Consider the following 60948-nt stretch of genomic DNA (forward strand, 5'->3'; position numbering starts at 1 on the left):
GGCCTGATGGGGCACAGCTTTTTCAGAGATATTTTCCTTTTCCCTCAGCAGCAGTTGATGAATCAAGGATTGGAAAATCAATTAGAGTCCAGGAGAAACTGAAGTGCTAGCGTTAGGAAAAGCTGGTCCCCAGGGTGCAAAGTTTCTGGAGCTCCATGATTTCATACCACTGTGTGAAGCAGCAACACCTGACAGGAAATTAGAGAACTGCTGCTTCCTAGTTGCCTTTGCTACACAAAGGAAAGGAAGTTTTATTTTTAGCCCACACCTTCTGGTGTCTCTCTGCAGTTGCTAGAACTTCTGGAATCCAAGCAGGCTTCAGATGTCTTAAGGGCTGCCATTTGACAGCTTGCTGAAATTTCCACAGGCTCCCAGCGTGTGGCAGGAGACATTTCCCATAGGACCCTGTTAGCAAAATCAACCAGCACTCTTAATTCTCTCAAGACATCAATTCTCAGGATCCCTTCTCCTCCCAAATCCATTGAACCAAATTGTCCTTATTTCTTCTCTATCCTGCCCGACACAGGATGTTTCTCTAAATACAGTTTCAGTGCTCACTGATTATTTCCTGACTAATGCAGTATCCCCCTTTTTTATATATAGTAACCATATATTTCTATATTTCCTCAGTGGTTTCGATTGGATACAATGTCCCTCAATTAGGTGTTCCTGCCCAATTAGGTGGTGTTAAATGGTTGTTGTGGCGCATCCTGGAGGTGGTTATAATATTGGGTAGAAACAGGTATGTGTAATGTAAGCCATAGTATACAGTATGTCAGAGGAGCTATTTATTTATTTATTATTGAGCCTATGAGAATTTAACCAGCCATAGCCCAAAAGTGAGACATGATATGTGGCAAAACCTCAAATGAGGGACACCAAACAAGGATTCATCAGGAAATTTAAAATGGTGTGAGAATCCTTCCTTTTAGTGTAAACTCTCCATAACCTTACTGCTTTGATTTTGTATTTCTGATATAGATAACTTTCAATGATAATAGCAAGAGTGCACCAAATTTTCATGAAACACAGGCAACAGTGGGAGTAAAATAAATTAAATGAGGTGTTTGAAAGGTATGCCTTTTATTGCCACACTGCTGGCTATTTCTAGATAAGAGCACTCGATTTAATTGGTAATGTGATGCATCCACTCAACCCCCAGGAGTTCCCTTGCTGGCCAGGCATGTCTGCACCTGCACTCTCATCATTGCTCTCCCTGCTGTGACCCCATTGATAAACTTCCCAAGCAGGTTTTCAAATAAACTTCTTGAGCAGTCCTCCAACTGAGTCATGCACAGTCTGTAGGAATACAAACAAAACAGTCCCCTTCCAGGGTACAAATTCAACAGGACCTCCTAAGGTGCCCTTTGTAACATCTCAGTCTGTAGTCCTGTCTCCAGACTAAGTTCTCTGTCAGTCTAACAATACTCGGATTAGCCTCAGCCCCTCCTGGGCCAGCTTCCAATGCTACCTGCTCTGTTATAGAGCAGTGCCTCAGGGCCCTTTCCTGGTGACTCTTTGCTCTGTAGTAAGCCTTCCTGACTCCAGTTCTCCAGCTGAGCCAGAAGTTCATTTAATTGAACTGTTAATCCCAGAAGGGGATTGAACTGCTCACCCTCTTCAAGATCTTCTGCCCCCTTCTCAGGGCTTGGTTAAATTCCCTTCTCTGGGCTTAGGTCACTCCACCTATGGCAGGAAGGGGGACAAAGGCCCACCCACTGCTCCAAGTCCAAAGCCAGGGACCCTATAAGTAGTAGGTGCCAGCTCTTTCACTTTAACTTCTTGCTGCTGCATTTCCCTGGGCCATTTCCCTTCTTAGCCCCAGCACCTTCAGCTTCATCTTTACCTCAGGACTGAAGTCTTTCCTGAGTCCCAGTCAGGAGCACCTTCCTTGCTCCTCTGTCTCCAGCCACCAACTGCTCTGTTCAAACACTGCAATTCCTACACTTAGCCAGGAGTACTGTTCTTGCTCACTTGCCTCCAGCTAACAACTGACCTAGTCTTTCCAGCAGCTCCTTTTATATGCGCCTGCTGCCTCTTTTTGGCTGCTTCCTGCAGCCTCTCTCCGATTGGCTTCTTTGCTGCAGCCTCTCTAGGCAGCCTGGAGGACCCAGTTCTACTGCTTTTTCCTGGGGCAGAGTGTAGTAGGACCACGAGGCCTCCAGGAAGGTCATGATACACCCCATCACAAGTTGGGGTTGGGAGATTTGTGTGTAACTTTGGGATGGAGTAATGGGTTGTGTAAAAATTTCAAATTGCTAACTCTGCTCCTGGATGCACTTCAGTGATGGGTAAAAGTGACTCCTTAGGAAATCAATTTGTACTGCACTTTGGGACCTAAGTCATGATCAGCTTTGTTGGTTCCCCCTAAACTGTCTCTCTTGTTTAATTATATTCAAGCTGATGAAATGTGAGTCTAATCCCCTAACGACTATTTCCAACATAACTTTATTTGTAGAATAATGTAACACTAACATCTAGGAGTTGAAAACCCTCTAAAGTTTACAGTTTTGTTAACCACACCAATTATGTTGGAGATTTGTAGTTCACAGCATTAATTCAGCTATTATAAGTTGTCATAGCTCCACTGATGTTGAAGGGGCTATGCTGATTTTCACCACTAAGAATCAAGCCAATATAGAGAGAGAGATTATTTCTTTCTCCCGCGCTCAACAACTTTTTTCTACACAATCTTTCTCCTTCCCCTCCCCATGTGTTTTTTCATTCTGCTCACTCTCTGCTGTTACAGTAATGATAATGTTGATAACTTAAGCTCTTTCGAATATGACTTGATTTGATTTATTCCACGTGGAACATAGGGCCTTCACCACCGCCTTCCATCTTTGATGGCTTCTCGCTGTAGTCCTAGCTTTCTCCGATGTCAGTTTGATAGCTTTCACTTCTGCTTCTCTTGTGAGTTTCCATGTTATACTTGGTCTACTGTGTCATCAAATATGGTGCAGTATTAATGTGGCTAATAATGTGATTAACAAAGCTGTCACAATAACTCACCTGAATATGTCTAGGAAAAAGGTTTTTCTCGAAATACATTGACTGTGTTACTGTGCATATAAGTAACAATAATGTATAGCAACTGAGTTGTATTAATATACAGGAGATAGAACAGAATAGAATAGAGTCAGCATTATATTTAATGTGCCCGTGATTTGGGTAAGTTTTATTCCCAGTCAAAGAAATCAAATGCCCTAAATTTGATTACAGACCAATGTTCTGTTGAAAAGCCAATACATTTTGCAAATTCATCAAAGCACTCCTACTACTTTAGATCTAAATGAAAGATATTTCATTTAAAACCATGAAGCATTTGTCCTTTACTATAATTGCATGTTCTTTAATCAGAGGGATTTGGCTTCTTCTTATTACGTTACACAAAATGAGTTAGCCTAATGAATTTATCATCATTTCTAAGTAATCTGGTGGAGGAAATAGGTTTCAGTTCTCATGTTCCGGTTAGGGGTGACTCAGGCCTTGTCTTCACTAAGGAAAAGAATGTAAAATCCTAGTGAAGACAGAGCAGTTGTAGTTTTCTCACAAGTTAGCAGAACAAGGTAAACCCAAGGTTCTTCAATAGTCTTTATCATGACCTGATGATATGTGAAAACTACAAACTGCCTGGTTTTCACTAGGATTTTTCTGGGAGTTATTACCATGTGATAGCTAATATGAGGTAAGAACACATCTTTTTTTCTTAGGGAAGATACATCCAAAAAGTGAGTAGTACCATCTCCTGGTTCTTCAGTGACTTACATGAAATAGATTGGTGGTTTTATTCTAGGTCCTAAGAGATAAGAATCCACACTACAAGGGATACTACCAAGGACTCAATGGGACAAAAACTCACTTAACATTCGATGCGGTCCCTCCAAGTCAGGATTGAGGAACATTGAGAAACTTGCACTGCCACTTCCCTGTGCTAGAGCTGGATGGGGTTTTGTCAGAAAATGCCAGCTTATTGAATCCAAAATTTCTCATGAAAAGCAAGTCAGGTTTGATGAACTCTGACTGAATCACAGGCAGAGTTCGGGCAGAACCCTGTTGATTTCCCTGGTTCCGTACCTTCTTGCCTTGCAGCTGGTACTACTACTATCCAAATGACATTTACAGTGTACCATGTGTTGTTTGTGGCTTATACTATAATAACTGATACTTTGTAACTGGTGAATGGAATCTCATAACTACTGTTCTGGTAACACAACATCTTGTGAACATCACGTAGTTTTAATCGAATAACTGAAGCTTCTTAAACCGTCAGAATAATAGGTATTTATGATATTCTTAGTCTAAAAACCAGCAAACAATTATTACTGGGCTGTTGCCAGTATGTATTTAATGTCTTAGTAACAATAACGCCCTGACATTTATAACACTTTACGGGACAATGTCTCTCCTGCACAGAGATCCACTCTGGCAGAAAGTGGGCATGGGGACCATCAGGGTGTTGGTTATGGCCACAGCTGGCCAGAAAATAGAATTTCCTTCCCCTGGAAAACTTAGAATTTTTTTATTATTATTTTATTTTAATTAATCCCAAATCAAGTAAAAAAAATCAAACTGTTTAATGGCTTGTGGACAGCTGTCTTCTAGGGCTGCCAGCCTCCCCAGGGAGATGGAAGCTTGTGGAGTTGGACGGTCCTAGGAGGCACCAGCCCAGCAGTCAGGGAGACAGAGGAGCCTGGGATGTCAGAAAATCAGGCAAGGAGGCCTGCCTGGCTTCCATAGAAAGTTCTGACAGAATCAGCACATTCTCATGGAACGCTTTCCTTTGAATCAACATTTTCTGATGGAAAAATGTTGCATCTGAAAATTTTCAGCTTGCTCTAGTTATGGCTCCTTTATTCTGTGGACTGGTCTGTGCCAGCCCTAAAGTTCCACACACTAGCTGAGAACTGGGAGAGCACGGCTGTGCTTCCTTTCTGGCCCCAACATGCCCCATTATCAGCTAATCGGTCCTCACTACGTCTGCAAGGTGCTTATTGATCGGACACATTTATAAGGTGTCCATCATTCTGTAATATCTAGATAAGTATAAATTATCATGGCTAAGCATGACTGAGCTACTGACCAGTGCAGGAAGGAGCTGCAGAATTGCCATGCACTGTTGTGTATATTAGGCCTTGTTGTTTCAGTGCTATGTGCATTCTTCAGTAATAAAATCAGGATTTGTAGGTATCCTCTGGGTTTTTGTTTTCTTTCCTCTTTCTGGAATACTGTTGGGTTTGGGAGTTTGGGGTTCCTGGCTTTCTTTGGTTTTTGTTTTGTTTTGTAATAATATTATATTGATGGCAACCTTTCAAAGTAATGCTATGAACATGTAACATATAATGTAAGGCAGATTTGAGCATGTTCTTGGTGTTTATGCAAACTTGATTTCAATTGCTTTTCTGTTGGCTCATGAAAGGTATTGATGTTTGCAGTGTTGTTGTGGCTGTGGTGATTCCAGGATATTAGAGAGACAAGGTGGGTGACAGAGACACGCTCTTGAGCTTACACAGAGCTCTTTTTCAGGTCTGGGAACTCTGTGTAAGCTCAAGAACTTGTCTCTCTCACCAACAGAAGCTGGTCCAATAAAAGATGTCATCTCTCCCACCCTTTCTCTCTAATATCCTGGAACCACCACAGTTACATCTATATCTTCTGGGCAATTATGTGCTTGAGTATGCATTGCAGACTTTATTTGGGATTCATTTAATTAACCTAATGGATTTAGTTAAAGGAAGCAGGGATCTTTAATCTGTATCCAGTGATTTAGAACTGTCTTTCTCAAGTCTTCCATCTCTGGGGGGGCAGAGAGGGAGAGATTCAGTAAGGCTTTCTGAAAACTGATGTCTCCTTCTCTGTATCACTTGGACAGGTGGCTCCTTCAAGTGCCTGTTAACATTTGCAGCACAAGATGAAATTTTCTGCAGAACATCCCCATCTGACAATGGCAGAGCTTTCATTCAACTTGTCATCTGCTCCTGTTTCAGCCCTGGCTCAAACTAATAGTTCAGCATATCCCTTGAAAATTCCACTTTGACATGCTTTTCTTTGCCTTTTAACAGAAAAAAGGAAGGGAGGGAGGAAGGAAGGAAGGAAGAAAGGAAGGAAGATGTGCCTAGTCCATTCTTTATTAGATTTGGCACGGATTACAAAGATCTTATTCCATCAAGCAAGATGCTCTCTTCGTTGTTCCTTGCAAAGCTGCTGGCTTTTCATTTCTTGAGTGACAGATTGTGGAATTCAACACTGCAGTCATTGCTGCTTACAATCCTTCACATTCTGTATGTATCCTGGCAGTATCACCAACCTCAAACAGCCAGTTTATCCCATCTTACCCAAGAAAGAGAAGTTCCTTCTGCCACGCTAGACTGTAGAGTTCCAGTTTTCCCTATCAAGAAGCTTGAGTATTCTCCATATTTACATGACTTAAAATGGTTAATATAACAATTACTGAGGCCCACTCTACACTTACCTGGCGATTCGGCTGCAGTCGACAGGAGTTATGCAAGCTACACAGAGTAGCTTGCGTAACTCCCGTCGACTGCTGTGCTTCCCTTCTGCGCGCTGTCTTCAATGCACTGCGCCACTTGAGGGGGTGGTTTACCAGCGTCGACTTCTGGATCAACTCAGCAGGTCTACACTGACCGCTCAATTGATCCAGATAGGTCGAACTGACAGCGGCCACTTTGCCACCGTCTGTATAGACATAGCCTCACTTACTAGTGATCAGGAAACTCTGTGGCCAGAGTAACAGCCATGTTTCCAAAGTGAATCTGCAGAAAAGGTTACTCAATAAATCCTGCTCCCAAATTAGCTTGTGAACTCTTTGGAGCAGGAACAATGTCTTCCGATGTGTTTGTACAGCACCTATCACAATGGGGCCCTGATTCTGGCTGGAGTTTCTGGGCATTGTCCATCACAAAACAAAGAATAAAGAAAAATGACTCTGCTAAGACCATAACTGTACCCTAATCCTCTGTTTTAAAAAAAAAAAAAGAATGAATAATTGTATGTCTGTCTGTTATATAAGGCAGAATATAGGGCCAGATGCTCAGAAGGTGTAAATCAGCATTGTCGTCAGTTTACACAAGCAAAGGATCTGGTCCATTGTATTTTACTACAGGAGAATATGAAGCTGATACACTGGCAAAGAAAACCTGTCACTAGGACTGTCATCACAATGGGCATTAATCAACACATCCCTGTTGGCAGTTGTTGCAGTTAAATCAATGCCTGAGTGAGCATGAAATCTGGCTGCCACAGAGCTGCTAACAGCTTTCTGAACTGAATACTGCAATGTATACCCAGCTATTGAACCTTCTGATTATTTATTATATTGTTAGTGAGGGAGGGGTATAGTACTCGGCTAAGGAAAATGTGCATACAATAGTTAAGCTTTGAGTGTTTCTTCTTTTTTCCCCAATATATATTTAATTCATACTGAAACATTCTCAACACAAACTGCTTAATGAGATTAAACATAGGAAGTAGAGTTAGAAAATCAGTTGAGACTATTTCACATTGGAAAAGAAAAAAAGTAAAGCAATGTTTATAAGTTAACTGTGCATTCACGCCTCTGAGAAGTACAGTGGATAATACACCTGAGTTTATAAAATATTCTCTTAGAAATAAATTGCAAGGCTAGTAAAGCTCAGGCTCACAAACCTCACTGTGGTGTTATCATGAATATTTGACCACTGGGGGCTATGAAATACCCGAAACATAGGCATTCTGCACACCAACTTTTACAAAGTGAAATATATTCACACAACAACTAGAAAACAGGCACTTGGAGCAGGATGCAATGAAAACATTTGTCTCACAATTATAATCCTAGAATGCAAAAGTTGGTACCATTGTTATTTATTTGTATTTCGCTAGTGCCTAGAGGCCCTAACTGGGGCTTTGTTGTTCTATGCATCTGACATACATATAGTAAGAGACAGAGTCTGCCCCAAAGAGTTTGCAGACTAAATAGATAAGAAAGATAAAGACAGGGAAATAAAACAGAGGCACTTACCAGTGAAGTAATTTTCCCCAGGTCATATGACAGAGCCTGAAACAGTCCCTCCCAGTTGTGACTCTAAGTCCAGCATCCTATGCACTGGATCTATGGAAAAGAGTATCTATATCCATTGAAATAACAAACCAAAACTTGCTAGTGGCAAAAATGACTAACAGAAGTGCAGGAGAAGAGAATTAATATTTTAAACTAAAATATTTCATAATAAAATTTGCTGTTGATCTTCATCCCTTTCATCTGCACTGGCTACTCAGGAATCCCTCTTGTTATTATTACTAATTATTTGAATTACCACTAGCACTTAGGACCTCTAGTTATGGATTAGGACCCCACTGTGTTTGGTGCTGTACAAACAGAACAAAAAGATAGTCTCTGCTCCAAGGAGCTTACAATCTAAGTAGAAGACAAGATTGACACAAACAGACCAACAACAGAGTGCACTGAGACAATGCTGGTCAGCATGATAGACAGTGCCTGCCTCAGTATTTCTTGCAGTGTCTTTCTCAAGGAGTGCTATAAACAATCATCTCTATTTAAAAAAAAAATAGAAATGAAAACCTCATTGGGTTACCTGGATAGAGAGAAATCCATCATTTTAACTGCTATGGCACAATCTTTGTCTTCACATATAATATTTGTTATGTCTCCAGTGGATACATTTTGTCTTGTTAAGTCACCCCTGCTTTGTTTATATAAGTAATTATTTAATCTGTGGATTGTTATCTGTTTATCTCTTATTTTCGGCATACAGCCTGATTCTCCTCCACCTTGTTCCTTGCATGGTATGTGTAGCCCACAGGAGAATGTGTGTTATGAGTCCCCCTTCTGTGTCAATCTACAGAGCATATGAGTTGTTACTGCACCCCAGCTATTGAGGCTTGGCTCTTCAGCACCAGTTGTAACAGCTCATATTTGTAGCTCTGGAAGTCTCTGGTTCAGTCTCTAGTGCACTGGCCAAGAGGTTAGCTATCCCTCCTGTGCAGAGGAAGTGCAAAGTGTGTGCATAATGTTACAAAATCCGAATTCTCCACTCATTGACACCAGAAGTAACATTTTACACTCACTAGGCAGGATTGTAAATGACTACACAAGATGCAAGATGTTGGAAATTCATGTCTATGTTGTTCCCAGGTTCAAAAACTGTTCATGAACTGGGCCTGATTTGTGCAAACACTGAAGTACGCAAACTCACCCTGATTAAAAGTCAGTTCCTGGTTCCATATGAACATTCCACACAGCCTTCGATCCAATGAGAATTACTGAAAGGTGACTTGTATAATGAGGAAGCATCTTAAAGATTCAGATCTATAGCTACAGTTTAAAGTTGTGTCCATGGGCCACCTGCTTAATATGTCCATATTTATGCCATTACCAAGGCAAATTGCTCTTTCCATTCAAAACTGACTCATAGCACTGCTGTGTGGCAAGCTCTGAGAGCAAACTCAAAGGTTTCGATAGGTCTGTATCCACTGAATTCACTTCTATAGTGTTCTTTGCAAGTAAGAATTAAAATTGAAATTGAAACAAAATTGTTATTCTTTTGAACTGATTCAAAATGAAATTTTTAATTTCAAATTATCTGGAGAAATTTTTTAACAAAATAATTTTTAAAAATTTTGTTCAAATGTTTTCCTGGAAAAGAATTCACGTTTTTCAGACTATCCTACTTTAAAGCCTGTACCCAGAATAATACACCTGGCCTGGGATACCCTGGTTCCATATGCAGATGCTATTTGTTGTAGCTGCGCCAGACATGGGAATTCTAGAAGCCAAGTGCTATGAATAAATGGGTTTTAAACAGATTTATGACAGCAAACATTTGCCAGCACATTAACTCAGTTCAAAATATAAAGCACCCAATTTTTAATTCTGTGAACATCCATTTTCCAAATGCAAAATTTAATTAGAGCTTAATTATACAGAAATTAGCATCACTCCTGAGGTATTGCAGTGAATACTCAATCCCGTCTGGTCTGGTTTATTATCTACAGACACTTTGAGGATCAACCTTTTGGTCCTCTTTGTATGCGTATGCAGCTCCTATTACTATCAAGGAGAATTATGTGTGTTTATGAAAAGGATGCACTCCATTGTACAGTATGTTTACTTGAGAAGAATTTTAAATTGTTATTGAAGAATCTTTGCTCTATTTAGTGTTCATTATGGCTATAGGTAGCCAAGAATAAACATGCATAATTTACTGTTAAATTTCAATGCTTCAAAGCTGACATTAATAAGCTGAGATGGGGAGGAGGGGAATCTGTTAGAGACAGCAGCTTCTTTTTAGGTGTGCAATACATATAGTTCTTCTTAGGAAAATACAATTTATAGGTCAAATCTCTGCTCAGTTACAGCAGTGTGCATCCAAAGTAACTGCTGACTTCAGTGGAGTTATTCCAGTATTACATTGGAATAACTATGTAGTTCAGTGTAGATCCATGTGTGATCAGGCACAATTTTAACACTGGTAGGCACTTCTTTGACCCTTGATTAGTCAGATAAGCTTGTGCAATGAGGGTTTAAGACAGCATGGGCCTGAGCCTCTTCTCGTGTGCACTGGTGTGATCAGATCTAACTCCAGCGAACGTCAGATAATTGCACCTAGGGGTAGCCGGAAACAGTTTTTCCATCCTGCACACATTTTTGAGATTTCAAAAAACATCTCATCTAGAATCAGGACAAAACATCAATCTCAAAATTTTTCACAAATCAACAAACCAGAGGGAAAAAAATCAGTTTAGGTCAATCAAAATGTTTCATTTGAGATGATTTTTAAATGTTTTGTTTCTATTTCAACCTTTCTGATTTTTTTTTACTTTTTTTTTTTTTGGGGGTCTAAATGTACTAAAAATTTAATACAAAAATCATTCCAATCATTCCAACCAAACAACTTTCCATTCCCCAACATTTTTTTTAGTTGAGAGATTTCTCAAAATTAATGTTTCATGAACAGTTTCAGTTTTGATATATGGGCATTTTTTTTTTTTTGGGTGAAAAACAATTAACCAAAAAATTCCCAACCAGCTTGAATTACACCAGTGTAACTGAGAAGAGAATCAGTTACTTTCATTTTAATAGGGTAGATTTCACATCCACTTAAATTCACTCTGCATGAGTGTAAATGAATCAGGCTCAATAGCAGCGGTTCCCAAACTGTGGGTCATGACCCCAAATGAAGTTTCACCATCAGTAGATGGGATTGCAGCAATACCTAGGTTGTGAAGGATGCCATTTTGCTCTGCACAGCATGACCTCGCATATACAATGTATGTGAGGTCACGATGCACGGAGGACACCATTTTACTTTACAAAATGGCATCTCCACACAGCATGACCTTGCAGTCAGCACACACATGCGGCGGACACCATTCTGTAGAGCAAAATGGCATCCTTTGTGCACCATGACCTCACACGTATGGTGTGTGCAAGGTAAACTTATGCAGAGGACAGCCATTTTGCTCTTCAAAATGGCATCCTCCATGATGTCTAGGATCCCAGCAGGAAATATTTTGTTAAAAGGTGGTCATGCTGGCAAAACATGTGGAAACCTCTGCCCTATAGGAACAGGAATGGGCTCATAAGGAGGACACTCACTGGAGGTTTGACAAATGTTCAATACTGTTTTCAGTTAAAGGTGAGATTAGAAGTAGCTGTCATTACTCATTCTTTAGTGTTGAACAGGCTGTTCTTATGGTAATGTTTATCCTTAAAAGATTAGAGTTTTCTTACAAATAAATCAATTTTGTTTTGCAGCCTTTTGTTAGCTGTGCTCTAGTGAGATATTGTCTGTGGAGAAGGTTGTCTTATGTTTGTACACTTTGAAACAGGGTGGGTGAGCGTGATATATCTAAAAACAAATTAGTTTTATGTCAGGGGTCAGGTGACGCAAGGAAGCAAGCTGGCAAGATGATGATATGTTTATGATATTAAATCCGTGTTTTGCCAAGATAACAGGTTTTAACAAAGCCCTTTACTCTTGCTCAGGCTTTCTGGAGGTACACGAGTCTACTCCAAGAAATAAGACTCTTGAAAATGTACTTTTCATTGTATCCTGTTTTCTCCAATTACACAATCTGATTGCATATCTAAGCACTGTCCTCTGAAGAGATACGGTATGTCTCAACAGAAGTTATGATGTCACTCATGCTCCATCGTCCATGCAACACTGCAGAATGCTAATGGCCGCTCTTAATGAAAGATGGTATTGTAGAGCTTCCCCAGAAATCATTATTGACCTTAAGTGATGCATTCTTCATTAGAGCTTCTTGAAAACCAAGGCAGAAAAAATCAGTTTTTTCATCCTTTTTTAGTCTGTCCAAAATGTCATTGACATTTAAATTGGTTTTATCAGCTCTATAATTGGTTCAAAAATGAGAGGAGGAGAATAGAGATTACAAATAATGGTAAGCTGGCATCCTATGTTTTCCCATGTAGAAAAGACCAGAAGGTTCAAGCACTGATATTGGAGCTATAAGTCTAAAAGGAGGTCTCCCTTTCTTCCCCATGTGTCTTTCCCCTCCACTGCACTGCCAAGCAAGAAGAACCACACCTTGTGAATTTACCTTTGTTGGCCTTTAATACTGTTACTATTTGGAAATAGGTCTCTTCAGTCTGTATTATTTGATTTAAAAGGAATGCTACCCTACTGTGAGCTTCTGGACAGTCACTGCTGAGTTATGGCCACTGTATAAGCTGGTTTGAAATTCAAATTTGTCATTAAAACGTATGTTTTAAGTCTGTTGTTGGCAGTGGCCAGCTTACTGAAAAATGTCTTGACTTTGTGACATAAGCTATCTGTCAGTGAGCATTTTGCTTCAATAATGGTTAAAGGAACTGTGTGGTATCGTCTATAACAGTCAAAAATACATTAAAAGGAAAGCATTTAGTACAAAGTGCAGCGCTCACAAGTTAGCAAATGCCAGATTTACAGTTATCTATGCAATCTTAATTCAGTCCCATGTGCATCTATACTGGACATGGAATAAATAGTAGTCCTATGGATGCATACACATAAGGGAACAGAATTAGGCATTCACAGGCAATCATAAATCTAGCATTTCCTAATTTGGGACTGCTTAATATTGCAACATAAATAACGTTGTTTTAGCATGGACGTTTTTGGATGTAATTTCCCAGGTGTGAGTATTTAAATGAAAAGGGTAAAAACAAATTGTGTGATGTGCAGAGGGGGGTATGGGTCACTGGGGAAGTGTTCTGGGGCTGAAAAGGTGATACGGAGGAGCCTAACCCTGTTTTACTCTTGTCCTCATGGTATTTGGGGATATTTTCAGCACCAGGTGAAGCCCTCAGAGAGAGTAGGAATGGGCCAGTGGGGCTACATGCCTGGTCTGGGAGAGCTTACAGAAGGAGCAGCCTGGCCTATCTCTTTCTGTCTTACCCACCCCCACTCACCAATGTGGTGCCCCGAAAGGGGAAAACGAGCCTCTGGAGTCATGTGCCAGGTCGCATGTGAAAAAGGGACCCCAGCCTGGCTTTCTTCTCCCCCACCTATTACAGTTGTCATCAGAGTCAGCTGGGTCTCAGAACGTTGATGTGTTCAGTTGTTATTGTTCAGTTATTAACTGGCAGGCTGCCAAAATTTTTCCTTAGGAGCCCAAGCCAGAGAAGAGAAATGGTGGTTTTTTAACAGTTTATAACTTCAGCAAAAGTTGAATGGAATTTCATGGGACAAAGAAAAGGCACTTCTGTAGCCTGTGGTATCCTCGCTGCTCAATGTCAAAGCTTCTGCTGCAAGCAATGGAGGTGTGAGTGCTACTCAAAGAAAAGGTTGCGAGAATTCTTCACAATAGAAAGTGTTAGACAAACTAAAGGCTAGTCTACACTAGACGCACTATAGCGGTGCAGCTGCACTTATGCAGCTGCACCACTGTAGTATGTCTGGTGAAGATGCTCTATGCTGACTACATACACCGTTCATACTGGCCATTAGGTTAGTGTAGCTTACGCTCACATCCCTGAGTGACATAAGTTATACAAGCCCTAAATACAGGAGTCTCACCCAGCTGGAAGCTGTCGTCTAGCCAGTGCAATGTAGATCAGCTCTGAATAATTAACCATTGGAACAATTTACCAAGGGTTGTTGTGGATTGTCCATCGACAACTTTTTAATCTTAAACTTCTTAATCTTTAAATTTCTAAAAGACAAGGTCTAGGAATTATTTTGGGGATGTTCTATGGCCTGTGTTATAGAATTATAGAAGATTAGGATTGGAAGGGACCTCAGGAGGTCATCTAGTCCAACCCCCTGCTCAAAGCAGGACCAACCCCAACTAAATCATCCCAGTCAGGGCTTTATCAAGCTGCAGCTTAAAAACCTCTAAGGATGGAGGTTATCCAGGAGGTCAGACTAGATGATCACAAAGGTCTCTTCTGGGCTTGGAATCTATGAATCTATGAGATGACGTTAAGTTGTAACAGGGGCTGAACTGACTCCTGGACCTCCCCAAAACACGAAAAGGCCCAAATGTGGCATAAAGCTCACTCTGCCCCTCCACTCCGTTCCTGTAGAGTGGAGTAATGTAGAATCTAGCATCCTGTTTTCTTTGCTGAGTATGTAGGGAAATGCTAGTGATAATATATGGTGAATGTATCTGGTTTTGACTCTTGGGTTAATGAAAAGAAACAGAGTCTAGACATGGGAAAACATCCGGGATAGCTGGATGCACAATAAAGGATGCAATAATAACCTTTTCTATGCTGGCATTTTATGCTGTTAGCAGCAGCACCGTAGCCTGTGGCTATGGAATCAAGTCAGAGAAGCTGCTTTAGAATCACAGATGTGCGCTCAACCAAAGACTCCTTGCATTCTGCTGAAGAGGCTACTTAGAGGTAGAAACCAGGTAGTAACTGTGCGAGTCTCAGATCAGCATTTTATTTGGAAATTATTTGACAGGTCGCTTTGTGGGCTTTATAATTTTGAACTGATGATCTCTTATACTGCGTGTATTTTACAGTGTTTTCAAAGAGCCTATCCCTAACTCTGAATGCATTTACAATAATTAAAACATAAGTCACCTGAAGCAAAACAATTACATGGGGCTGGTTTGTAATCCCACAATCCAGCCTGAGTGAGGGACAGTAACCAGACTGTGACTGTGCTTTGGACAACATGGGGGCAGGGGGAAGAGGAGAAGGAAGAGCCATGGTTCCAGCCACTACATGTCCCTACGCTTGTTTGCCACCTGTGTTGGGATGGGGAATAGCAGACCAGTGGTGAGTTTGCTCCATGTGGAGGCTCCAACATTAGAAAGCCTGCTCAGGGAAGTAAAAGGCCTTCTAACGTCCCATTACTCCTTTGTGTGGTTGTGGAGAAAAGCTTGGAAATGTGATCTGAGTATATCCTAAAAGCTCAGAAAGCAGAAGACAAATACAAATAATCTGCAAATTATTGTTTTTTAAAGTCTCATGATTTTTAAAACAATCTTGTGATTTTGGAGGTCTGCCTCGTAACTTTTGAATGCTTGTAGTTGGTGATATCGCACCTTAGCCCCCTGCTCCCTCCTCTCCAGGGAATGCAAATTCTGTACAACTGCTCTTCAGCTTCGTGAGCCTTAAGTGTGTGCATAAAATTAAGCACTTGCTTAAGAGCTTTGTTGACTAGGGGTGGGATTATTCACACATTTAAAATGAAGCAAGAGCATAAGTGCTTTGGTAAATCAAGGCTGTAGTGCAGCCAAACCTCTTTGGGTTAAAAGAACCTCTTTGTTTTATGCTTTCTTGTGGGATTTGCAAAGCTTCCTTGTGATATTGCTGGAAATTCCATGCAAACAACCTTGCAGTAGAGGTCATATTGGAACACCATAGCAGACAGAGTTAATTTTAGATCTAATGCTTCAACAGCTGAATGGTAGGTAATCAGGCAGGGTTGCTAGTGAACTCATAAAGACCCATCAGGTGCTCAAAGTTAAAGCTGGGAGCTCAATAAAAGCAGGTGATGGAAACCAGAAGTGAAGTGGTTTGGTAGAGAAAATGGGGGAACCTAATCTGGTTCACAGAGAATTTGAAGAAAGCAGGGGTGAGCCTTAGGTTTGTAGTCTGAACTGGCCTTCCATTTTGTCTGGTGGGTTCATAGAAAAACTCTTTATTGTGGTTACAACCTGTGAACCCTCAAATCCACGTAAAAAAACATCTTGGGAGTAGAAGAGAACTCTAGTGTAGTTGTTATTAGATGGCTTGGCGCACTGTGCTAGTGAGAGGTCCATGAAAGACAATAAAACCAAAAGTTATCATCTCTTTGATTCTCAAAAGGGTTGTAGGTTCAGTTTAGATTTGACTTGGGCAAAGGCTTGTGCTCATCTGGCTCGCCCATCCCTAATGGCAACTAAGAGTAACAAAAGTTGTTAAAGAGCATAATTAAGAAGCAAAACTGCATAGGATTTCTTGAAGCCCATGAATTATTACTAACTCTACCAGCTGCTATATACATTTCTAATGCTACTGAGTTCAATGAGCTCCAGGGTTAGCTTACTGGTATATTGCTAGTTTTAAAACAAACCATGATATGCATGCTGTGAGCGATGCTGTGGCCTAGTGAAAGGAGATGGGAGAAACACCAAATAAACTACAAATTAATCAAGAAGCAAAAGCAGGGAGAGGTCTAATATTAAAACTTAATTGTCTGTATGACTGATAAATGGCTCTGTCTGTTTAACAAGTGAACCAGCAAAGAGTGTCTCCTTTTAAATTAAAATATCTCCATTTTTAGAGTCACTATAATGAAGTGGAGTTAATTAGTTACTACTATGGATGATACTCTCTGTGTTATACCAGAGTCTGCACAAAAGCAATGTTACAGCACTTGCTAGCTGAATTATGCCATGTTCTAGTACTAAATCCAGAGCTGTCAAATCTATTAAATTTATTATTTGTAAGAATGATGCCTGACTGTATTCAGTGAAAGAGAAACTCCCAAATTTAATAAGCCTTTTCAACTTCTGCCTCTTTATTCTGATATTTCTTCTGATTGCTTAGGTTTTATATGCTGGCAAGCAGCAGTATATCATTTCTTTCTCTTTAAGGGAAGAGAAAATAGCAGAGGAGATTGACTATTCATGTTGGTTGGTTGGTTGGAGCAAACAGACTCCTTTCGCACCACTGCCACTTAAAGGCACTTCCAGCCCTAAGCTCAATGCATTAGGCTTGGTCTACACTGCTGCTGGCGGTCGATGGGAGATACGCCAACTACATAAAGTAGCTTGCATATCTCCCATCGACTTACTTACATTGCCATATCGCGGCATCTTTCCTGCGCTGCATCGACCAGAGACACCCTCCGGTCGATGCAGCCTTACTTTTTTTGGGGAGGTGAATTAATGGCATCAACCGAAAAGCACTTCCGGGATCGATCCCTAAGTCGCCAGCAGTGTAGACATATCCTTAGACTGTGTGGTTACACCTAGCGGCAGGCCCAATGATTTTTGAGCAAAAGGGGCTTTTCTTTCTGTTTCACAAGCACCAAGAGGTAGCCCACATCAACATTTGCTAAAAGTTTTCTCAAATGCTGTGTGTTTGTTCCAGTAACATAAATTCAATAGCAAGCAAATGTCATTTAAAAAAAATCTTTTTGAGAAGAATATTTTACACAACTCTCCTCCTAAGCTACCCTCCCCTGTATATTCCATCTTGCATAGTTACTGGGCCACATCCTGCCTTTCTCAGACAGGAGCACAGACACTCAGCGCAGTGCCTTTAAAAGGAGAGGAGGAAATAGGGGGTCTCTACACAACCCTCTTTACTCCTACCAAAAAAGAATAGCACAGCTGCTATAGGTAACATTCAGGCAAGGATTTTCAAAAGTGAGTAGTGATTTTGCATGCCTCCATTTTTGAGTGCCCAATTTCAAACATCTCTAAAGGGCCTAGTTTTCAGAGGGCAGGTGCTCACCATTTTCTGAAAATCAAACCACTTTAAGATTGCCTCATGTTATGCCTCCAAACCAAGGTGATCCAAAATCAATAGTTACTTTTTTAAAACTTCACTTTACCATATACACCACTTTCCTGAACCATGAGAAGAATATTTTGGTCTCCTCCCTGTGTTTACAAGTTCAAGGAGTCCATTTCAACAGAGTCTGGGGAAAAAGATGTTTTGGGTTGTGGGGGGGGGGGGGGGGGGCCTCAAAAGGGGTGCTACCTCTCTGCAGTGTAACAACACTGGTATTCATTGTAGAGAAAATATCCTTATAAAATATACGATTAAATAAAATAACTGTCTGGTATGATGGTTGAGAGCTCAGTAGTGTCAACATTTCAAGATTCTCAATGTCAGTGTTTCAGTTACTGGCACAATAGGATGATACAGTGCTGATGCTTTTGCACAGGCTCCACTGAGGCAGAGACAGTATCCTCCACAGAAGGAAATGTAATTAATTCTGCTCTGTCATTTCTCAGGAGCTGTGAAATAGGAAGGCTTTTCTCAAGCATTCAGAACAATACTGTTGAAAGTAACAACCTCAAATCTGTTGTGAGCAAGAAAAAACAAACCTTCCGAAAGAAAAGAATTGTTTCCACTATAGAAATAAAGGGTTTGAATAGATATCCTTTAATAAGTGTTTCAGTATTGTCCTCACATATTATCCAATGCCAATTTCATTCAGAACAGAGGCATCTCTATTACATTTTTCCTTTTTTTTTCATTTGTGGTTTAGAAGAGAATACTCCATACACAGCATTCTGTAATGGTCATTTTAATTATTACAACACCAAGCCACATGGAAATAGCACTGCACACACAAGTGTACATGATTACAATGCTTATTGAGGCACAGGAATAGAAACAATCAAAATACTTTTGTGGGGTACATCTTGCCATAGCAAAAAAACCTAGCAAAGCTCCAGGAGAGTCAAGTAACTCTCTATGGCTACGTAGAGAGCATGACCAAGGAAAGACAGCTGGTTTTCTCAAGTCACACTTTGGGCATGAAGTCTGAGAAACATGAGCAGAAGACCTGTTTTTTTTTTTCTGTCAGTAAGGAGTTGCGTGTTGTCCCCGTGTGTCTTCTCCACACAATAGAAACTGCCAGGCTGTCGCTTGGTATTTTGCCAAAAAGCAAGGCTCGTGCTGCCCATGCCACACAAAGCAATTTAAAGCAGTTACATGAAAAAGAATACAAGTCAAATGTAAATGTCAAATAATCCATTATAAAGCAGGCTGTTCCTTTGAAGTAGGACACTGGTGTCATTACCTAATCTCTACACCTGAAAAGTGCTGCTATGGATTAATAAATGTGATGCACTCTAAAAACCTGTGAGATGCTGAGCAATAGAGTGAGTCTGTCTAGCTTAGATGAGAAACAGGGAGGCAAGTAAAGATGAGAGATGACCAAGGTCAGTGATGGCCACTGGAGATAGAAAAGGGAGGGTCTGGACAGAAAAATGAAGTGTACATCTTTTGACATAGTGGGGTGAGATATTAGGGACAGGCAGAGATATGAGACTAATGGAAGAAGCCAGGGGTAGAGTTGGCATTTGGGAGTCATTGGCATAAAGTTATAAAAGAGGATGTGAGGACACCCAGGGATGTGTGATGTAGGGAGACAAGGAAGGACTAAGGAGAGGGAACATTAACAGAAAACAGGAGAGGGGAGTGGAATGAGCTGCAATGGATGAAAGAAGGCCCACAGTTGGGGAAGTAGGAGGGGAAATAAAGAATTTGAAGTACCGTCTGTTAAGATGATTGTTCTTTGTTGAATAAAGGAGACATAATTCTGTCACACATTCCTACTAAGTCAGAATTCCTCTGGTTCAGTCATCCAATAATCTGCAAATTGCCAAATTACATATCTACCTAGGAGCTACTGTAGGCACCTGGGAGAGGTAATCATTCCCAGTGCTTCCATTGAATAACAGTTTTGCTTAACCTCATGAGTTTATCAGTTTGAATAAGGGTATAATTGTACCTTCCTTAGAGGAGTGTTGAGTTTTAATTAACCTTCGTAGTGATACTTTGACTTAAGGCACCGAGGGCAAATTATTTATTTCTTTTTTCCTCTTTTTCTACTTGGGTACCCGGCCCCCTTTTATCCATTCCAATGGATAATTCTCAATAGATTTATTTTATATTTAAACTCCAGATGTGAAATCCTGTCTCCAGTGCTTAATATGTGCCAGGTTTGCCAGGACTGAGCCCCAGCACCTCTAAGCTTGACTGTTCACAGCCCTGGTACCTCTGGGCTTGCTGCAGTAGTTTTCAATGTAAAAAAATTGCTTGAGCCCGGCACCTCTTTCATTACAAATTAAGCATTGCCTGCCCCCATTGAAGTCAACGGTAAGATTCCCATTGATTTCAAAGGAGCCAGGATTTCACTCTAGGTTTCTGCGTACTTTCACGTGGGTGAATCCTCTCTCTAGCATAGGTGCCCCTGTGAGGGCAGTAGGGTTGCAATTTACCCCCTCATTCCTTCATAGCATTAAATATACACCCCAGTATGTAGGCCCTGATCCAGCAGAGCACGTAGGCACTGAAATCAATAGGACTACTCATGTGGTTAATTACGTATGTGCTTAAGTCTTTAGGACCAGGGTCTAAACCAGCATGTAATTTAATACAGTAATCTGATAACTAAAAGTGAAGTAATAGTTACATTTCTCTGGATATCTGAACAGAAGATTGCTTCTTCAGTCTTCATGAAAGCAATTTTCTTCTTCTGGCTGTTGGAGCATGCTAAGTATCAAGTGTTCGCTCCAAAAAAGGCACAATTAAAACAAAGACATATTTCTCCTTTGTTCATTGTGCTATACAACTTGGTTTTAATTAACATCAGTTTGTTATTTTCATTATTCTACGCTAAAGTGTTGGGTTCTGGTGATTTTGGATAAATAGCTTAATCTCATAATCTGTACTACATTTCATTCGCAGAGGTTTGAGAGATTTAAAAATCTGATCAGTTGCAGGCTTATATTAAGATATATCTCAAAATGGTTTTAAAAGTGGAAAGAACTATTTTTTGTGTCTTGATGATCAGAGACTGGGAAAGGGAATCATAGTTTGATGCTTTAACTGGTTCTATAGATCCACAAGCAACTAGTATCTAGTAGTAGCACGACCATGAATAGAGTTTGAAAGAACTGTAACATAGAATATTCTGTTTGGCATTGGCTCCTTTGAAATTATGAGCAACTCTAAATACTAAATGGTGTTGTGTTATTGATTAAGTGCAAGATGGCCTACTTCTACAAACGTGTCTCATATGTAGACTGAAGTCAATGAGGCTCCATTAGGGACTCAAAGCCAGATTCATCCCTGCACAGGTGCATGCAACAGCATAGGGATAGAGGAAAGGGGACTCATGTCTCCCGTTCCAAGATCAGCAGTTGGTCTGGCCCTGGTCCAGGTTAGAAAATCCCTGAAGGCTGAGCTAATTTGTGTCCTTGTTGCTGTGGTCAGGGTGCAGGTCTGCCCTGGCCATCTACTGCCCCTCCTTCCTTGCAGGCTCTGCTTTTATACCTGTCTTGTCGCCTCTTTGCACTAGTAGAATGAAGGCGGTACCAGGGCAAAAGCAGGTCTTAGCATTTTTTTTTTTGCAAGATAGAATCAGTTACCATTCATCATCCTTGCAATCCCAATTCTACAGCCAACTGTGTACTCTGAAATTTTTGTCTTGAAAACAGTAGTATTGAAATTCTCTACATCATAGCATAATCCTTCAGAGATTAAACTGTGGTCCACGGAGCCTTTGTGGCTGGTCCACTGAGAGCCTGCTGATCAACATGGTGCTGTTCATCTTCTGCTGGTAATTGCCATAAAACACTTCCCTAATATTATTTTTCCATGTGAGCAATTGTGTGGTTGCCATGGGGATGTTGTTCAATAACAAATAGGAGAGAATGTGATCTACATGATTGCAAAATGGCAATGGTGAGAGTGAAGCTAGGGGCTCACAAGAAGAACTAAAAAGATGTCAAAGTTTGAGAATCCCTGCTGGAGGGATTTAGGGTAAAGTCTTCAAGCGTATATGAGTGACCTCGGTGCCACTGACATTCAATGAGAGAGTTACTCTGAGACACTTTTGAAAATTTGGCTCCGAGCTCTCTTAGGGAATTTTTAAAACATTACCCTTAAGCTTATGTCTAAAAATATTAAATTTGTTAGTCTTTAAAGTGCCACAGAACTCTCGTTGTCTTTGCTGTATACAGACTAACACGGCTACCCCTCTGGAACCCTTAATCTTGCGTTACTGCATGTTCAATCTTTTCATTAAAGTTGATAGCAGTTTTAAGTCAAGAAGGGCACTTGGTAGTAGCAAATTAGAAGAAAAGTATAATGAACAATAGACCCAGTAGAAACCACTGGGTACATCTACACTGCAGTTAAACACCTGTGGCTGGCCCATGTCAGCTGAGTCAGGTTCCCGAGGCTCAGGCTGTGGGCCTGTAAAATTTCAGTGTGTGTGTTCAGGCTGGGGCTGGAGCCTGAGCTCTGGGATCCTTGCAAATGTACAGCCCCGCAGCACAAACAATGAGTCAGCTGACACAGGCCAGCCACAGATGTTTAATTGCAGTGTAGACGTACCCAGGGGAGTTACAGGCGTCACAAAACCACAGAATTTTATTTTGAAATGCTGATTTCTGAGAAACTTCTGAGTTTCTCAAAATGCTTTTTTCCCCTGACTTTAGCTAACTAACTTTCAAAGGAAATGTCATTTTCAAAATTCTAACTAAATGAAATCCTGTGCTATGCAAGTGACAAAGATTCTTGCTGCGAATTCATTCTTGCCCTGTTTCTAGGGCTATAATACCAAAGGAATAAAATTTTTAAAATGCAGCCTCCCATAACTCATGGTCTGCCAGAGCCAAAGAGAACTTGGACTTCAAGAACCAAATTTGTTCCTGGTGTAAATTGCTGTAGCTCCATTCAAGTGAATAGAACTAAGCAGATTTATACCAACTGCATATCTAGCCTTCACTAAGTTTTCATTACTCTTCTCAATCTAGAACCTCTGACTTTGGAGAAACCACCTTTCCCAGCCCTAATGAACAGAGCATCATTTTTAGTTGTGTAGCTTGTGCACTCTATTAGAACAGGACAAGAGCAATTAACAATAGTCATAAAAAGTCACCTACCATAAATTGTTCAGTTACGTGAATCAATATCCTTTTTTAAAGAACATCAGATCAGCTACACCACTGTTCACATCATACCTTTTTTCTCCTGCATGTTAAATGTACAGAATTTGGCCCCTTACCAAACAGTCTTAGAAACGCTTGTTCTTCTCTTCTCACTCAGTAACATCATTCATTTCTGTCAAAAGGTAATTAGAAGTTAGACATGCAATGGTCCCAAATGGACAGACTTGGATTCAATGCTCTGTTTCAAGGACTCATATGGTCTGACTAGCGAAAGTACCTTAAGTTATTGGCATGGCTGCGAAGTAAAAGCTCGGATTTATTCCCAGGTCAAATGCTGCACTGATTAAATCATAATGACATTTCCTGTTTCGGGTTGTGCCCATTCAGTAGAGTCAAAGTGGTCACCGTGTTCTTGGCATTGCTTTTCAGAGAAGTCATTCGTATGGCCGAGGAGCTGAGTAGGTAACTGGTGGACCTCTCTCGGTGAGATTTCCTCATGCAGCAAAGCTGACTGTTGAAATGTCTCCTAAAGCTCTCACTCAGAAAATACAGTGCAAATGGGTTGACACAGGAGTTGCAGAAGCTCAGTACTCGGGCCACTAAGGTAATGATCATATGTCCTAGTGATGGGTCGATCTCACTGTAATTAAAGGACCTGTACATGTATAATACATGGTTAGGGAACCAGCAGATGGCAAAAAAGCCGACGAAGACCAGAACAATTTTTGCCAGACGTTTTCGAGTTTCCATCTAAGATGATAAATTAACAGAACCCAAATTAACAGAATAAAACTAATCCACATAACAGACTTAATTTAAACATGTAACATTTCACTTTACATTACCTTTAACAATGAATTCTGATAAGATCAGTAAAATTACTCCCTTCAAAGGCTAAATGACTTTTGCTATTTCATTTACTTTTTCTCATTTACAGTTCACTTTCATTAACCATTCCCTAGCTGCTTCCAGCTACACTTGACAGACTGGCCTTTATATATGGGTCTGTTACACATATAAGTAAACCAAGATAGATTCATATTCCAAGTATACATTGGCTTTTAAGCTGATGAAATAGATTCCTTTGGAACATATCTTAACACTTGGCTAATTTGAAAAATTATTTGAAAATGAGATAAATTATGATGCACGGAGTTTTAGCTATGCCACGACATTTAAGTCCCATTATTTCCCTCTGGGGCTTAGAGGCCACAGCTTGCGCCATTCTCATAGGAAATCCCCAGAACAGGTGTTCTTAGCGCTCAGTGGTATCTTAGCTGCAGACTGAGGTAAAGGGTCCAGTAAAGCATCCAAAGGGGGACTAGAAAAGCAGCTCCCAATTGCATTGCTGTAGCGTGCTGGGAGTTGCAGGCCACCTAGTTCTCTGAAGATATCTACAGGGCTGTAGATGTGAAGGAATATGTCCTACCCACTGATCCCCACAAAAGACAGGCTGGAGGAAGCAGGCCAGATGATCAACCCCTGAAGACAGTGGAGGTAGAAAGCCACTGTATGTTTTCTCCACTGTAGGAAGAGCCAGGGCCAACTGTGGAGAAAAGGGCTTATGAGGAGGATTCATGCTTTCTGGCTCTATGTTTTACTAGAAAAATTCAAATGAATTTGGGGGTGTTAGAGGGTTGCAAACCCCTGTGAACCAAAGCAGTAACTATAGTTCACCAATATCCATCCAAACCCAAACCAGTAGGTTTCACATAGCCACAGAGAGCATGCTGTTTTCTGTCTCTGCAAAGTTTGTGTCATGAAGGGCACACTCTCTAGGCCTACGGATCTTCTCCTGCTCCTACTTTACCTGATCCTCCACTGCCTTTCACCTTGTGCAATCATTTACACTTGTGTAAAGTGAGTTGGAAATTGGCTATAGAAGCCAGTGTTCTGATCTAGTAGGATATTACACCCATTTTGCACTCACTTTACATAGGTGTAAATTGCAAAGACAGCATAAAATATGAGATGTGAATATTCCATTTCTGTACTCTTTCTTAGAGAAACTCTGGTTGGGTGCAGTAATCTGAATCTTTTATGATTTGTCAAGTGATATGTAAATAGGGATGTCCTCCCCTTTTGAATCTAATAGATACTTACTTGTTGAGTTTAAAGCAAAAGATTGTTTTCTTTTTCAAAGGATCTCTGGAGATTTCAGAAGTGTGATGTGAATTAGTTCTACTTTCTATTCTGTGAGGTCAGGCAAATAGCTCTTTATATTTCACAGAATAAGAAAATGGTTCATGCGATGCTGTTAAATGCATATTTTTAATAATAAACAGACTAGAACAGAAATAAAATGTTGAGTAAAGAGGACACTAGGACATTTTTTTCATTATTCTATTAAACTGTTTACTTTCTAAAAATGTGTTCATCTCTTCTCAGGGAATGAAAAGATAACACTCTGAAATGTGGGTAGCAAATACCCTAACTAATTCTTTTAATCAGCATTGGTCTTTTATTAAGCAATCTAAGCATGTCTGTAAAGTGACTTTTTGATTTTGAGGCACTTTCCCACGGAAAGATGTATTTTGTTAAACAGTAAAACTGTTGTGTCATTTACATTGATGAGTAGGCTGTTGATACTGCTTGCTGATATGTCGCATTGATTTGAGTTGGCTGTTAAAGCGCTCTGTCTCAAAGATTTGTAGCATATTGTAGTGTAGAGGATGCCAAGAAGGATAGTACTAATAAATTTGGATTGTGGAGAACCTTGGTAGATTCAGCAGTTCTGTTCAGAGAAATGGCCCCAAAATATGACTGTTTCTCCAAACCACTTTGTTCTAAAACCAGGGAAAAAATCTTACAGCTATGGTTTTCCCAAGGGATTTTCAGCACTTCATGGGTGCTGGTAGACTAGAAATCCTGCTTTGACTAGAAAAACTGTCTTTTCTGATATATTCCAGTACTTAGTTTCCAGCCACAGATAAAACTCTCAACCTGTTCCTGTGATATTTTCTTTATTTTGAATGGTGGAAGACTCAGAAGATCAGGTGTGATCACCATGTTTCATGAAAAGACTCTTATATCAGATACATCCAGATATCAGCCACATCCAGACCAGAATTGCTAAGGAATCACCGTCTGGTTTTGGATCCAACCCATCCCCAACTCTGCAGAAGCAGCTTTAAATCGGGAGATTTTCAGGTTTTTTACACATTTGATTAATTTGGCCCTTTATAGTTTGTTTCCACAGATTACTCTGTAGTGCATTGTATTTCTTTCAGGAAGAGGTGAGTATATGGAGGTCAGCAAAGCTACAACTGGTTGCCCCAGCAAATGCTGTTTCTTAACGAATGCAAAAGTGATTGCTAAATCAACACTACATACAAATACTCAAGTCATCAATATCAATAGCAATTAACGTCATCAGTTGAATCATTTTTGTTTCATACTACAAGGCTATGACACAAAAAAAAAAAAGCAGCTGAAAAATGTTTATTTTTTTTCTATTTCATATGTAACGGTACTAATACTCATTCCAAACTATTCTTAGAGCTGTTGCAAAATAAGATTTAAAATAGGGAGATTGAGATAATACTAGACCTGGACCAATGCCTATGAGAATTTTGAGATAATCCTAGGCCTATACTGTGTATGTTATAGCTTTTGTGGTTTTATTTTAAAATGTGTACAACAGACAAATCTTTCACCACACAAGTGCCCTGCAAATAGCTTACCTGTCTTTTAGAATGCTCACTATATTCTCCAGGGATATTGTGTGCACTCCTAATTAAAGTCCTAGCGATATGATAGTAGTAGATACTAATGATGGTGAGAGGGATAAGGAAATATACTAAGAATATCAGCACAGAGTGGATCTTCGGGTGCATGTCATCTGTCTGGGGGTATGGTATGCATGCCCGGAAACTGACATTATCTGTGCCATTGATGTAGACCACTTCAGAGAAGACTGCTTCAGGAACTGCTAACATCATGGAGATTATCCAGATGGCAAAAGTTTTAATACAGGTCCACAGAACTGCATTGGATGTTTGGATATCCATGGGATTTACAATTGCTTTGTATCTGGAGAGGGGCACAAAAATAAATAATTAATTAATAATATATGTTCTATGTATGATGCATAAAAAAGTAATACATGCCTTTGATTAAAGTAATGTGTAACATATGATTTTTCTGATGTGATGTATCATAGGTTTATACACAAGCGATTTTTACTATACTATATTTATTAATGTATACTACTTATGCAGGGTTGATAAATTAATTATCAGTACAGAATACAAAAGGCAAGCACATGTAACAGAACAGGAATATCACTCCACAATACAGTAAAATAAAAGAAAGAAGTACAGCTGGTCGGGATGATTTTTGACAAAACTGATTCATCAAAACCAAAACTTTTGGCTGGAAAGGGTTGGTTTGAATAAATTTCTCAACACAAACATTTTGGGGGGAAAAAATCTTGAAATTGTTGAAATGTTTCATTTCTACATTATGAAAATGAGAAATCTAGTTTTCTGGTTCATAAGAATCTTAAACTAATCATAGTAAAAATAAATTTAAAAAATAAATCTTTCAAAAGCGAAACAAAACTTCTGAAATTATTTAAATGAAATGGTTTGATTGACACAAACTGTTTTTTGTTTCGGTTTGTTTCAGATTTTTAGTTTGTGAAAGTTTGAGATTTTGAATTTGTCCCAATTCAGGATGGGGGGAAAAATTGAAATCTTGAAAATTCTCAGCGGATGGGAAAAATATTTCCCACTCAGCTCTAAGCAGAAGTCAATATATATAACTAAGTAGATACCAAAGGCTGGACTGTGGCTGCGTTTAACACAGCCACACAGGGGAGTAGATCTCCCTAGATTTCAGGCCCAGGCACAGAAGGGAAAGCAAGAGCTAAACATCCAATGCTCCTCTGGACTGTGAGTGGAAGAGAGATTGAGAGATGGCTCTATTCTCCTGTATGCCAACCTTCAGAGCTGGCTGGAAACCAAGGGAGGAGTAGATTATGCCATATATTATTATTTTATTAATCATGTTTTCATGGTAATGCCTAAGGACCAAATGAAGAGTAAGTCCCCATTGTGCTAGCTATTTAACAGACATGGTAGACAGTGCCTGCCCTGAAGAGTTTACAATCTAAATAGGACTGTAGCAGATTCCTAATCCAATGCAATAAAGAAGCACTGGAGGAACTGTTTCTCAGAGGAAATTTTCTGAGGCACAACGTTTTCTGAGGCTACTCCTGTGGCGATGAGGATTATAGAGTCACACTTACCCTTGCCCGGGGCTGTACCTGAAGGTACAAGCTAGCCCAAGTTTCAAATATAGGCATTATTTACTACTTCTATTGTAGTACTTACAAACTGCATGTAGCCAGACAGTATAAAGTAGCTGAAAACAATGGACGGTCGGGGCTTGAATCAAAGTTCAATGAAGTCAAAGGAAAGATTCCCATTGACTTCAGTGGTTTTTGGATCAGATCTTTGGGTAGCAAATTAAACTCAGGTCTGGGGAACGGCAAGCTTGCTATGATCACTTTTGTTCAACATTTCTCTCAAAACGGGTTGTGAAACTCACTCTGGCCACACAGGCCCAGATCCACAAAGGCTCCTAACTCCCATTGATTTTCAATAAGGTGACAATTTGTGTTTGGAAACCTTCACGTTCTGTACAGAATTTTTCTGTCTCCTTCATGATAAAATAAAGGACCCCCATTAAGCCTGTGGCCCAAATTCTCAAAGGTCTTTAGACTCCTAACTTCAGTGGAATACCTTTGAGGATTTGGGCCTCAGGTATAATGGAATTATTTTATGCTATTATATGGCATGGTAGCAGTGCACCACCCGGGGCTCCTCTGTCCCTGCCACTTCCTGTCTCACAAACTCAGAGACCTGCCAGTTCAGCAATCACCAGTGCAGTTTATTTACAGAGTACAGTCCCACCACCTTAGTACTGTACACAGCTTGGGCTAGCTGCCTCGGGGACTCCTCAGTTTCTGCAGACAGAACCTCTGCTCACCTTCCACTCTCTGGCTTCTCCCCTTACTTCCTTTGCCTGGGCCTATATATAGCCCCTAGCTAATTAGGCTGACTGCTGCTTCCCATTCACCAATCAGGTACAGGTGTCTCTAGCCAGCTCCAATTTACCTTGCTTAATTGGGGCTGGTGTGACAGAGGGCTGGCTTAGTACCTGCCCAGCACTCCGTCACAGGCAGACCGCAAAATTCTGTGCAGAACACGAAGACTTTCAAAGACAAATTGTGACCTTATTAGTCAGTAATATGCTTCTTAGTTCTGTCTTCCTTGATTTCATTTCACAAAGACAAACCATATGTTTGATTTTATGATTTGATTGAGCTGACTTTGGGTCATTACATCTGCCAATATGTTTTAAATATTACATTTTTTTTCTGTGAAAATCATTTATTGTATAAAGAAATTCAGATCTCTCACTCTTTCTTCCTTTTTCATGACAGGACATTGAATTATTATTATAGCTGCAGCCACACCACCTGGGACTGTGATATTGTCAGATCTCATCAGTTACGTAGTGTTAAACCTGATCAATACTTAGATGGGAGACCTCCTAAGAAACCATCAGAAACTGATGTTGGTGATTTAATAGATGGCACATTTTTACCAGAGGCATCACTGAGTCAGTATTAGAGGATGCCATGCTGTTGGAGGTGTCCTCTTTAAGATGAAACATAAACCCAAGTTACTGATCACTTGTGGTAACAAAAGAACCCCTGGCTTGTGTTCTGAAGAATAAGGGTGGCCAGCCTGGCAAATTTCATCATGGTGTCCTGTCTACTTAAATTTCCCATGTAGTTTCAACAGGACACATTATCCTTCACTCCCTGTCCCAGGGCCCAATCCTGTGAGGTGCAGAGCACCCTGTACTCCAACTTAAATTAGGGGGTGTGGAACTCAGCACCTGCCAGGAGGTATTCAGCAGGTTGCAGAATCTGGCCCATTGTTTATAACTGTGAAAAGACATGGAATAGGAAATAAGTATTTATTTTCATCTGCAGTCAGATGAAATCAAACAAAAATGATGCATTCTGACATTAATGAAGGGCTCCAGAAATAATTACCCAGCTTCTCTATTTGTACAAAATTGTCAAAGATGTAGATAACAGCACAATCTGAAATCTATGAGAGGCTAGATTTCTATAAATAAATTTGACAAATTTGACTAGGTTTTATTAATATTTGGAAGTAAAACTGAGTAAGGAATGTTATTTATTTAAATTAGCAAGGAAACCCATCTCCCCATTAACCTTTCTGATAAACCCAGCCCATTATATGTTGCAATTATTATACTTATTATAAATGTATTATAAAGTTATTATAAATGAGGCTTCAGTTTTCATTAGAAGTCTTCCTTCAAATTGTATCTTCACCACTCTCTCTAACATTACCAGCAATGGCAAAGGTGCGTCATTTTAAGAAATATTTTTTTGATAATAAATTTCCTTTCTCTGGAACTTGGGCTTTCTTCCTATAAACACATTCACAAACTCACTTAAAGCTTCCACTGTGAATATCTGAACCTTCCTAGTGGTTATGTTACAGAGCTTCTTACTGTTGGCATGGAAGAAACCGCCCCCTTCTCCCACACACACATACAAACAAACTAAATGTCTTAATGTTGGAATGAAAAGGTATCCTCTTCCTAAAGAATTGTTGTTGGAGTCAAATGGTCTCAAACCCTAATGTTGATTATAGCATCTGTGACTACTATTTTAAAGAAACAGCTATAATTACCACTTCAAGAGAGAGAAAGCCATTCAAGTGCTAGATATTATCTTCCATTGCACCTAATACTATGGGGAAGAGTATTCTTGTGATTTGTCTCTTTTAAATAATAAAATACCAGAACCAGGACATATGTGACTGCACTAATGTCATTCAAGGGACTGAGAGCCAGATCCTCTCAAGGATTTAGGCACCTAAATACCTTTGAGAAACTGGGGTTTGCTGAACTCCCTCTGCTTGCACTGTTTCAGTGTTGTACTCTCTTTCCTTTCTTCCTTCCTACATATGCATGCATGGGAAGACATATAAAAGTTCAGATATTATCAAAATACCACTCTGAGTATCAGGAGTAGATCTGAATGCTAAAAAAATGTTTCGCTTCCTTCTGTTTTCCTTCTCCTCCCCCAACAACTTCTTCATTCTCATTGAAGCTGATAGGGGAAAATATTTTTAAAACCAATTAACCAAATTCAGTATTTGGATGTGCATATAGACTCCCATGAATCCAAGTGCAGAATTTAGCCCAGCAGGTTAGTCCTTTTCCTGTGCTATGAAAGTATGGAAGAAGATTAAAAAGTGTCTGCTTAGAATGGTTGTAATTTGGAAGGTTCAACCTAGATTTCTGTCATATTTGCTCTATGAATCCTCATGGAGAAGTTCAGAGAAAAGAGACAGCAACAGGGCATGGTCTTTGTGAACTTGGAGATAGTGTATGATCATGTTCCAAGAGAATTACTTTGGTGGACTTTGTGACAGAAAGATGTGCTGGAAGGATATGTTCATCCTATATAGGATATGTATGATGGAGTGACTACTATAGCCAAAACCAAACATGGCTACAGCAGAGAATTTCCAGTAAATGTTGATTTGCCTCAGGGGTCAATGTTGAGACCTTTGTTGTTATTGTCTTGGATGTGATAAGCGAGACTATACGAAGGGAGACACCTTGGAATATGCCGTTTGCTGATGACTTAGTGATATGTGCAGAAGACACTGAGATCCCGCAGACCAACTTTGAACAGTGGCATGAACGAATTGGAGTGAATGTTGGTAAGACTGAGGCTCTGACAACTGATGGAGGAGGACCCACCATCACAGGCAAAGAGCTTAAAGTGAAATAATTTAAATACCTAGGATCGATGGTTACTGGCAATGGTGCCCTCCTGAGGGGTGCCTGAAATCATACCAAAGCTGCAGATGGTGGGAGCTGCCCCCAATTCTCTGTGATAAAAAGATGCCAATAAAGTTAAAAGGAAGCCTGTATAAACCTGTAATTTGACTCTTCCTAATGTATGAAACAGAGACTTGGCCTGCAGGAAGGAAAGAAATCAGGATGCTCTCCACCAAGGAAATGAAGTTCTTGAGATGGTCAGGTCCATGGTAGAAAATGAAGTGAGGTTGTGAGGGACCTAATGCAGGTAGCCCCAATTGAAGATAAGTTGAAGGAGGTGAGGTAATGTTGGTATGGACATGTCCAGCCAAGACCTATATTGGTAGGATGGCCTTTGCAATGATGGTGAATGAAAGATGACTCAGAGCCTGGACTGGATATCAGCAGACCTTAGAACAATTTTCTTGACACCCAGGAGTATGATCATGAGTTTTGGAAGATGGCTATACAAGTCACCCAACCTGAATTGGGAAGTAGCAAGAAAGAGGTAAAAAAAGTCTATAGTCCTTACAGTTATACCACCACTACAGGCATCAGGCTTCCTGACCGCTGCTGCACTGGTCTGCACTGCACTGACTCCACTTCCTGCCACACATACTGTACCCTAAAATGAAGCATATCTAAACGCCTATTCAGCACAGCTGGATTAGGCTTTTCTTTTATAAAGTCATCAAATCTAACACCCTCAGGTTTGAGGTTGCTTGTCAGCCATCAGGAAAAGCAGGTTGCAAGGTAATAACTACAACAGTGACAAAACAAAAATATCCCTTTTGCTTTTCTGCAAATTTACAATGGTTCTTATCTTGCCTGTTGCCAACAGTGAGATCTGTTCCATGGACCTGCAGCACTAACAAGCAGCCTTGTCAAAAAAACGATGCCAGATTTTCTCCATACTTCTAAGACTCAGATGATTCATTTGCATAGGCCCTGATCCTGCACCTTTGAAGTCAGGGGGGTGTTTTACTCTTAAAACTATACCAGGCAATCTACATGGAAACCAACTAAAATGAGAGCCAATAAAGAAGTCAAAGGAGAGTGATCCTCAAATCAGAAACATCCAATTCAGGGTTATGTTCAGAAGGCAAGCTCCATCCATACAAACGGTTCGACATCAGTCTGACAGACATAATGAAAACCATTTGTCTGTACCTTACAGAAGAAAATCCCTTCAAGCTCTTTACGAAGAACTGTAATTAATATTATCCTGGAACATGGAACTACAGGGGTTTCCTTTACTTTTATTAACAATGCCGTTGACCATATAAGTAAACTCCTGTAATAAAGCCAGATGATTAAGTGCAATGTCTTGTGTAAATGGGACATATAGGTTTTCACCTCTTCCAGAAACACAATGCTAGCAGTGCCACATCCTCAGATGGTGGAAATCAGCATAACTTCATTTGCTGGTTGCAGTGGTGTTGTAGCTCTGTTGGCCCCAGGATTCTAGAGACAAAGTGGGTGAGGTAATCTTTTATTGGACCAACTTCTGCGGGTGAAAGACAAGCTCGGAAGATAACACCTCACCCACCTTGTCTCCATAATTTCACTAACATCATTCGGGCTGTGCCTCTTTATACCATCTGAGAACCTGGCCCAAACTGACGTGTTATGAACTGATTGCTTTCTATGGAGGCAAGCGCTGATGCTGCCCTGCAGTTATAGAGACAGCTGGATCCCCCACGTATGAAAAGTGTGAATGTTTTTGCAATTTGAAGATGTTTGTAAAAACAGATGATACAAAAGTTATATTTGATTACATTTCATTCCTGCTGCTTTTGGTGATTGAAACAGATTGTGTTAATTTGAGAATTTAAAAGCTGCTAACGGTGCCAACTATTGACATGAAAAGAAAAGGTGTCGATCACTGGGATGTAAATTAAAGCCGATTACTGCAAACTGTTGTCATATTTCTGTGATTTGTAGTGGATTATGTTTTAAGGCTGTTGGGGGAAGTTTTTTGGTACAACTGACTTAGGCACTCAGCTTCCATTTTAAGATAACAGAGCCAATGCTTAGCCTGCAGATATTCCCCAAAATGTCATCTGTCATACACATCTCCCTACTGGCACTTTACTGTGGGTGTGATTGTATATAGGTTTGAAATGTAGGAAGACATTGTTTAGCTTGACAATATAAATCGTCATCAGGAGTCTAAATACAGAATTAAGGTGTTGTAACTCAGCACTTTTTACAAAGAATCAGTGTCCAGCAGTAGATCATGCAGAGAAACTGAAGACCAGAAGGGTGAAAAGTGAACACTCTGTGGCAAATCCTGCTTTCCTTACATGAGTAGCTGTATTGACTTAAAGAGTCTATTTGCCCAAGTAAAATGAGCAGAATTTGACTATTCAGTACAGCAGAAAGTGATCTTTGGTCCTTCTTTTTCATATGATGTTCCAGTGTCCTGGGAAGTTCTTTCAGGAAACCTGAAATGTCCCAGTTTTTCACAGAATCATTCTATCCATTTGTTGGTTTGATTTTAACAAATACAAAATGTTTGTTCAAGACATATCTCTTTGCTGAGTAGAACTGGCTCTACATTTACCCGTGGAATGATCATTCCATGTGATGACAAGCATTAGGAGTGAAGAGAAATTGAATGAGTGAGTAGAGACATAATTAAAACTATTCATATGCTCAAAGTGAATGTCAGTGAAGCATGTTCAGTGTTTCATGATAAGTTCCTGGGGAAACAAAATCTGCCACTCCAAGAAATTGGTCCTCTTGAGTCAGAAATTGTCAGCAGCAATAGCCGAGAACAACACTTTTTTTAAAAGGATACTCTTGTCTTTGGTATGATGATTTCTCCACCCTAAAAAGCGTCACCATAAAAGTTTCCCTTAAAATGTAAGGCCAGATCCTCAGCTGTTGTAACTAGACATGACTCTGATGACGTCAACAGATCTGTGCTCATTTACACTGCCTGAGTATTTGGCCATAACATTTCCGAAAATCAGGTGGACATGTTATCTTGTAGCTGCTCTTTAATTATTCTACCCATCACTGGTGCATGCTATTTCTGAATTTAGAAAGGAAACAGGGGGAATGGTTTTATCAAAGTAATAGTTTGATAAAAAATATTAGTAGCACAGATGTTTGCAGATAGAAGCCTATGGTTTACTCTTATCAATCTTCTCCTCTGGTAGTCAGACCTTTAGGAGATGAAAATTGATTTTCTTTATTCAAGCATGTCCAGAGCAATAGTGCGCCTCTTGACCCACTGCTTATGGCTGTGCAGTAGCAATGGACATGTAATATATCAGATTTAGATGTGTGTATATATATACACACACCCACACCCTGAAATGATGTTTATATAAATTATATATTAGTGGGAACATTATTATAAACAGACTGTGCTGAGGTTAGTTCACTTTTCCAATTTTCTGAAACCATCTTGTTCTGAAATTCAAGGAGCTCAGACTTCAGCTCCTGTTGGTGGAGTGTTCTCTGAGAACTGCAGAGTCCGAGTCACCAGACTGTACATTGGAGCAGCTGCCTGTCTCCACTACGCAGTAAGCAAAGATTCTGGGAACCTATGGTACCACCCAAACCTTCAAAGAAGAAAAGACCCCACTCCTCTGAATGGAATAAGAGAGGTGGAATGTCACCCCCACAATTTGGATCTCAGAAGATCTCACATCCCAGTAAGGGTATCGCTGAGGCTTCCATTCCCAATGCTGTGGCACCAACCAAGAAGCCATATACCTAGACATTGTCTCGAGTGGTACCATCCTCGGCACCAGCCTCAATGCCTTTGAAGGATAAAGACTCTAGAACCAAGCTGAGATTGCAGTCACATACCTAGCCAACCTTGCTACAGTCCCCAGTACCGCTTGATGTATTGACTCCTGAAGGTCCATACCCAGAGCATCTACTAGTATCCAGTCTGCTATCCTATGAGGATATTAAACCTATGGAAGATTGATGATGGGTACCAGAAGGGGTACTGATTCATTTCTCAGCGCCCAGTTACCCTCAGTCCACACCATTGTTGACTGTGGCTCGTCCTCTGGTACCGTTACAGTCTCCTCACAGGCTATTGGAGGGCATTGAGAATGACTAGTTACAACAGCTGAGGATCTAGCCTTACATTTTAAAATCCTGAATAAAAGGAAGCTGTTGCCTCATCCACCTGTTTAGCTATACCAGTTGCCTCATTCTCTGTCCCCTTTTCAACTTATCTGGTTCCATTTCATTTGCATCTTCTGCAAAAGCTTTGCATTGTAGCAACACAGAGAAATCCACTTAGATTTTTGTTTATTACTTTATTGCACCTAATAAAAGGATCAAAGACAAAAATGCATTTAACAAAAAAAAAAAAGTGTGGAAAGGAAGCAAAAATACACAATTAAAGAGGTCAATGTGTAAACAAAGTATGGCAAAATAAAACAAAAGGCAGAATATTAATGTGGAAAAAAACAATGGATGATGTAAAACAAGCAAAATTAATATAACACATACACACAATAATATACATACACACAAAATAGGAAATAGACAGAGGAGGCAAAATGAAAAATGATGTATAAAAAAATTAAAACCCCCAAACCATAAAGCTAGAAAGAATGGATGTTTCTATAACAAAACACATCCCCTAAGGGGGACGAAGTCATCCATCTGCTGTCCAGATCGGGAAACTAGAGAAATGTGCTGCTTGCCTGGAGCTACGATTTAGGATGTGACAGAGAGACTGCCAAGACTCATCAAGTCCTCAGACCGCTACCCCTTGCTACTTCTCCACGTGGGCACCAACAACACTGCCAAGAACAATCTTGAGTGGATCACTGCGGACTATGTGGCTCTGGGAAGAAGGATAAAGGAGTCTGAAGCGCAAGTGGTGTTCTCATCCATCCTCCCTGTTGAAGGAAAAGGCCCAGGTAGAGACCGTCGCATTGCAGAAGTAAATGCGTGGTTACACAGGTGGTGTCGGAGAGAGGGCTTTGGATTCTTCGATCATGGGATGTTCTTCCAGGAAGAAGGATTACCAGGAAGAGACAGGATTCACCTAACGAGGAGAGGGAAGAGTATCTTTGCAGACAGGCTGGCTAACCTAGTGAGGAGGGCTTTAAACTAGGTTCGATGGGGGACGGGGACCTAAGCCCAAAGGTAAGTGGGGAAGTGGGACACCACAAGGAAGCAGAAGGAGGAGGATGCAGCAGGGGAGGCCTCCTGATTCATACTGAGAAAGTAGGGCAATCGGCTAGTTATCTCAAGTACCTATACACAAATGCAAGAAGCCTGGGAAACAAGCAGGAGGAACTGGAAGTCCTGGCACAGTCAAGAAACTATGATATGATTGGAATAACTGAGACTTGGTGGAGTAACTCACACGACTGGAGCACGGTCATGGATGGGTATAAACTGTTCAGGAAAGACAGGCAGGGGCGAAAGGGTGGAGGAGTTGCACTGTATGTAAGAGAGCACTATGATTGCTCTGAGCTCCAGTATAAAACTGGAGATAATCCAGTTGAGAGTCTCTGGGTTAAGTTTAGAAGCAAGAATAATAAGGGTGATGTCGTGGTGGATGTCTGTTATAGACCATGAGACCAGGAGGATGAGGTAGATGAGGCTTTCTTCAGTCAACTAGGGAAAGTTTCCAGTTCACAGGACATGATTCTCATGGGGGACTTCAATCACCCTGACATCTGCTGGAAGAGCAATACAGCAGAGCCCAAACAATCCAGGAAGTTTTTGGATAGTGTTGCAGACAACTTCCTGGTGCAAGTGCTGGAGCAACCAACTCAGGACCGCACTTCTCTTCACCTGCTGCTCACAAATGGGGAAGACTTGATATGGGAAGTAGAAGTGGGTGGCACCTAGGCAGCAGTGACCATGAGATGGTCGAGTTCAGCATCCTGACAAAAGGAAGAAAGGAGAACAGCTGGATACAGACCATGGACTTCAGAAAAGCAGACTTTGACTCCCTCAGGGAGCTGATGGGCAGGATCCCCTGGGAGGCTAATATGAAGGGGAACGGAATCCAAGAGAGCTGGCTGTATCTTAAAGAAACTTTATTGAGGGCACAGGAACAAACCATCCCGATGTGCAGAAAGAATAGCAAATATGGTAAGCGTCCAGCTTGCCTTAAAAAAGAAGTCTTTGGTGAACTTAAACACAAAAAAGAAGCTTACAAGAAGTGGAAGCTTGGTCAGATGACGAGGGAGGATTATAAAAATACTGCTCGAACTTGCAGGAATGAAATCAGGAAGGCCAAAACACAATTAGAGTTGCAGCTAGCAAGGGACGTGAAGGGGAACAAGAAGGGTTTCTACAGGTATGTTACCAACAAGAGGAAGATTAGGGAAAGTGTGGGCCCCTTATAGAATGGGGGAGGCAACCTAGTGACAGAGGATGTGGAGAAAGCTGAGGTACTCAATGCATTTTTGCCTCTGTCTTCACAGACAAGGTCAGCTCCCAGACTACTGCACTGGGTGGCACAGAATGGGAAGGAGGTGAACATCCCGCAGTGCTGAAGGAACAGGTCCAAGACTATTTAGAAAGATTGGACCAAGTCCATGGGTCCAGATGCAATGCACTGAAGGTGCTGAGGGAGTTGGCTGATGTGATTTCAGAGCCATTGGCTATTATCTTTGAAAGCTCGTGGCAATTGGGGGAGGTCCCTGATGACTAGAAAAAAGCAAACATAGTGCCCATCTTCAAGAAAGGGAAGAAAGAGGATTCAGGGAAATACAGACCAGTCAGCCTTACCACAATCCCTGGAAAAATCATGGAGCAGGTCCTCAAGGAATCCATTTTAAGGCACTTGGAAGAGAGGAAGGTGATCAGGAACAGTCAACATGGATTCACCAAGGGAAAGTCATGCCTGATCAATCTGATTGCTTTCTATGAAGAAGTGACTGGCTCTGTGAATGTGGGGAAAGCAGTGGACATGATATACCTTGACTTTAGCAAAGCTTTTGATACGGTCTGTCACAGTATTCTTATCAGCAAATTAAAGAAGTATGGGTTGGATGAATGGACTATAAAATGGATAGAGAACTGCTTAGAGCATAGGGCTCAATGAGTAGTGATCAATGGCTCCATGTCTAGCTGGCAACCGGTCAGAAGCGGAGTGCCCCAGGGGTCAATCCTGGGGCCGGTTTTATTCAACATCTTCATTAATGATCTGGAGGATGGGGGAGATTGCACCCTCAGCAAGTTTGCAGATGACACTAAGCTAGGGGGAGTGGTAGATACCCTGGAAGATAGGGATAGGATACAGAAGGACCTAAACAAACTGGAGGATTGGGCCAAAAGAAATCTGATGAGGTTCAACAAAGATAAGTGCAGAGTCCTGCACTTAGGATGGAAGAATCCCATGCACAGCTACAGACTGGGGACCAATGAGCTAGGCAGCCGTTCTGCAGAAAAGGACCTGGGGGTGAGAGTGGATAAGAAGCTGGATATGAGTCAGCAGTGTACCCTGGATGCCAAGAAGGCTAATAGCATATTGGGCTGCAGTATTAGGAACATTGCCAGCAGATTGCGGGCGGTGATTATTCCCCTCTATTCGGCATTGGTGAGGCCACATTTGGAGTATTGTGTCCAGTTTTGGGCCCCCTACTACAAAAAGGATGTGAAGAAGTTGGAGAAAGTCCAGCGGAGGGCAACAAAAATGATTAGGGGGCTGGAGCACATGACTCATGAGGAGATGACAAGGAGCAATGGTCCCAAGTTGCAGTTGGGGAGCTCTAGGTTGGACATTAGGAAAACGTTTTTCACTAGGAGGGTGGTGAAGCACTGGAATGGGATGTGGTGGAATCTCCATCTTTAGAGGTTTTTAAGCTGAGGCTTGACAAAGCCCTGGCTGGGATGATATAGCTGAGGTTAGTCCTGCTTTGAGCAGGGGGTTGGACTAGATGACCTCCTGAGGTCCCTTCCAACTCTACGATTCTATGATTCTAAGTATTCTATTCCTGTTGCAATTCTACAATGTAAAACAATGTTACAGTGTAGGTGTCCATTTTGAGTAAGATGTATATAAAAGTCAGTCGCTGTATATAATGCATAAGAGCTAAGTATCTTCACTATTCTATAAATAAATCTCATCATCAGAATGGACAATAAGGTATGTTTCTCCCCTGGATAGCATTGCACAAAGAGCTATATGGATTATGTTTCCTTTTTCACCTTATCCTGGAGCACTGCTAGAGGCAGAATACTTATCTTGATGGAACAATGGTGTGTTCCAACACAGTAAATCCTATGTTGTTAACCTAGAGGAAATGGGTATCTTCTAAGAAGGGCTTCTCAGCATGGCAGAGAAGCTCATTCAGTACATGGTCTTGGGGGATGTGTTGAATAAAACTCGTTGAGAAAGAAACAGTAGAACCAGCAAAGAGAAGTTGTATCTGATCTGAAGTGCATTATTTGTTCTTAACTTGCAAATATTTCACATTAGGTGATTTCTCAGTCTGTTCCAAAGGTCAATTTTCATACTGATTTTTGTCCTTGGTAATTCTCCAGTACATTCAGTAGGACTGTGAAAGGGTTAAAACTGGAGGATTTGGGGCTTTTCATACTGTATGTAGGTGACATTCTGACCATCACCTGAAGAGCAATGGTCGTACAATGCATATAATACACAATGTCCCTTTCCTGGGGTTTGCCTTTATTGTTAATTTACATAAAAACAGCAAAACTTAAAACTCATCTTAAGCGATCTCCCTGCAGAACCTCCTCTGACCCAGACCCTAATTCTCTGTGTCTCAAAGCAACTTTCCAATATCTCTCATTTCTTGATTAGATTTAATGGTATCCATCTACTAGATTGATTTTGCAAAAATACATCTGCCCCTCTGCATAGTATTCAAGTTCCTGACATCAAGATGCCTGAGCAGAAGAGTCCTGCATTCCAATGCAGGGTCCTAGAATCCAGTGCCTGTTATATATCTATTCTTTTGTGTTGTGACTACTTTGGGCATGTTGGCTGTTTTGTATATTCCACTCAAATCTGGGGATCAGGGTCAAACCTGGTGCCTCATGTTTAATCCCTCCTTTGAACACCTTGGTGGTACAGTACATATCTCCCTCATGGATTAATATGGCTTCTTGTGACAGCCTCCCAGCCCAGGGTCTGCCAAACACAGAATTATGTAGTGCAATGAACTAAACCTGCCACCAGCCAGATGTGATGTACACTCAGTAAACATTAAAAAAGGATAAATGGACACAAATCAGACATAAAAAATAATACCATCCATAAACCAGTCGGAGAACACTTCAATCTCCCAGGACACTCTGTCATTGACTTGAAAGTTGCTATTCCATTACAAAAAAACTTCAAAAACAGACTTCAAAGAGAAACTGCTGAGCTTGAAATCATCTGCAAACTTGACACAATCAAACTGGGTCTGAATCGGGACTTGGAATGGTTCTCTCATTACAAGAAGTAATTGCCTCTGATCACACATTCTCACCTCCTACTCAGTGGTTGTGATTAGGCCTCAAGTACTCTACCGAATGGACCTTGCTTCCATCCACCTCCCCCCATTGTTGTTACTTCCCTTGGATATGTATATATATGCCTATTTGTTTTCTATTCCTCACATCGGACAAAGTGGGTTACAGCCCACGAAAGCTTATGCCTGCAGAAACTAAATTTGTTAGTCTTTAAAGTGCTACAGGACTCTCGTTTTTTCAGTAAACACTGTTCAACAAGCAGGTACTTGGCACAGCACTTCCCATAGATTAGAAGACTGACACACTGGCATCCCACTGATCTATTATAATAGTCTAGTCCTGTCTGAGAACCTTGCAGACAGCAGTGGGGCCAAGGGCCCAAACCCAGCCCTACATCACTCCTCCCTGACTCTACATGTTGAATGACCCACGAACCCGGCAAACTAGCCTTTTCCAGACATAGCTAGTTTAGGTATTTTGCCCTCTATAAATACACATTGACTCCTACAAATACCTAGATTATTTCCTAGCTAGATTAACAAAAAACTATGCTACCTACATACCAAGGCCTCCCAGTTCAGCAAGGGACTTCAGCATGGGCCTAAATTTAAGTATGGGAGTAATCCCACTGAAGTATCTTGTTGAATTGGGACTAGAGTTCCAGCAAAAGTCTTTCCAGCACAGCTGGAGAGGATCCCTAACAGAAATTTTTCCCTCATGTGTTTCCTGTGGGAATCCATTGACTATATATGATGTCAGTTTGGGACCAAGCAAGTACAAAAACAAGAAAATGTTGGATAAACCTGGGCTGTACAAAAAGAATATTACCTGAAGAGGAACAATTCCATGTATATGCTTTGTGCCACAACTGGATTAACAAACCATTTGCCAAGCCCTACTAGTTATCTTTCCTTCCATCTTTTGAAACTTTATTGCCTGAATTTAATGATTAGTACCCAGAGTACAAATAAATATATAGCTTTCAAGATTATATTTTCCCTTGTATAAAAAAAAAGGAATAGCAAATAGCTATCCCAGACTCTAGGCAACTTTGACGTAAATTGAAAGTGCAGCTACATAAGATAGCTACATAAGATACAACAAGTCAAAAAATAACCAAAAGGAAGGGAAACCTAAAATACCCCACCTAGTTTCTCCTAACCATGAATGAAAAGAAAATGTGTGTTGCTTCAAGTCCCCAATATATTTCAAGAGGTCCTAGCAAAATGTTCTTCAGTACGCATCTAATCCAATTGACTTCCAGTAAGTCTACAAATACTTTGCATGACATGTTTGAAAATTTAAATACAATCTAAAATAAAAGACTGGCCTGACAAAAAGAAAGAAAGGAAAAGGATCATCCAGTTATCTTTTGGTTTTCTCTATGTTGCATTTTATCAAACACTGAATCATATTGGTATGATCTATTGTATGAAAATCACTTGGATTGTTATTTCCTTGAATTTATCTTAGTAAACAAGCCAATCCCATATATTAACCTTTAGGGTCCTGTTCTCCCTCCTTGGGACTAACAGGTTAATGCAGTTCTTCTGGCTACATTCCCCTCTCCAACCTCCCCTTTTCCTTTCCTATCTATTGTATGCAATCATGTCATAGTTTCCCCTTTTTAATCTGATGGACTTTTAGGTTATTTTAGCCATGGGTTACTATTTCTCTTTTTCTTGGTTTCTTTCAAGTTATTTTCAGTGTGCTGTTTATTGCTGCTTATTTATTTATTTATTTCTTAGGGCTTGTATATATATATATATAAACCTGTATATGTAATTTAAGCACTTTTCCAGTATCCCTTATTATGTATTTGTTTAACCACTCCTCTTCTTCACTTGCTCCACCACAGGGAAGTAATGAGAACTTGGGAGGGCTCTTAACACTGTCATTTTTCATACTGGATTAACATTGGGCACGCTAGGAGCATTCAGGGTGTTCAATGACTTTCAAACTCATCCCTCCAACTGTGTGGTGCAATGGACTCATATTAGTAATCTTGGTGCAATACAGATAATATAAGAACCTTGCCTATTTAAGAAGAAAACAGATAGGGCTTTACAAATTTAGCGTGAAATCTTCAAAAGTGTTCAGCACCAGCCTTACTCTGCTCCCATGGAAGTCAGTGGGAGTTTTGAAAACTCCACCCCTGACTTTTAACTTATCAGTCTCCTATTCAACTATGCATTGCCTATACACTAAGATGTAGCTGAGTGTTTGGAGATGTTTTATGAGAGGGGAAGATTTCACATGAAAATTCCCAGCTGTACCATTTTCTTTCCCTAGACACATGGAGGGGAGCCATTTTTTTCATTTCTCATATAGGGCCTGATTCTCCGCTCAGATTAGGGTAAATCAGAAGTAACACCATTGGCGTTCATAACATTACACCAGTGTAAATGAGAGCAAAATCAGGCCCAGTGTGCTCAGAAACCAGTGTTGAGCATATTAAAATACCTCAATAGAGAGACTGATAGGGAATTCACTTCTCTTTCCTCTCTTGTTCACTGTCTTTCCTGAGTTAATGAAGAGTACCCAAAAGTCAGGCCAGATTGCAATCGTCTTGGCCCTTGATGTCAGTCCTTAGTATAAGGCAGTGGGGATGGCAGATACAGCATTCAGTATCTGATTGACTACACCTGTTGGATGATTTAAATTCCTTCAAACTCCACCACAGACTCAATGTGCCAACAGAGTTTAGCACAAAGAAAGTGGAGAAAATAATTACTTTTTGCCTCCAATCCCTGTTTTTAAGAAACATGGACTTGTTCAGGAAAATGTGGATACCTCTGAACGCAGACCTCTAGTTAAGGTAAGTCTTTTACTGTTAGTTCCCCCACTTACTCAAAATGGATGTTTTATGTACCATAATTTACAGGATACAGTCCATAAGACAATACTACTTGTAGTGATGTTGCAGCTCTGCAAATGCTGACACTGTGACATGACATTACTCATGAAAATTCCACTTTCTGTTGCCTTTATCTCATGAAATGACCTCATGGTGGGTATGCAAATATTTAAAGATACAAACCCAGTAGGTGCTATGGGACATTTTGTTGCTCACCACACTCTAGTAAAGGGCTCCCTTTTACACCACTGCTGAAAGACCTCATTCTATTCTTTTCCTTTGGTCTCTGACAATGTAAGAGATAATAGAATTAAAAAGCAAGTATTTTGTTTTCTGTTATAAAGTCAGAAACCAGCACTGAATTCATAGTATTATTAAGGTTATATAGAACTGTAGTTGTCTTTCTCCATTTCTACATAAACTCTTCCATAATTCCAAGAAATGCTACTTGAAACCATAGAAGATTAAAAGTAACATTGTACTGAATAGCTGAGCTATTCAAATCTCAAGAATGAAGTAAGGGGCTGACCCAGCAAAGCACTAAAGCAGGTTCTTAACTTTAAGCATGTACTTAAATGCTTTTGGATTGGGGTTAAAATGATGATACAGCTTTGCTATTAAAATGTAAGAGATGAAATGCTGGTGCTAGTGTAATCAATGACAAAATTCCTATTAGCTTCAATGAAGCCTGGATTTCACCCATGACCATTACTCAGTTATCCTAATATCCATCTCATTAGTGCTTGCTTTCTGTCATGCTTTTAAACAAGAAAAAAAAGCCACACTGTATGTATGGTGATAGGATTCGATTTATGCCTGGTCTAATTCCATTGATTTCAGTGGAGTTACACAAGGGCTGCTTTTGACCCCCTGCACTTAAACCATTTATTAAAAAGAAAAATAACTGTAGAGAAAATAATATAATTATATTTGATTCCAATATTAGACAAACGTGACCATGCAAAAAAGTATGAACTATAAAAAGTAGCCCATGGAATTGTTAAAGGAAGCTGCAAATGCTGGGCTGAATCTTTAGCTGGTGTAAATCAGCATAGCTCCATTTACACTGCCTGAAAAGCTGGTCTATTATCTTAACTCAGCAGATTCCCACTTGTTTCACTTGGCTTCAAAACACACTGAGACCTTGTTTTCTAGGCATTTTGCAGATATGACTGTTTCTAAATGTCATCCAGTACAATTTCTATAAGTTTACATAGAGAAAAGTCATGGGAACCCAGTATTATACAAGGGACAAGATTCAAGGTATACATTTGTTTCACTAAAAGGCAGAGGTCGCCACTTTTCTGAAGAAAATGTTTATCTGTAACAGAAAGGCCAAATGAAATATAAAGCACACCTAAGAATAGAAATATATGGAATGAGTACCACTGCAATGTCCAGACAAGGAAATTAATATATAATTGAGCTCCATCCACAACGAATCTCAATATTCAAAGATCATATTCTTCAGTCCATGGTGACTTATGAAGTCAATCCCTGTAATATTTTATTTTCAGAGATCATCATTACAGTAATACATGTAACTTGATGTAGGCAATTTCAAAATTTAAGATTATTATTAATTACATTATGGAATTATTTACACCTTCCCTTTTGCTCCTCATTCCAGTGTCTCCCAACTCCTTTCATACCATCCAAATGGTTTATATAGACATTATATATATATAAACCCTCTAAATATTTTATATATGTTATTTTGTATGTTTAATCCCACTGAAGGGGCAAATTTTATCCCTTTTTCCTCTGAAAGCTAAAAAGATATATTGACAAATCTCTCCTTAGGCTAGTCTGAGTATTTTCAGTTGATTCATATGGCAATAAAGAGAAAAGACCAGAAAATCTTTTAGTTACAATGCAGTAAAAACTACTTTAAAGAATATCTGTGAAAAGAGTAGACCAACGAAAAGACTTGTTTACTGTGCACCAAACTAACAATGTATTAAACTACAGTGTGGCCCCAGTAACAAATACTGTAACTTCTTTGGGGATCAGTCCAGCATTCCTTCAGCACCATTTAGTTCAATGGGATAGGGCTGAAAAAGTCCTCTCCAACGGCCATTAAGTCAAGACTCTCATTAACTTTAATGAGAGCTGGACTGGGTCCAAAAGTAATAATGACACAATTCACTGAAGTCTATGGGAGTTTTCCCTGAGTGAAGACTAATGGATTGAGATTGGTAATTATTTACCAATTGAATAAACCCCCAGTACATGAAAAGATAATCTATAGAAGAAAAGAAGAAACACATCTGTCAAATAATATGCTTGGTTTTATCAGGGAAATCACTCCCATTTCTATTATGCATAAAACAATACAAACCTCTGAAATGCGAAAGGAATCTCCCGTGATAAAAATATTTTTGTGTAGTCAGGACATAGTGTGTATAGCTGTTTTTGAGGATGCCAGACACTAAAAGATATGCTGTCATCATGAATTCAGCCTTATTATTACTTTCATACATCTTTATTAATATAATGAGGATACTATATGTATAATAATAATATATAACTATATGTATAATAATGCTGAATTTATGATGACTCAGAAGTTATATCTCAAAAGTAAAATAAAACCACCTCCACCATATTTAACTGGTGAATTGACAAATCTCTGATTTTTAAATAAATTCTTTCCATATCATATAGAATACCACAATAGCACTTTTTAAACAAAGTATATTTTGCATGTCCACTTTGATAAGGTAAATTACTGAACTGATGAAATCAGAATGTTACAGACGTTCTCCTTTAAGGGTCTTTCGCAAGTCGCAGTCATAATATAAAACATTAATATGGACTGAAAGCTTTATACAAAAGTAATAATGCAGAGCCTGATTCAAAGCCCACTGAAGTTAATCTAACTTTGAGGGGCCTTTGGATCAAGTCCATAGATGGAATTAGATGCTTAGCAAACTGGCTGAAAAACTGAACTAAATTTGTTTTATATCCTGAAGGAAAAGTTTGGGTTTTAAAAAAAACAAAAAACAAAACAAAAAAAAAGTGCTAAAACTCCATTTTCCAACACAAAACTAAATCAATATTATACATTTCAAGCCAGTCCTACGTGCACGTAGTCAGATGAAGCTGCCGCAGCAATCAATGAGAACTTTGAAAGAGTTCTGGAGCTTTTATCTGGCGCTGAAGGAAAGTGTTTGTTCAAAACAAGAAGGAATAAAAGACGATGACAATTTAAAGGAAGCGCTCAGTCGCTGTGTGATATTTTGTCCTTTAGGGCCTGAGCCTGCAATTCCCTCCTTATTCAAGCAAGTATTCCATGTGGGAACAGTCCCAGTGGAGTTAATAACGCTACTCACATGAATAATCACTACCACTGTGAGTAACGGTTGTCAGACTAGGACATGGGGATGGTGGGGGAAAAAAAAGTGGTGGATTGTTTTTTTCTTTATCTACTGTTCCTCTAAAAAAAAGTTTTAAAATATGAATGAAGATGATACTGTAGCCTTGAATGCCTTAAATGGTTCTGTTTAAATCACTTACCAGAAAGAGATGCAGGAATAAGCCCTTTTCTATGTATGGATTGGGTTGGGGGGGGGGGAGAAGGGGAAGTTGTTTGTTTGTTGTTCTTCTGTGTGTTTGGAATGGAGACGAATGGGCATGGCTGATGGGGGGCAACACATTCAAGGTCTATAATTCACCGGCGTGTCAAAACAAAACATTGTGGTGCACCAGAATTCCCGCAGTAGAGACTGGTTCTGGTAATAATATCTGGCAGGAGCAGCAACACACACACACCCTGCGGAGAATGATGATCTCTTGCCTCCTTACCTGTCTGCGCTCAGGGCGGTGAGAGTGAAGACGGACACGCCCACCGAGGTGAGCTGGATGGCAGGGATGAGTTTGCAGCCCACCTTCCCGAACATCCATTCCTCGAAGAGGTAGCGGGAGGCATCCACCGGCATGCAGGTCACCAGCAGCAGGAGGTCTCCGGCGGCCAGGCTGGAGATGAAGATATTGGGCACGCTTCTCATAGCGCTGTTGGAGATGAAGATCTTCACCAGGGTGATGTTGCCGAGCAAGCCCACGGTGATGATAAGCAGGTAGAGCGAAGGGATCACGCAGCGGATGAGGAACACCACCGCGCCCCGGTCAGGGGACAGGAGATCTGCCGCCGGCACCCCTGGCACCAAAGCATCGCTGACATTTTCCCCCTCGGGCTGCAGGGTAAGGTTGAGAGAGAGCTCCTCGGCCATCCTCCCAGCTCCGGAGCCACAAATTGCAATGGGGAAGGGCGGGAGGATTGGTCTTTTTCTTTCGTCCAAGTTTCCTCCCACCAAAAACGCAAAGGAGGAATCACCTGCTGGCAAACCCTGGAGAACTAAAAAAGAGAGAGGGAGACCTTCAGTCGTTTCGTTTCTCTGGCCAAATCCCCTTCTCCAGGGCCAGCACAGGCTCTGCGCCTTGACCCTGGGGAAGCTGATGGGAACTAACCGAGATCCAGAAGGCAGCTTTTCTGTTTGCGGTATTCACTGGCTTCAAGGTGCTTCTGTTCCTAAGGGCGCATCCCGAAGTCCTGCTCAAAGAGGTGTACGGACGGGACTGGCACAACTTCAGAGCCAGGTCTTCCTTGCTTTGGCAAGAGAAGAGGGAACAGCCTTCCAGGGTCTATGGAGCCGTACAGCGGCGCGGAGCCCCTTAGCACACTCTTTCTCCAGCCTTTGGTGGTTCCCAGCCTCTCCCTGTGGTGGCTTTCCGTCTGTTCCTGACAGAGCCCAGCTGAAGGGCTGGAGGCAGGTTGGCTTCCTGCTCAGTCCTTTCATTTATACATTCGCCCAGATCCGCCTCTGCTGGGAGGAGCTGCCCAGCCCGCTGGTTTGAATGCGCCAAGTTAGGTCGGTTGTGGATGGAAGGAGCTGCTCAGCGCCGGACAGGGGCCCCTTTGGCTCTAACGCCGGTGGAAGAGGCTGCAGTGAGCATCCTCCACACCTGCGAGGCAAAGGCTGTCCACCCTGCAGTGCTGTTTCCGGTCAGATTTTGACAGGGGTCGGGCACACCAGACTCGGTGGGGCGAGCTGCGCAAGCTTTGCCTCTGGCTGTGCAGGTCAGGATGCTCGCCTAGCAGGGCGGGGCGGGAAACTGTCCTGCTCCGCGCTGCTAGGACACCCCAGCTGGAGTTCACGTCGGTGTGATAAACCAAGCGCCTCCAAATGCTGCTAACTGGGTATAGTTCCTGTTACTGCGTCTGATGCTAGACCATCGCAGTGGGGCGGGGGGAGCTGTCCAGCATGGAGTGCTGAAAACACAGCCCCGGACACATGCCAGTGACTCTTGGTGCGGGGTGGATGGACGGACCTATATTCAAACCTCTCATCCAAATATGGGTTTGGGGTCCCCCCCCCGTGTTCAAAGTGCGTTGGGCCAACAGATTGGGAATGTTTTGCCTTGAATTCTTGGTTTGTCATATTTTCATCCAAAATTCGTCTGGATTAAGGAAATGGGAAATACTGAGGTTTACCCGGGCTGTAATAGACCAATGAAAAATCAATATATGTTGTAAGCGATGATTGTCTCTCGCAGGATAGTGCCCATCGCCAGAGTTCCTTGCTCTTCCATCCAACAAAGAACTTGATTTCTTTCTTGCTACACCGTGGATTGCCCGAAAGTTCTTAGACTCCAGGTAACATATGATGGCCGGTGTACGTTTGGATCTTCTTGCCATAAAAGACCCACGACTGGCTTCCTAATCGCACCATCCGTTTTCAGTAGAATCCATTAATTGGATGCGATGCACCCGTACAACCTCGTACAATGGGGAAGAACCACGGAAGGGAGTAAAGTTTTCAGTGTAAAGAGCTGGGTGTAGCAATCCAGGCAGACAGCGCTAGTTGCCATGAGTACTGTCTGGAAATTGTCGTCTATCTTTATTTGTTCTGAATCCTACCAAAAGGCATCGAACAAGCTTGCAATGTTCATATTATTAAAGCAATAATCGTGAGATAGTTGGCATATAGGCGTAAAAGATGATGGGATATAGAAATAACAAAGTAAATGAATGAGAACATGCAGAAATTGGTGAAGTGGTAATAGTTAATTGATCACTGTAATAACGTAACGAAGTCTGGAACCTGTATGAGTGAATACATATCCTGTCCATTATCCAATAAAGTAACTGGATTTATAGGAGGGAACTGGTTTGTCTTTAATAAGTCTTTATATACATAAAGATAAAGGCACATAAGGTTAAAAATACATAAGGTTAACATACTATTGCTTCACAAGAGTAACACCATCAACATATTAATTCCTGAATTCTAGTCCCGGCTCTGTCACTGGCCAGCTGGGTGACTTTGGGCATGTCATTTCACTTCTCTGTGCCTCAGTTTCCCCATCTGTAAAAAAGGGCTAATGATCCCAATGTCCCTTGTAAAATGCTTTGAGAACTATGAGAGCTATGTTGTTATTTTTATTATTTTATTGCTGTTTATATAAACTTTTCTAACCTCCTGGATTACTGATTCATGTACTACCGAGTACTGTATTACAGAACACAGTAAATCCTACCGAAAACAACCTGTGCTACTATTCAGAAACATCTGACAACTAAGACAGCAAGTTTACCACTAAGTGTTCGCTATACAATCTCTTATCTGTCAGGTAGCTCCTACACTTCTTTACCTACGGTATTAATATTCACACTTGAGCAAGTCAAATTGCAGTTCCTTTGAGATAGCCTTGAAAACATTTTCTTGCCATGAGTTGTTCTCAAAATTACTGGTTGATTACTTGTGGAATAAATTTAATTGAGTTTATTTTAACTCTGTAAAGGTCATTGTTCACAATACTGATCTTAAATTACCTTAAACGTTTTCTAACCACTCTTTCTGCTGCTATAACGTGTCTACTGATCGAGATAGACAGTTAGATAGATAGACAGACAGACTAACTTGTATTAATTCATTCAACCCTCAAATATGTAAATTGATTCCTTAATAGAATGCATTTTACTTGTGAACAACAAATACGCTGGATTTGGAAAGCTGGTTTGTCATTGTTTATGTATATCAATATTGATTTATGCGGATGATCACATGAGACAATGACAGAGGATTTTGTCTTGATTAGAAATTCACTCATCGTACAAGAGAATGAGGAAATTCGAAAACCGTAGTCGTCTTGAACCATTCAAATCTGAAACACCAACTCAGCATCAAGAGCAACACATTTTGAAAGGGCTTTTACTTGGTATTTCATCCTGCATTCGTGGTTTGTGTGCTAATTCGCGAATCAAACCAAGCGGCCCCATGCCTCTTGGCTCAACCAGAGCGAGTCTATGGGAAATTACCATTCTGACACTGATAGATTAAATCATTCTTATTCTGGCAAATTATAATACATTCTTCAGATTGAAGGATGGAATTTTCAAAAGCGCCTGGGTGATTTAGGAGCACGGGTAATGGTCCTTCTAAATCACAGAGGTGCTTTTCAAAATCCCACCCTAAACGTCTTGCTTAAATTCCTTTACGTTTTACCTACATTTCCAAAACTCAGCACAGAAATCGCTATGCTTACGGGTCTGACATCTGTAAACCACAGCTTGCATTGGAAACAGAATGACAGGTCTTGCCTCCAGTGCCTTTCAAAGGATAAACACATAGACCACGAATAGCAAGAATATAATTTCCTTGGGGGAAAAAAGCAATCAAGGAACTCAGATCAGGATGTTCAAACTAACTAGCGTTTACTGTTGAAATAAAGGAGTTAATCCATATTTTCTGATGCTGTTGTTTATTTCAGATTGCAGCCTACGGGCACCCAAAACAAAAGGATACATTAGTTTCAGAGAGAAAGAGAGATTGCAACAAGTTAGTAACTCCGGTGAGAAAGGAAGTAAAGCTAGGCTGAAACCACTTTTCATTCATAGCAGTATATACTGGAATTTTAAAATCACAGTATAGCGGAGATGTTAATCTGTGAAAACACTTAATATGCTGTATCGCTCCGCAGAGGGGGAAAGGTAAATCCGCCCATTCATTAAGACAAAAAGCCTTTTTACAAGACTGAATAACAAATCAACATGGGTATGAAGCTAAGACTGGCTCCACACGTCTCTCAAGCGCCATCTACTGAGCACTGTTCAAAACAGGGAATAAGGTTCACCTCCCATCTATTTGTTTTACCTAATATTTATGGAGCAGGTGCTTGAGCGAATTAGCAGATGCAGATCTGAAGCTGCTGTGACAAATTTAACATAGCTCCAAATCGTTGTTTGTCTCCAGCAAGTCTGATGCCAAACTCCACTCAAGCCAGAGGGTTCTGTGGAATCAAAGAAATAAGCATTACATTTATTAATAGAATGCTTGGCCTGAAACTGGTCATGGAAGGCCTGGCCTGAAGTTGTAGCCTGAAACTGAAATAGAAGCCCCAGGCTAAACCATTAACAGAAGGCCTCAACTGAAATTAGGATAAAGATGTTAAAGTCCCACAAGAGGTCTCTGAACCACACCCGAGAGGCAAGTTCTCTGTTGAGCCTTAAGTCTTATTGAAGTCTGTGAACAGACTTCACCTGTTTGATAAGTACCAGTACTTGTCCCTTTGTCTTACCGGCCCCACAGAGACTCACACCATTGTATACTCAAGTGACTCATTGGGCGTCTCTGGGAGGGCGTCTGGTGTGCCCACTATGCATTGTGATTGTCTACCTTGTTAAGTATAAACTGTTAATCCAATCCCACTATGCGATCAACATGTAAATGAACCTAAGCAACCCCTATATAAGTCTTTTGTATCTGTTAGCCAGTTGAAGTACATTTGCTCAGCAACCAGACATGCTGCTTGACTTCCCTATAGCCACCTGGGTTTTCCCTCTGGCTATAGTATTCCCCATAGCTATGGTTATGTGATTGTGTGTGTCACAATTAAAGCTGCACCCGATCCAACTCTAAAATGTAGCAGTGTGATTCTTTTCCACGACAGTTCACATATGCAATGAAATCATGCCTTGTAGCCTGAACATTAAGAACTAGTAGGTCCATGTGATAATCTCATTCCTGTAATGCACAGATTTTGCTGCTTGAAAGCATGATGTTTATACCTTTATGTAAAAAACAAACTATTATTTAATCACAAATTGCATAATTTCCCATTCTTCTAGAGGGATAACTTGAAAGGGACCCTCTTCTCTCAGACCACTTGAATGTGTTATCTCTCAAATATCCATACCCAAAAACACTGGGTAAAACATATTTAGAGCGAGACGTGTTTTTCCCGATAAAGAAAATAATAAATATCTGTCATAACAAGAGGATCCAAGTGTGAATATTACAGCTAAGTAGTTTAAACAATGCTGTATACTCTGAAAGGGATATGGGCTAAAAATCCTTGATACACAAATTGTCAGAACAATGTCAATTTAACAGGACTTTACACTGTGTCATAAAATGAATTGAATTGTTTAAAAAGCTACTGAAACACGTAATGTTGCTTGTTGTATGTTCTTCTAATCTTACATGGAATCTCAGTTTAGCTACCCTTTAACCCAATTCTAAGTAATGCAAAATAGAAAGAAAGAAAGAAAGAAAGAAAGAAAGAAAGAAAGAACTATTACACCTTAAAATGAAATTTCTGATAGAGAAACTAGAAACCAGGCCTCTAGTACTAAAGCAGAATAGACTTTTGATGAAACATGAAGCCCCAGAGGTGCCACCCGAAGCAGACCAGATCCAGATAAACTGTTTCTTCTTTGTCCAAGGCCAAAAGTACTATTTTGGTGAGAACTATCAGTATTTAAAGATCAATAACTGGTTTATAGCCAAAAGAAAAAAAAACCAGATGGTTAGAGCAAGTATTGTGGAGTTCTTGGAAGCCTGATAAAAAGTATGACAAACTGCAGATAACCAGACATACTAGTAACAGCCGGAAAAAAATAAATACAAAGAATGAAATCCTGCCCCCCTTGAAGTCAATGGCAAAACTCCAACTGACTTCAGTATAGGAATCCAAGAAATCTGTCCTATTTTTCTACTGGTGTATTGAAAAATGATGCACAAAGCATGCCTTCTATGTTGATTTGTCAAGGACCTCTTTTAGAAGGAGACGTAACAAGTGGAGAGCACCCCTCAAATCTGAATAAAATGGTGTAAGCGGCCCCATATCTTTGCTTACTTTCTTTAAGGTAAAGGATAACTTGACATATTGAGCAACTGAGGAATTCAGTATGACAGCCTATGTACATAACCAGTTGGAGAAAGTCCAGAGGAGAGCAACAAGAGTAATCAGAAATTTGAAAAACTTGACCTATGAGGTTAGGTTGAAAGAATTGGGCATGTTTAATCTAGGAAAGAGAAGACTGAGTTGAGAACCTGATAACAGTCATCAACTATGCAAAAGCTTGTTATAAATAGGATGGTAATCAATTATCTCCATGTCTACTAAGGGTAGGACAAGAAGAAATCAGCTTAGATTGCCACAATGGATATTTCGGCTAGATATTAGAAAAACTTTCTAATGCTAAAGATAGTTAAGAACCAGAAGAGGCTACTGTGATTCTGGCAGACCAGATGCCAGTTCATACCAAGCTCGCCATGGACTTGCTCGTTAATATTGTTAAAATAGGTATTAGAATGATCAGAATGTGTTTTGTGTTTAGACTTTATTGAATGCTTGTGAGTTACTGCATGCATTAATCTCACTTATAATATCTGTGTCCCATGTTGTAAGGTAATATTTGAGCATTTGTATTGTGAGTTCCTGTGACTGTGTAAATCACCAGACAGGAGACATTAACTAGTGTGAAATACTGGTCTCCAATGGAAGATGTTATGTTCTGTCCAACAGGGAAGGTCCTTCAACACCATACGGACTATTGTGAGACATTTAAGAGGACAAAAGATGTTGTTGTTCTGCTGTTCCATCCCCCCATAAAGATGAGTGATGCAAGTGGATTCCTCCCATCAGCTAAATTTGCAGCTCAGAATACAAGGGAGGAGGGTTTTATGCCAGGCAGAGCTCAATCACAGCTGCCTGCAGGTTCTGGATACCGGGTGAGGAATAAAAACACGCCCACACCAATTAGGTATACTTATCTTTAAGCACGGCTTACGCTCCACTCAGCAGAAGGAGACTCTAATGAGCTCTGCAAAGCGGGCTGCAGGGGATTTGTACCACGCAATCCTAGTGGATTCATGGCCGAGTCTCATTGCGCAGTTTGCATTTCAAGTTTTTATATACAGCATAACATATCAGCTCTAAGGTACAGCTAGCATTGGCAAATTTACAGCACATGACCTTGCTTCCTAACTTTCCTCCTCTTTTGACACCACAGACAAATTCACACAGACTTGCACAGTCTGTTTACCAGGCTGAGCAGCACCTCTTATTAAACCGGTTCTGACCAGACCCATGAAGCCCCTATCTCTGTCCAACGCGTCACAAACATCTTCTGCAGCCTACAGAGGGGAATAAAAACCCCTGACAAGAAGGATCCGTATCTCTATGCAGGTTGGACTCTGGAGGGCAAAGTTTTCTAGGCATAAGTGAGAGGTCCCCAGCTGTTTAGTCGGAGTTAGCCCTGAAGGACATATAGAGCTTGCTTACTATAGAAGTATCTATTACCTTTTGAAATTTAAGATTGTAACTCATTTGTGTATTCATGTTTACCTGCTTCAACTTTGTAAATACTCTCGTTTCCTTTTCCTATTAATAAATCTCTATATTGTTTATTACAGGATTGGCTAAAAGCATTATTTTTATGTGAGATCTAAGGTGCAATTGACCTGGGGTAAGTGAGAATCCTTTGGGACTGGAAGTAACCTGAATATTGTTGTGATTCTTAGTGTAAGGAACCATCTACTACAAAGGCAAGTTTACCTGGTGACAAAACAGATTCGAGTATCCAAGGGGACTGTCTGAGAATAAGGTTGTTATAGTGCCTGAGGAGTATATACTTGATAATTGGTTGGTGAAATCTATGTATAGAATACACAACAAATTAGGGATTTGTGTCCTCTTTTCTAATAGTCTGTCCTGTGGTTGGTACTCACTCTCTTGAGTCACTGCAGGGAGCTTAATAGTTACCAAGTAAGAATGTAGAATCCCTGTCACTGAAGGTTTGTTAAGAACAAGTTAAACAAACTTGTGTTAAGGATGATGTAGGTATACTTAATCCTGCCTCAGCACAGGGGGATAGAAAGATGACCTTCTTAGGTCCCTCCCAGCCCTACATTTCTATGAGTTTATGATTCAGTAAGTGTTTACAAGATCAGGGCTTTAAAGATTAGAATCCTTGAAAAATTGCTGTTGTTTCTGACTTAGGTTAAAACACATAAAAGTGATGAACTAGAAGAAAAGATTAATTAATACATTATCTGTGGTAATACCTGATTGATGAATGTCTGGAGAAATGAGAAACCAGTTATTAAATCATTCAAAGCAGGAGTCAAATTAGAGGGAAACGGCAATGGGATTGTCCCAGGCGCCACACGTTTGCAACGTAGAAATGAGTCGCCGCTCTCAGAGTTCTGTGTGGATGTTTCAAATATGAATCTGTGTGCTCTGGGCTCTGCTGTGCTACTTGGACTGGGCTCCCACTGTGTGGGCCTCAACTGCTTGGTTGTGTTCCTTGGATTTAATTTGTTCTTGATTGGGGGGGAAAATCTGTTGTGATATCTCCCAAATCCACCCATCCTAGCACTAAAATGAGTTGTCACTGAGAGTAGACTGTACATATCTTCATAACATTGTACATCTAGGTTCAAAATACTTAAAGGGGTGGAAATCCCTGCTGCCTCTATAAGGGAGAAGAGGGAAAGCCAGTTCTGGGCAGCTCTATTTACATGAATTATAATATTGCTCACCCATAATTCCATCTACTGAGGGCTTTTTGTGAGGGGGGGGGTTGTTTTTGGTTTTTTGCTTTAGTTGGAATTAGTTTGTTTTGATTGTATACATAATAGATTATTATTACTGAATTGCATGACTGTCAGGGACCATGATGGGGTATCTACACCACACCAGCATGGAAAGGGTTAACCACAGGACGGAGCAGTGGAGGGAAGTGTATTGAACAGTTGGAGGGGATGCAGCACATGACTGCCAACTACAGGGTTCCTGGGTCGGGACCTGGAGTAGTGGGCAAGCCCGGGTCCCCCCACTTGCTACTGAGGAAGTGGCTCAACTATAGGATAGTGATATCCACCCCTGGAAGGGGGAAACACAGAGCAACCTAGCCAGAGGATTGAGTCATGAAGAGGACGTGGCAGTTCCTGAGGCAAAGAGAGTAGCTGGAGAGAGAGCCAGAGAGACATTGTGTAAACCACAGATGGGGACACTGGCCTTGAGATGAGCAGCCAGGAGGAGGTGCCAACCCTGTGGTGAGGAGTGCACCCCATGACAGGGACAGTTATCAAAATTATTGAAGACATTCGAATAATTTCAGCAATTACTTTGTTATTTAAATGGCATTTCAAAACTAAATTAAGTTCTCAGGTAGCAATAAAAAAGAACAAGCAATAAGCAAGCCTTTTAAACTGCTATCCTAAATAGTATATATTGTAAACCACAAACATGCATTCTGAATTAGGGCTCAACTTAAGCAGGTATGCAGAATACATTGTGCTATACTACTTATTCTCACAACTGTTAGTTTTTAGTTTAAAAAGGAGTAAGGGCTTTTCTTCAGATACAGTACTACAGTGGAGCAGCAGCACATTGGTAGCACTTTAGTGAAGACGTTACTACACCAATAGGAGAGCTTCTCCCACCAGTGTAGTTAATCCACCTCCCCTAGAGATGGTAGCTATGTCAATTGGGAGAAGCTCTCCTGTCAACATAGCTCTGTCTATACAGCAGATTAGGTCAGCATAACTACATTGCTCAGGGGTGTGGCTTTTTCACGTAGCAACGTAGTTATACCGATATAGGTCTGTGGTTTTGAACTGGCCTAAATCTCTAGCTGCTAGGTCAAGAAAAACTTTGAAAGGTGATCAATGCAGTGATGTCTGCCTGTGTTTGCAAAGAGCTTGAAACATATAAACTGCCCCATTCATCTCAATGAGTGTTCACTCACCTGCCAACAGTTAACTATTTCACTTCTCATCAAAGGAAGAAAGAAGGCAAAACCTTCTGTCAAGTTCCAATGGCAAGATTTAGTCTATCAGGTCAGACTAAAATGATCACAATGGCTCCTCCTAGCCTTTGAATCTATGAGATATACTGTCTAGGGGTCTTTTTTCTAAAATATATAAGACTTGGTTCAAGCCCAAACCCAGAGCCATACTCCTTCTTTGGTTCTGGCGAAGTAAAATATGACCTCGCTGATCACCTTTACAGGTGGTTTTTCATATATTTCAGGTTATAAATTATGTGAATTTCAGTTCTCCTACTGTGGCTTTTTATTTATTTATTTTTTTTAATTTTATTTAAAGAGGGCCCTAACCAATACATACAAAAACATATTCTGACTACATGAAACAGTGTTTTTCACTGGAAACACGTATCCTAAAGCAAATATGTGAAAAAAAGTATTAATGACCCTAAACAGAAGGGTAGCATGCTGAGCTAATTGAATAATCTGGAGGTATAATCATTAAAATCTGTTTATGTTCATATAAATGAAACTCCAACTGCATTTTTGAGCTGGGGAAAGCCTAGGCATTTTACTAATGTTTATATTTTAAATATGCTAACAAGTAGATTGGCTGCATACTTCGATCCTACCTGTATCATATAAATATAAATCCCAAGATACAAAGGTATTTTGGATAAAAGATTCAGTAAGCAAAATGCAGTTGGGGGGGGGGGGGTGCTATAGCTATCTATTATTGCAATGAGTCAGATAAACTAAAAAAAAAATTAAATGACTTATACAACCTCACTGAGATTATGTTCTTGCTTAAAAAGTGAAAACCTTTTGTTTAGGAAACTTGTATATGTATTTTGAGATACAAACAGAGAGAGAAAAAACAAGATTGCTAGTAGTGCTCAGTTTGTGAACCAGAATTGTCTCAAAGTCAAGAACTAATTTTGCATAGACTGTCAAATAGTCCTGGTCCGACACCCACTGAAGTCAGTGGAAGAACCCCATTGATTACAATGGGTGTTGGATTAGGTCATATAAAGAACTTCCAGTTTCTTAGAGGTAGATTCAAATCAGTGGCTTAGAGGCTAATGCCTTTGGTAGTCCATTAGCAGTCCTCTGCATTATGCAGAATTTTCATTTCTTCTTCTCTAGATTATTTTTAATTTGTGAGCACATTAAATAAAAACAAAAGGGAAGGAGTAACGGCCCTGGCTTGAGCCAGACATAGGGTAAGATAGTATATAGCAATCTGCTGGATAGTGTCTACTAAGGCAGTGGTTCTCAACCTGATGCTTTCATCCCTCTGCCTCTGCCTATACTGTCTGCCTTCACTTCGTCCCGCCCCCATCGCTTCCCTTTGTTGCTGCTCAATTCCTGCAGATGGCCACCCCTTGCCCCTCCCCCCCCCCATCCATTCGGGCTAACAGTCAACCCACGACTTGACCTTATTAGGGCAGCCAGCCAAAGGATCGGCTCCCACCTCATACATGGGAAATGAAACTGACCATGGGAAACGAAACTTACCAGCAACCAGGAAACTGAATTAACTGTAAGTGTCCCCCGGCCAATCCGGTGCTGGCATGTAGCCCATAGTTTATAAAAAGAGGTCTTTCCCAAGACCCCGCTGAGAGCCTCATCGCAACCAGCCTGATCATCTGGTCTCAGACTTTCCCCACTCCCTGCCTCCCCCCCCCAAGCGTGAAACATGTTTTGCCGGCGGTATCGAAATTGAATAATGCTGTGGATATCAGCCTGTGTTCTCCTACGTCTGTGTGGTGGTGAGGAGTTAACTATCAGTCTGTGTTTTACAGCTACGTTGTCTGTTTAACTGCCCGTTTGTGTCTTGCAGTTAACTGTCTGTGTGAAATCTCTGCGTGTCTGTGTAAAATCCTTCTGTCTTGCAGGTAACTGGCTGTGTGAAATCTCTGCGTGTCTGTGTGAAAGCATTCTGTCTTGTAGTTAACTGTCTCTGCCTCTGTGCTTTGTAGTTAACCATCTGTGTAATCCCTTTCTGTTTCCTGTAAGCAACTAATTGTCTGTGTAGCATAGTGGTAAGTGTCCCTGTCTGCTATGTGAGAGACTGGGGTTTGATTCCTGGTCAGAGAACCACTGTCTGTTTAATATTAGTTTAGGTCTTTCTTTATAGTTAGTTGCCTGTTTAATACTTTCTTATATCAGTTTATGTTTTGTGCTTAATTGTTTTTATGTCCTTTTATATTAGTCTATATTTTATAGTTAATTGTTTGTTTAGATGAGTATAACTAGTTAAAAATCTATATTACTCCTGTGTTTATAATAAAACTCATTTATTCCCTAACTGACTCATTATTGACTCTGGGGGATCATTAACCTGTCGGAACACCCTTCCCCCCCGTAACTTACTGTAATGACGAAGAAGCAGAGGAGTAAGCTGCTCTCCTGACTAGCACTGGTAGTATTGGGTTGTAAGGCATGTTTTAATCATTTAGCCTGCTAACTCCCACTCGAGGGGTGCAGGAAGAAAGCTGGAACTTGCCAAAAATAGTTTTGGACCCAGTGAAATAATGCTGGAAACCCTAGATTCAGGACATGGAAAATGTCAGACCCTACAAATTTCTGCATTCAAGCCCCCACATTC

At 40.6% G+C, this 60948-nt stretch overlaps 1 protein-coding gene and 1 long non-coding RNA gene across 2 annotated transcripts in view; both read right to left on the reverse strand.

Annotated features, from left to right (window-relative positions):
* The window catches only part of LOC137148982 (uncharacterized), a 2098-nt gene extending 167 nt beyond the window's left edge, over nt 1–1931 (reverse strand). The window contains exons 1-2 of the long non-coding RNA XR_010918635.1: nt 1847–1931; nt 1–405 (exon numbers count right to left, since the gene is read on the reverse strand). The exon at nt 1–405 is cut by the window's left edge and continues 167 nt beyond it. This is a non-coding gene — a long non-coding RNA (uncharacterized lncRNA). The remainder of the gene's footprint in view (nt 406–1846) is intronic.
* Nucleotides 1932–23436: 21505 nt separating this feature from the next.
* On the reverse strand, nt 23437–48510 carry NMBR (neuromedin B receptor). Its single transcript, XM_067542203.1, has 3 exons — nt 48086–48510; nt 26793–27141; nt 23437–23859 (listed from the first exon to the last, which is right to left on the reverse strand). Exons 1-3 carry the CDS (start codon nt 48508–48510, stop codon nt 23458–23460), a joined length of 1176 nt encoding a protein of 391 aa, XP_067398304.1. The 3' UTR covers nt 23437–23457.
* Between the last annotated feature and the right edge of the window lie 12438 nt (nt 48511–60948).

The sequence above is a fragment of the Emydura macquarii genome, unplaced genomic scaffold (assembly GCF_026122565.2).
Source record: "Emydura macquarii macquarii isolate MOO-44397 ecotype Brisbane River unplaced genomic scaffold, CSIRO-AGI_Emac_v2 contig_705, whole genome shotgun sequence".
In the NCBI taxonomy this organism is placed as follows: domain Eukaryota; kingdom Metazoa; phylum Chordata; order Testudines; family Chelidae; genus Emydura; species Emydura macquarii.

What these genes read in the sequence shown, in the direction of transcription:
- NMBR (XM_067542203.1), bottom strand. Translation starts at nt 48,510, where the DNA reads ATGGCCGAGGAGCTCTCTCTCAACCTTACCCTGCAGCCCGAGGGGGAA. An exon ending in ACCGCCCTGAGCGCAGACAG is followed by an intron (nt 27,142 to 48,085) that starts GTAAGGAGGCAA and finishes GCCCCTCTCCAG; the next exon opens with ATACAAAGCAATTGTAAATC. An exon ending in GTGAGCATTCTAAAAGACAG is followed by an intron (nt 23,860 to 26,792) that starts GTAAGCTATTTG and finishes TTATCATCTTAG; the next exon opens with ATGGAAACTCGAAAACGTCT.